The sequence below is a fragment of the Papaver somniferum genome, chromosome 1, assembly GCF_003573695.1.
Source record: "Papaver somniferum cultivar HN1 chromosome 1, ASM357369v1, whole genome shotgun sequence".
Taxonomy (NCBI): domain Eukaryota; kingdom Viridiplantae; phylum Streptophyta; class Magnoliopsida; order Ranunculales; family Papaveraceae; genus Papaver; species Papaver somniferum.
The window spans coordinates 124,070,974-124,143,062 of record NC_039358.1 but is presented as its reverse complement, the minus strand read 5'-3'; the positions used below and the strand labels follow the sequence as shown (position 1 = coordinate 124,143,062).

At 36.8% G+C, this 72,089-nt stretch overlaps 1 protein-coding gene across 1 annotated transcript; it reads right to left on the bottom strand.

The window, feature by feature from the left end:
• Nucleotides 1-41,775: 41,775 nt before the first annotated feature.
• Nucleotides 41,776-44,172, bottom strand: LOC113350303. The gene is made up of 3 exons (XM_026594423.1): nucleotides 43,500-44,172; nucleotides 42,846-43,136; nucleotides 41,776-42,602 (listed from the first exon to the last, which is right to left on the bottom strand). Exons 1-3 carry the CDS (start codon nucleotides 44,170-44,172, stop codon nucleotides 41,776-41,778), a joined length of 1,791 nt encoding a protein of 596 aa, XP_026450208.1.
• Nucleotides 44,173-72,089: the final 27,917 nt, after the last annotated feature.

Sequence of the window (72,089 nt, the reverse complement as noted above, 5' to 3'; positions counted from 1 at the left end):
TTTATATTGATTACGGGTTTGGTTATCGTAGTCGTATCGGCTTGTGTAGATCGACTTGTTTATATTGATTACGGGTTTGGTTATCGTAATCGTATCGGCTTGTTTATATTTATTAATTTTGGTCCGCCAAACACTGATGATATCATACTTATATTCTCGTCTTAGCTTTTTGAGACTTTGTAGTTACTTAGGATTTCACTCTTGTTGGGATGAGATAGTCCCACATTGCCTGTAACCTCTAACCCCTTTATACATATACCTCTATGGGCCACTTCACTTATTGCCAATTGATTTTGAGTTGAAAGATAATAAATTTTAAAACTCCATTTGGTACAGTAACCAAATTTTCCGTTTTAAATCGCATGAAAACTATGGTAGTTGTGTTAGCGTGCATGGGCTGCTACCATTTTTTCCGTCTGATCTCATTCTCACATATTTGTCTTGTATGTAATGAATTTTTATTGCAATAATAGTGGTACCCCATCACCTTGACTTAAAATCAATTTCTTTTACTGTTTTGGCACCGAAGTGCGTTGGTTTTGTTTGCTATATACGAGTCTGATGCTTGATTAAATATGAATTACGCTTATAGGTGTTGGAATTAGCAAATCTAGGCGTAAAATTGGAGTTACGCTTGGAAATCAACTAAACCTAGGCGTAAAACTGGAATTACGCCTGGAAATCAACTAAACCTAGGCGTAAAATTGGAATTACGCCTGGAAATCAACTAAACATAGACGTGAACAACATGCAAATCAAAGTTTACGCTTGAATTGAACTAAACCTAGGCGTAAGTTCTTCAAAAACTAAATTACGATTGAAAAATCTAGTACCGTACCCAGGCGTAACACTAGAAGAAAGTAAATAAAATCCTAATTTTACTTTGATTTCATTCGATTTAAGCAAAAAAACGAGTACAAAAAGATGGGTTTGTTCGATTATTACCTTACATACACCATGGGTTGTTGTTGAGGAGTTTGAAAAATTCATTCTTCAATTGATTGAATCGGTGGAATGAGTTGAGGATGAAGTTGAGGTTGATTGAGATGTTGATTACCATCACTAGGATCAGTTTGCTTTTTCCTCATCTGTTTTTTATTAGTTTTAATTGAAGGGTCATTTTGGACAAATTACTATTGAATCAAAAGTATCCCTTAACCAGATTTTTGGTCACCAGATATCCAAGTGACGCCCTTCTAAAAGAGTGTGACTCCCCAATAACGGCCTTCATTAAAAAACATGCTATGTAAGCACGTATGAACAAAATTATTGAATTTGAAGACATTTTATACAAAGCCTTAAATTTTGGCTAAAAGGTGTACCTTAACCTTAATACTTAGGCTAAAGAAAATTTATAATTATGATGATTAATTGGAAAATAGACACCGCTAATAAAGTGAGTACATTGTATATGTGCACACACTCAAGAGATTAAACGAGGTAAAGATCTGAATTAGGATTTGTGACGAAAAGCTGTTAACGGTAAATATAAGTATATATTATTTGTAATAAAGTAAAAGATGCAAAAAAAATGAAATAAATGATAATCTTTGGTCCGACGAATATGAATCAGTTGATGGGGTGATGGTATACTGTACTGGTAGTATGTGTGCCGAGATCAGACTATAAAAGCTTTTATGTTATCGAGTGCGGGTGGGAAGTAATTGTTGTATTTATGCGAAATCAAGGCCGCAACTTTTAGACTTGCGAGCACCGGCGGTGTGTGATTGTTGGTTATATGCCGAGATCATGATCACAACTATTTTAACAGTCTGAGAGTTGTGGTAGACAAATGTTGAGTTCAGGGACACAATTTATTTGTGTCGCAGTGGGAAGTGGTTGTGTAAGTCTAAAATATTTAAGAAATTGTTATAAGGTGTAATTAAGACAAAAAGTAAAATAAAAAAGTTCAGATTTGGGAGTTTGAAATTCATTTAAAAGGTCGGCAGAAAAATATAAGAACCGGATGAATGAGAAATCTGTAAACAAACTGTTCAGAAATAATTTAGGAAATTAATTACTTAAATTGGAAACGTAATTGAGCAAAGAAGCTAAACTGAAATCGATAGAAAATTGAGAGAATTTAATTATGCTTTTGATGCATTTATTGTGTTGTTGTCTTAATTACGCTTTTGATGATTGTTTGGTTTGACTTTCCGTTGCACTATATGATTTTTTTAAATTTCCTAATGGGTTGTGGTTGCTCATTCCTTTTTCCCGCTCTACCTACAGATTATACAGAGACACTGGATGAAGAGAAAAACTTATAATTTATCACCGAAATTTGGGAATCGGTATTTCAATATTCTCGAATTGTCGTCTACTTGAAATGTTTGGTCATTGTTAATTATGGATTGTAACAATTTAAAATTATTTATTTATTTAACATTATTTGTTGGGTTTGTTTTCGTAGTTCTGAATTATTATGGATACGATAGTGGCGCCAAGTGATTCTGGACTAGGGTTTAGTGTCATAATTCGCGGGATGTTACAAAGACCACAACAATGCCTAATGTCAAGTTATCAGTTGGTCAACTTTTCTGTATATTCAACATAGATGCTTTTGAACCAATGAAAATTTGTGGAAAAAAATTGAGAAGCCTTCCTCATTATATAAAACATGTAAGTTTTTCCTTTTATCAATAAAAAATTCGGTTATGACAAGTTTCATATTCAGTTTGATGATATCATCATCGAATGACTTACCAGTGTGACACATTGACATCGATATGCAATATGTAAGTTGTGTAGACGATGATTATCGATGCATCTTGCAGGAAAAATGCGTATACGTTTATTTTCATGAGTGTATTCAAAACTCCTACACATATTTAATTATTCCTATTAATTGTTCGCACCAAGTGTGAGGTTGTTATATATTAAGATCTTGGTAACGAAGAATGAACCTCAAACATTATTTCCTTCAAATATAAAAAAGGGATGAAGTGCAAAAAGTAAGTGCATCAGTGGAATTAAAACACTCATCCTGTAACCACAAAAAACTCGGTTGACATATCTATCTGGTTTGCAGTAAGCATCATCGAAATGGGTATTGAGGATTAGGCGTCCTCAAGTACAAAATCGATTTCTACTTACACACATCATGATAATCAAAATAAAGATGCAGGAAATGTAAGTGCTGAATAAGTAAATGACACATGTATATATACGTGGTTCAGCCGTAGCCTACATCCACGGGGGTAAATGAGTTTGAGTTCTTACTATGTTTGCTTTTGTGTTACAATGTTTTATAAACTGATGAAATAAAGAAGATACAAGTATGTGGTATCTCTCTCTAACCCTAACTCCCTCCTCCTGAAAAGACAACCTCTTCTCATTCAGCTGAGCTTGCTATTTATAGGAGAATGACATGGTCCCACTGGATTGCATGCTAGTCGCTCATCGCTTAGTCGTTACTGCGATAATCCTTCCTTATACTACGACTAATGACTTCTCGCGGAGTCGTCTCTTTTTCTCATCTTGACACGTCGTCTCGTACAATTAAGTGGGGTGGTTAGAAACATTAAATGTTGAATAGACCGGCTCTGTACGCGTGTAATTACTCTTTAAAGCTGGTCCGTCACTTCAGTAGTGTTAGAGCATTGCTCGGTTGAACCCACCAAGGTGTTGGTATGTCAAGTTTGGTTGTCATATTTTAGTGAATCAAAGATCATGTTAAGAGTCGCTTGATTATGTACTAGAGTCAACTTCGTATAGGTTAACTTGAAAGTATTAGGATATGAGACATTACAAGTATTGCGAAGTCTTGAAGATGTGAAGAAGGAGCTACAACGACAACAATCATCCTTCTACTTGAGGTTCGTGATATTTGACTTGAACTGTTTCATTTCCTAACGTATATTTCAAGTCGTGCATATTGAAAACAAAACTGCGAAGCATATTTGAACTCTAGATAGACATGGTATTAAGGAATACAATACGAGGTTTATTGTTTAACCATTAAACTTTATAGATAAGACAACACCATAATCATTTGAATGTTATTGTGATTATGTATGGGTATGAGGTGAGGATTTCATCCTAGGGAACAATGTTTTACATGTGTTCTAAGGAAGTAAGTTCATAAACTTGTTTGTGAACCGAAAAGGAAATTGTCAGGCGTTATTGGTTTTGTTATTCATTGCATATCTTATGAACAACTAATATGTGTGATTGAGTATAACCGTTCACGACTTCTTATGTTCTTGGTAGAACTATTCACAAAGGCCTGGCTTATGTATTGGTATGACTTTTATTAGTGAAACCGATCTTAAGTAATCACCTGTGATGGTATGATTAGGTTTGTGATTTTATGTCTGACCAAATATGGGAGAGGGGAACCAATCCTAGTAAGAGGTGCAGTACATCAAAAAGGGGAACCGATCCTTGTATGAGGTTCAACAAGGTTTATAGCAGAAAGGGGAACCGATCATATGAACATGTGCAACACGTTTTTAGGCAAAGGGGAACCGATCCTATGGACATGTGCAACACATATAAGTTAGATACCATATGAAAAAGCGGGGGTCTAACAACCATACCCAATATTTCGATTAACAACCTGTATGGACTAACTCCAATATACTTTCTAGAGAATCAACTCGATAGTCAGACTCAATCTATAGAAAAGTATATCAAGGAGTTAATATCTCTCTCACTTGATTTGATATTTACTCAAGAAAATAAGAATTTGCGAGTCTTTATCAAATACAAGGATAATAAACTTGGATGGTACCAAAGACCAATATCCAAGGATCAATCAATTTCCAATCAACAACCAAAGGTTGGATTTCACAATTGATCGATACAACACACAACCTGTGATATTTCAATTATATAACAAAATATAATGTGGAATAGAAATAACACAGACACCAGAATTTTTGTTAACGAGAAAACCGCAAATGCAGAAAAACCCCGGGACCTAGTCCAGATTGAACACCACACTGTATTAAGCCGCTACAGACACTAGCCTACTACAAACTAACTTCGGTCTGGACTGTAGTTGAACCCTAATCAATATCACACTGATTCAAGGTACAGTTGCGCTCCTTACGTCTCTGATCCCAGTAGGATACTATGCACTTGATTCCCTTAGCTGATCTCACCCACAACCAAGAGTTGCTACGAACCCAAAGTCGAAGACTTTAATAAACAAATCTGTATCACACAGAAAAGTCTACGATAATAAATAAATCTGTCTCCCACAGATAAACCTACAAGTTTGTTCCATATTTTGATAGAAATCAAGGCGAACAGGAACCAATTGATAAACCAGACTTATATTCCCGAAGAACAACCTAGTATTATCAATCACCTCACAATAATCTAAATCGTATGGTAGAGAAACTAGATATTGGGGAATCAAAAACGATGAGACGAAGATGTTTTTGATTTCTTTTTATCTTGCCTTATCGGAGATATAATCTCAAGTCAATTATTCAATTGAACTCGTACGATAGAAAACGGCAAGATCAGATCGCTCAACTACAAGAGAAATAGTTTCGTCTGGCTTCACAATCCCAATGAAGTCTTTAAGTCGTCAACCGACAGGATCTCGAGAAGAAACCTATGGTTAAAGGAGAATCGACTCTTGCAAAACCATCACAGAGGAGGTGTGGGGATTAGTTTTTCCAGTTGCTAGACGTCTTCCTTATATAGTTTTCAAATCAGGGTCTGCAATCTAAGTTACCTTGGTAACAAAGCATGCAATATTCACCGTTAGATGAAAAACCTGACTTATCCAAGCTAATATCTTTCAACCGTTAGATCGAAACTTAGCTTGTCTCATACACAAATGAAATGTATTCATTTAGGTTTGAGTAATCGTACCTAAACGTGTACATTGGGTTGGTTCACAAATAGTTAACCAATGGTTAGCCATATGAGCACTTTCATATTAACCGTATTCATCTTTCTCATGACTAGTTCAAATGACTTATAAGAACTAGTTCAAGAGTTGTTCAATTTCTTAGATCTTTATACATAGACACAATTGAAACAAAATCGGTTTAATTCACTTGAATTAATTCATGAACAATATAGCCACAGTTTGCAAAGATTGCATTCCTTATTGATTTGTTGTTTAAGTTTATGAACTTCGGATTTGAGAAATATAACCAGTTTAGGTACGCGTACGGGTACGTGTACCATAGCCACCAGACTTGAGTTTGGAAACTCAGCAGAAATTTTTGGTTTGAAAACTTCCGTGGGTACGCGTACGGGTCCGCATACCTAGGTGACTGGTTTTTAGTTTGCAAACTTCACAAACTACAGCAGAAATTTTCGGTATGAAAACTTCCGCCAGTACGCGTACCTAACCTGTCTCCTTCACCAATACCGCATGCACACATATGAACGCACTTGGTTTCCGGCATACGGATTTATATACTAATGTGCGAACACACTATATACCCTTATATCCATAGTTGGTTACGTAATCTCAACTCCACATTTCAATCATTGAAACATTCTTCTATAATGTTATAATAGTCGTTAGACAAAAAGAATCGATTATCGTCATCAAAGCTATTTTCAAGATTGAAACGTCATCATGACTTTCGTCACGAGTAAAGATGAAAATGGTTAAATCAAAATCTTACCAACACATATTTCGAGAAAAAGATAGGCGAGTAAACTCGGCTCGAAATATCAAATGTGTATGTATGAAAACTATCATACTTATACGACTTTTGTCTCAAGAGTAGAAGATAGAGTAAATAGACTTTTGAGTGACAGATGAGTTCAAGTCTCCACATACCTTTTGGTCGGATGAAGTTGCACTGGTTCCTTGAGTAGTTCTTCGTCTTCGTAAAATAATCGCCATGGAGTCTGGAGTTCAATTATACCTAACTATCCTAGACCGAGACTTAGTCATAAGTAAACTAGAAATCAAGACATATAGTTTTGATCACTAACATTGACAAACATGTTTGAGATAGCAACGCATGCGAGTTCGACCGAGCAATGCTCTAACAATCTCCCCCTTTGTCAATTTTAGTGACAAAACTATCAATACATATGGATTACAAAATAAATAAAACTTTGTAGATTCTCGTCTACATGCTTGATCTCCTTGGTTCTTCAATATTACTCGAAAACTTCGTTTTTTCCAAGTACTCCCATGATTACACAGATGTTCAATTCAACATCATAGTTGTTGAAGTTCCATAGCTGTAACAATGAGAAAACAAAAGCTTTCGATCATTGTTATACAGTGTCATAGTATTATTACACAACATCAAAGTTCTTATATCACAACTTCGACAACAATACTATGGTGATATGTATCACTCCCCCTTAGTCAATACTTTCGTCTCAAGATGAAAACCACCCCCTTACATAATGACCCGTAAAACACGTAAATCATATGTATTTGTAGTGTGAACTACATATTAATTCTCCCCCTTTTTGTCAATAAAATTGGCAAAGGTACGAAAATGGGATCCTAATGAAATTTCCACGAAGACGCTTCAAGACCAAAGAAAAGTACATATCAAATTCTTTAGATGCAATCATATAGCCGAAGCTAAATGCATTCATCAAGGAGTTTATAAAGATACAAGATAACCCCTAAATAATTCCACATCCACACTCCCCACAAAGATATGGAAATTAAGCGCAAGCTCAAAAGAACTCTCCCCCATTTCATGTCATTCCCGAAAGAACAACAAGAGCGACCTTACTTTTACAAGAAAAGAAGGATTTTATTGGACAACAAAAACCATAACGAAATGATTTTCTATATCCAAAATTCTCAATTAAACTAACCAAAAGTAAACCCATGATTAATTTAATCGGAATACTCAATCAAATTAAACACAAAAGTGATCAATTTAATTGAACATGCTCGACATAAGAAAACTTACGGAGCTACGACTATATTAACCATAAAAGAATGATTAACTCAATCGTTTTTATGCTCAACACAAGAAAACCTTATGGAGCATTGCAGTATACACATAAATTATGGATTAGAGAAAGATCAATACTGCGGCATATACAAAGATTTATTCTATTTTCATCACTATTTTCATAACGACATATAATAGACATAATCTTTGTTAACAAAAGATTTTAACCTATCTCCATCAAAAATTGACATAATAGGTGTTAGAGAATTGCTCGGTCGAAATCGCATGCGTTGCTATCTCAAACATGTTTGTCAATGTTAGTGATCAAAACTATAAATTTTTATTTCTAGTCTACTATAGCTAAGGTCTCGGACTAGGATAGAAAGTGTAGTTGAGCTGAAGAACTCCATGGCAATCATCATACAAGACGAAAGACTACTCGAGGAACCGGTGGATCTTCATCGACTAAAAGGTATGTGGAGACTTGAACTTATCTATCACTCAAAAGTCTATTTATATCATATCTTGAGACAAAAGTCGTTTCGCTATATAGACTTAGATTATACACATTTGCTATCTCGAGCCGAGTTTATCTCGCCTATCTATTTCCGGAAATATGTGTTGGTAAGCTTTCGCTTTAACCAAGTCCATATTTACCTAGTGACAATAGTCATGACAAGTTTCAATGACTTTGAAAATTGCTTACTTTGACGAAAAATAGTTTATGAATAACAACTATAAAATATCAACGTCCTCTAAGAATATTTCAATTAATGATTGAAATGAGAGTTTAGATTATATAACCATTGGAGGATATAAACATTGTTGTGGAAACACATATATGTATAAGTCCTTATTCCTTGAACCGAAGTTTGCGAACTTTGTTGATCAAGAGAACCGGCATGGTGGCGTGAGCCAAGTCCGCGAACTGGCGAAAGTTCTCGTCCCGAGAATTTCTGCTGGAGTTTGTGAACTCCGTCCGGGACTTAAGTCCGTGAACCCAGTCCGCAAACTTGAGTAGGTTATATCTAAAAACGATATTTGTGAACTTATTCTTATATAAACTAAGGAATGAAAATTGCAAACCGTGGCTATATAGTTCATGAACCGATTCGAGTGAATCAAATTGTTTTTGCTTCGATTATGTCTTGTGTAGTTACATAAGATTTCCTTGCAATTGAACAACTCTATAACTAGTTCATTTGAGTCATTTGAACTAGTTATGGTGAAGAAAAATATGGTTGATATGAAAGTGATCATATGGATAACCATTTGGTTGACTATTGTTGAACCAACAGATGTAAAAGTTTGGGTACGGTTACACAAGCCTAGAAATGTGCATTTCATTTGTGTGTAACAAGCTAGTTTTTGATCTAATGGTTGAAAGATATTAGCTTGAATCTAAATCATATTTCATCTTACAATGAATATTGAATGCTTTGTTACCAAGCTAACATTGATTGCAAACCCTGATTTGAAAGACTATATAAGGGAAAACTCTAGCAACTGGGAAACCTAATCCCCACACCTTCTGTGTGATACTAGTTGTGCTAAGATAGAGTTGATTTTCCTTTAACATTTGGTTTCTTCTTCTAAACCAGGTTAACGACTTAAAGACTTCATTGGGATTGTGAAGCCAGACCGATACTACTTTCTCGTAGTTGTGTGATCTGATCTTGTTGTTTCTATCGTACGGTACAATTGTAATAATTGGCTTGAGATTGATATCTCCGGTAGGCAAGATATAAAAGTAATCACAAACATTTCGTCTCATCGTTTGTGATTCCAAAATATCTTTTTTCGCTGCGTCGATTAGGACTATTGTGAGGTGATTGATAATAATAAGCTGTTCTTCGGGAATATAAGTTTGGTTTATCAATTGGTTCTTGTTCACCTTGATTTATTAAAAGACAAAACAAAAATCGTAGGTATATTCGTGGGAGACGGATTTATCTATTAGCGTAGACTTTTCTGTGTGATACAGATTCGTTTATTAAAGTCTTCGACTCTGGGTCGTAGCAACTCTTAGTTGTGGGTGAGATCATCTAAGGGAATCAAGTACGTAGCATCCTGCTGGGATCAGAGACGTAGGAGCATAACTGTACCTTGGATTAGTGTGAGATTGATTGGGTTTCAACTACAGTCCAGACCGAAGTTAATTTGGAGTAGGCTAGTGTCTGTAGAGGCTTAATACAGTGTGTGTTCAATCTGGACTAGGTTCCGGGGTTTTTCTGCATTTTCGGTTCCCTCGTTAACAAAATTCTGGTGTCTGTGTTATTTCTTTTCCGCATTATATTTTGTTATATAATTGAAATATCACAGGTTGTGCGTTGTTCAATCAATTAGAATATCCGACCTTTTGGTTGTTGATTTAAATTGATTGACACTTGGATATTGGTCTTTGGTACCATCCAAGTTATCTCTCTAGTATTTGATAAAGACACGCAGATTTCTATTTGCTTGAGTATATATAAAATCGAGAGATTGAGATATAAACTCTTTGATATACTTTTTATCTAGATTGAGTCTGACTGTCTAGTTGATTCTCTAGAAAGTATATTGAAGTTTTTCCATACAGATTGCTAAGCGAAATATTGGGTGTGGTTTTTGTACCCCCTCTTTTCAATTGGTATCAGAGCAGGCAAACACATTCAAGACCTCACAAGTATGTGTTTGTAGCGATCCGACTCTATGGAATGAGGTGTTATCTCAATTAACGTACCACCAGTCTTCGATGGCTCTAATTACTTATGGTAGAAAATTGTTATGCGAGCTTTTCTTCAAGCACGTGATTTTCTATCATTGGTATATGTCGTTAATGGCTATAATGCTCCCGTCGTGGCAATTGGAGATTTAAACGTTCCCAAGCCTATTGGTGAATACACCCCTGCCGAGATAAATGCTGCAAAGCAAAATTCCGATGGTTTGAATGCCATTATACATGCCATTACCCCAAATCTTCAGCACCAAGTGTCAAATTGCGCGAGGTCTAAAGATGCGTGGGATATCTTAGAAACCGTATTCGAAGGTAACTCCAGTGAAAAGGAAGCTAGGCTTCAAAACCTTAATTCCGATTGGGAAAACCTTCGTATGGCAGATGAAGAAACATTTGATGAGTTTAATCACAAAGTGTCTGAAATTGTTAATGCATCTTTTGCATTAGGTAAGACTTTTCCTAAAAAGGACATTGTGATGAAAATTCTCAGATCGCTGCCATCTAGATACGACTATAAGAAGCATGCCATCGTTGAGGGAAATAACCTTGATAATCTCTCCAGAAATACGCTGGTTTGGAAGCTTAAGATCTTTGATCACGAACATTCATCCAAAACTAAGGATGTTGCGTTCAAAGCACAAAAGGACACTAAATTACTTGATAAGAGTAAAAAAGTGTATATCTCTGAAGATGATCACTCTGAGACAGATTCATCAGATGAAGATCTTGACAAGTCAGTCTCGATGATCACAAGACAGTTTAAGGATCTTCTGTTGAAGAGAAGTAAACGGTTCTCCAGAGATAATCCTAAAGCATCAGTTAAACCTCATAATCGTATTCCTCCTAAAAACAGGGAAACAGATAAAATTGATTATGAGGATATGCCTCAGTGCTTTAAGTGTAAGGGATTTGGTCATTTTGCAGACGAGTGCCCAAATCGTAGAAAATACACCGGGAACAAAGGTTTTGCTGCAACTCTTGATGAAATGTCTGACAACTATGATTCCAATGAAGACGAGAAATCAAGTGTTACACTTCTTGGTGAAAATATTGATTTTGATAACTGTAGCAATACATACATCAATCTCAATATTCTTTCAGAAGAGAACCCAACTAATCTTGAAGAAAAAATTGACCCATTTCTTGGAAATTATGTTTGTAATGTTTCAGGTTCCACCATATGTCTAGCTGCATGCACATCTCAGAAGCCTGACTTTTATCCTGGTTTGACGTGCTCGTATTGTTTTCTAAAGGGTCATGAATTTTCAAGGTGTTACAAGTACAAACACCAATTGAGGCACGTCAACAAACTTCAACGAAGAGTAAATCAATTAGAAAATAAGCTTAAACTTGCTCAGAAGACCGCTGAGGTATGCAGGATTTTATCTTCGTCTAAGAAGTTAGTTTCCAAGGATAAACCAAGACCATTAGAGAAGAAAGTATGGTCGAATCGTGTTGATAGACAGAGGTCTGTGGATTCCTCTCAAGAGGAAAATGGCGGACAAATTATTGTTCACCGCAACGCAACTTGATTGTGTTGTTTTGGAAATCTTGTCTCATGTGCCTGATCAAAAGAGACAATGATTTTGTACCTCTCAGGCTCTAGGAAAAGTTTTCTTTCTTCTTTTCTTAGTTTTTGTTCTTCAACAAAGGAGGGTTATTATCGACAATTCTACTCTTTATAGGGTTGTGAGTTGGACGTGTACGAACCTGTTTAAAGGTTTCGAAACCCTATATTCAAAACCTTTTTTTATCTCAATACTACTTGTTGAGTTCAATTTGTAATTTCCTCTCACAAACCCATACGTATGGATACTCCAAGCATGATGTCTTCTGATGGAAAAGATGTTAATATGATTGTTAAGCCATCAATCATGAAGGAAAAAGAGAAATCTCCGTTATCTCCTACCTTGAAAAGAAAAAGAAGGAATGTGGGGAAGCCAAGAGCCGTTCCTTCAAACTCTCAGAAGTTTTCTGGTGTTCTTGAAGAGTTGAAGGAGATGCGAAAGGAGATTCACAAATAAAGTCTTTTGTGTATAAGACTCATGAGATTCAGAAGGCCTTGGTTCGACAACATCAGCCGAGAAGGTTTATTATATAAACTCCTACCTTAATGAACCTTATGTTCCAATGGTTGTTGATGATAAGGAGTTCAGGGAGGATAAATAATTCTTCAAAGGTCTTATTTCCTAGTAAATCTTTTATTTTCTTGTTAGAAGAATAACTAGATTTTAGAATAGCCATTATTGTGATTACACATAGCTATGTCCAACGTTTTTCATCTTCATGTTTTTAGATTTATTGGTTTAAATTCTAAATTTGTTTGGAAGATGATTTTTGCAGTATTAATCTTTATGGTTTTATACATTGCAATATTGTTATGGGATATGTGTATTTACGTCCGTGAACTTTGATTGTCCCATACCTTGTCAAAAGTAAAGTCTTTCGTATGTCGATATGCATGTATTGATAAAAGAATGAATAGACTTTTGACAAATACAAAAGTTAAGCCTATTAGTCAATTATTGATGGAATATAGGTTAAAATCTTTTGTTTGCAAGGATTATGTCTATTGAATGTCGTTATGCGAATAGTGATGGAAAATAGAATGAATCCTTGTGTATTCCGCATTATTGATCTTCCCTGATCCATATTTTATGTATTACTGTGAGGCTCCATAAAGTGTCTTATGTTGAGCATTAAACGACCAAGTTGATTATTTTTATGATTAGCTATGTTGTTGTTCCATGAGGTACTTTATGTCGAGCATTTTTCAACCAAATTAATCATCTTGTTTGGTTATTTAGTTGTTTCTCCGTAAGTTTTCTTATGTCGAGCATGACCAATTAAATTGATTACTTTGTGATTAGTTTGGTTGTGTATTCAATTAGATTAATTATGGATTCTCTTGTGATTAATCTAATTGTATTTTTTAAGTCTCCATAAGTTCACTTATGTTTGAGCAGTTGTCGATTAAATTAATCATGGGTTCTCTTGTGGTTAGCTTAACTGAATATTTTGGATTCAAATTCATACTTGTATGTGATGTCCAAAGAAATCCTTCTTTTCTTTCGAAATTAAGGTCGCTCTTGTTGTTCTTTCGGGAATGACATTTTATGGTGGAGAGTTCTTAATTGAACTTGTGCTTAATTGCCAAATCATTGTGGGGAGTGCGGTTGTGGAATATTATAGGGGTTATCTTGTATCTTTATAAACTCCTTGATGAATGCATTTAGCTTCGGCTTTATGATTGCATCTAAATAAGATGATATATTTTTGCTTTCTTTTGGTCAAGAAATGTCTCTTTCGGAAATTTCATTAGGATCCCGTTTTTGTACCTTTGTCAATTTTATTGACAAAAAGGGGGAGAATTAATATGTAATTCACGCTACAAATACATATGGTTTTCGGATAATTATGTAAGGGGGAGTGGTTTCCATGTGGATGGAGTATTGACTAAGGAGGAGTGATACATATCACCATAGTATTGTTGTTGAAGTTGTGATACAATTGAACTTTGACGCTGTGTAATGATACTATGACACTCTATAACAATGATTGAGAACTCTTGTTTTCTCATTGTTATATCTACGGATTTTCAACAACGATAATGCTGAACTTACAACCTTTGGGATCATTGAGTACTTGGAAGTGACGAAGATTTCGAATAATGTTGAAGATTAGGCGTATGGAATAGGAGCTACAAAAGTTAATTTATTTATTTTTTGTATTCCATATGTTTTGATAATTTTGTCACTAAAATTGAGAAAGGGGGAGATTGTTAGAGCATTGCTCGGTCGAACTCGCATGCGTTGCTATCTCAAGCATGTTTGTCAATGTTAGTGATCAGAACTATAAGTCTTAATTTCTAGTCTACTATAGCTAAGGTCTCGGACTAGGATAGAAAGTGTAGTTGAGCTCAAGAACTCCATGGCAATCATCATACAAGACGAAGGACTACTCGAGGAACCGGTGGATCTTCATCGACTAAAAGGTATGTGGAGACTTGAACTTATCTATCACTCAAAAGTCTATTTATCTCTTATCTTGAGACAAAAGTCGTTTTGCTATATAGACTTAGAATATACACATTTGCTATTTTTATTCGAGTTTACCTCGCCTATCTATTTCTCGAAATATGTGTTGGTAAGCTTTCGCTTTAACCAAGTTCATCTTTACGTAGTGACAAAAGTCATGACAAGTTTCAATCACTTTGGAAATTGCTTACTTTGACGAAAAATAGTTTGTGAATAACAACTATAGAATATCAACGTCCTCTAAGAATGTTTCAATGATTGAAATGAGAGTTTAGATTATATAACAATTGGAGGATATAAGCATTGTTGTGGAAACACATATATGTATAAGTCCTTATTCCTTGAACCGAAGTTTGCGAACTTTGTTGATCAAGAGAACTGACATGGTGGCGTGAGCCAAGTCCGCGAACTGGCGAAAGTTCTTGTCCCGAGAATTTCTGCTGGAGTTTGTGAACTCCGTCCGGGAACTTAAGTCCGCGAACGCAGTCCGCGAACTTGAGTAGGTTATATCTAAAAATGATGTTTGTGAACTTATTCTTATATAAAATAAGGAATGCAAATTGCAAATCGTGGCTATATAGTTCATCAACTGATTCGAGTGAATCAAATCGTTTTTGCTTCGATTATGTCTGTGTAGTTGCATAAGATTTCCTTGCAATTGAACAACTCTATAACTAGTTCATTTGAGTCATTTGAACTAGTTATGGTGAAGAAGAATATGGTTGATATGAAAGTGATCATATGGCTAACCATTTGGTTGACTATTGTTGAACCAACAAATGTACAAGTTTGGGTACGGTTACACAAGCCTAGAAACGTGCATTTCATTTGTGTGTAACAAGCTAGTTTTCGATCTGACAGTTGAAAGATATTAGCTTGAATCTAAATCAGGTTTTCATCTAAAGGTGAATATTGAATGCTTTGTTACCAAGCTGACATTGATTGCAAACCCTGATTTGAAAGACTATATAAGGGAGAACTCTAGCAACTGGGAAACCTAATCCCACACTTTCTGTGTGATACTAGTTGTGCTAAGCTAGAGTCGATTCTCCTTTAACCTTTGGTTTCTTCTTCTAAACCAGGTCAACGACTTAAAGACTTCATTGGGATTGTGAAGCCAGACCGATACTACTTTCTCGTAGTTGTGTGATCTGATTTTGCTGTTTCTATCGTACGAGTACAATTATAATAATTGGCTTGATATTGATATCTCCGATAGGCAAGATATAAAAGTAATCACAAACATTTCGTCTCATCGTTTGTGATTCCACAATATCTTTTTTCGCTGCGTCGATTAGGATTATTGTGAGGTGATTGATAATACTAGGTTGTTCTTCGGAATATAAGTTCGGTTTATCAATTGGTTCATGTTCACCTTGATTTATCAAAATACGGAACAAAACTCGTAGATATATTAGTGGGAGACGGATTTATATATTACCATAGACTTTTCTGTGTGATACAGATTCGTTTATTAAAGTCTTCAACTTTGGGTCGTAGCAACTCTTAGTTGTGGGTGAGATCAGCTAAGGGAATAAAGTACGTAGCATCCTGCTGGGATCAGAGACGTAGGAGCATAACTGTACCTTGTATCAGTGTGAGATTTATTGGGGTTCAACTACAGTCCATCCTGAAGTTAATTTGGAGTAGGCTAGTGTCTGTAGCGGCTTAATACAGTGTGTGTTCAATCTGGACTAGGTCCCGGGGTTTTTCTGCATTTGCGGTTTCCTCGTTAACAAAATTCTGGTGTCTGTGTTATTTATTTTCCGCATTATATTTTGTTATATAATTGAAATATCACAGGTTGTGCGTTGTTCAATCAATTAGAATATCCGACCTTTTGGTTGTTGATTTAAATTGATTGACACTTGGAAATTGGTCTTTGGTACCATCCAACTTATCTCTCTAGTATTTGATAAAGACTCGAAGATTTCTATTTGCTTGAGTATATATTAAATCGAGAGATTGAGATATAAACTCTTTGATATACTTTTTATCTAGATTGAGTCTGACTGTCTAGTTGATTCTCTAGAAAGTATATTGGAATTTGTCCATATAGATTGCTAAGCGAAATATTGGGTGTGGTTGTTGTACCCCCGCTTTTTCAATAGGCTTAACTTTTTTTTGTCAAAAGTTCATCGATCTTGTATCAATACTTGCATATCGACATATAAAAGAGATAACTTTTGACATCGTATGGGACAATGATAGTTCACGGACACAAACACACATATCCCATAACATATTGCAATATATAAAACCATAAAGCTTAATACTGCAATCATCATTTTCCAAATCAACTTTAGAATTTGAATAAATAAATCTATAAAAATATTGCAAGATGAAAAACGTTGGATATAGCTATGTGTACTCACAATAATGGCTATTCCAAACCCTAGTTATCCTTCTTAAACAAAAACAAGAATAAAAATTCTCTTAAGAAGTTTCACTAGACAATAAGATCTTTGAAAAATTCCTTGTCGTCCCCAAACTCCTTGTCGTCAACAACCATTGGAACATATGGTTCATGGAGGAAGGAGTCAATACAAATAAACCTTCTTGGTTGATGATGTCGAACCACGACCTTCTGAACTTCCAATGATCTTAAAACACAAGCCTTTATTTGCTGAATCTCGTTTCTTGCCAGCTTTAACTCTTCAAGAACATCAGAAAACTTCTGAGAGTTTGAAGGAACAACTCTTGGCTTCCTCACATTCCTTCTTTTTATTTTTAAAGTTGGAGGAAATTGAGATTTCTCTTTTTCCTTAGTGATTGATGGATTAACAATCATATTGACATCTTTTCCATCAGAAGACATGATGCTTGGAGTTTCCATGAAAGCACGGTTTTGTGAGAGGAATTCACAATCAAAACTCACAAGCAGTCTTAAGATATAAAGAGTATCAGAGAAGGAAAAAGGAATGTAGGGTTTCAAAACCTTTAAATAGGTTCGTACACGTTCAACTCACAAACCTATAAAGAGTAGAATTGTCGATAATAACCCTCTTCTTTTGGCAAACAGGTCATTTCCAATATCAACAACGATACGAAGGAATTCCAAATACCAAGCAACACAAAGCTAGAAAACAAAACAAAACTATATAATAATTTTTTTATTTTAAAGTCTGAGGTGTGTAAGATCTTGTATCTTTTGAACAGGCGCATGAGACAAGATGCACATTACAACACAATCAAGTTGTGCTGTGGTGAACAACATTTTGTCCACCATGACCCTTTTGGTTGGAATTCATGGAACCCTGCCTTTCCGTATGTTTAGACCATGTTTTCTTCTCTAATGGCCTAGTTCTATCTTTGGAAACTAATCTCTTCGAGGAAGATAAGATCTTACATACCTCAGTTGTTTTCTCCGCGAGTTTAAGCTTGGTGGCTAGACGATCTGCTCTTCGTTGAAGCTTGTTGACATATCTCATCTTGTTTTTGTACTTGAAACACTTTGAAAACTCATGTCCCTTGAGAGAATAATAGGAGAATGTCAACGCAAAAGATGATTCAGGCGCCTTTGAAACGCAAGCTGCTAGGCACAAGGTGGATCCCGAAACATTAAACGAAGGGTTTCCAACATAGGGTTCAATTGATTCTTCCATCTTGATTGGGCTCTTTTCTAAAAGATTATCAATATTGATGTATGTATTGATACAATTATCAAAATCAATATTTTCACATAGAAGAGCAACACTTGATTTTTTGTCTTCATCAGAATCATAATTGTCAGATATCTCATCAAGTGTCGCAGCAAGACCTTTGATCCCAGTGTATTTTCTACGATTGGGGCACTCGTTTGCAAAATGACCAAATCCTTTACACTTAAAGCACTGAGGCATATCCTCGTCATCAGTTTCATCCGTGTCCCTGTTTTTAGGAGGAATACGATTATGAGGTTTGATTGATGCTTTAAGATTATCTCTGGAGAACTGTTTACTTCTCTTCAACAGAAGATCTCTAAACTGTCTTGTGATCATCGAGACTGATTTGTCAAGATCTTCATCTGATGAATCCATCTCAGAGTGATCATCTTCAGAGATATACACATTTTTACTTTTATCAAGTAATTTTGTGTCTTTCAATGCTTTGAACGCAACATCCTTTGATTTGGACGAATGTTCGTGATCAAAGATCTTAAGCTTCCCAACCAACATATTTCTGGAGAGGTTATCAAGGTTATTTCCCTCAACGATGGCATGCTTCTTAGAATCGTATCTAGATGGCAGCGATCTGAGAATTTTCATCACAATGTCCTTTTCAGGAATAGTCTTACCCAATGCAAAGGATGCATTAACAATTTAAGACACTTTGTGATTAAACTCATCAAATGAATCTTCATCTGCCATACGAAGATTTTCCCAATCGGAATTAAGGTTTTGAAGCCTAGCTTCCTTTTCACTGGTATTTCCTTCGAATACGGTTCTAAGATATCCCACGCATCTTTAGACCTAGTGAAATTTGACACATGGTGCTGAAAATTTGGGGTAATGGCATGTATGATGGCATTCAAACCGTCGGAGTTTTGCTTTGCAGCAAGTATCTCAGCAGCATCGTATTCGCCAATATTTTTTGGAACATTAACGTCACCTACTGCAACAACGGGAGCATCATAGCCATTAACAACATATACCCATGATTGAAAATAACGCGCTTGAAGAAAAACTCGCATAAATTTTTTTCACCATAAGTAATTAGAGTCATCGAAGACTGGTGGTACGTTAATAGAGATAACACCTCTGTCCATAGAGTCAGATCGCTACAAACACAGACTTGTGAGTCTTTATCAAGTTTGTACGTTAATATAGAGAAAAGTATATCGAGGAGTTAATATCTCTTTCACTTTATTTGATATGATCCTTACTCAAGCAAATAAAAATTTGCGAGTCTTTATTAAATACAAGGATAATAAACCTGGATGGTACCAAAGATCAATATCCAAGGATCAATCAACTTCCAATCAACAACCAAAGGTTGGATTTCACGATTGATCGATACAACGTACAACCTTTGATATTTCAATTATATAACAAAATATAATGCAAAATAGAAATAACACAGACACCAGAAGTTTTGTTAACGAGGAAACCGCAAATGCAGAAAAACCACGGGACCTAGTCCATATTGAACACCACATTGTATTAAGCCTCTACAGACACTAGCCTACTTCAAACTAACTTCGGTCTGGACTGTAGTTGAACCCTAATCAATATCACACTGATTCAAGGTACAGTTGTGCTCCTTACGTCTCTGATCCCAGCAGGATATTACGCACTTGATTCCCTTATATGATCTCACCCACAACCAAGAGTTGCTACGACTCAAAGTCGATAACTTTAATAAACAAATTTGTATCATACAGAAAAGTCTACGATATTAGATAAATCTGTCTCCCACAGATAAACCTACAAGTTTGTTCCGTCTTTTGATAGAAATCAAGGTGAACAGGAACCAATTGATAAACCAGACTTATATTCCCAAAGAACAACCTAGTATTATCAATCACCTCAGAATAATCTAAATTGTATTGTATCAAAACTAGATATTGCGGAATCACAAACGATGAGACGAAGATGTTTGTGATTTCTTTTTATCTTGCCCTATCAGAGATATAATCTCAAGTCAATTACTCAATTGAACTCGTACGATAGAAAAATGACAAGATCAGATCACTCAACTACAAGAGAAGTAGTTTCGTCTGGCTTTACAATCCCAATGAAGTCTTTTAGTCGTTAACCGACAGGGTCTCGAGAAGAAACCTACAGTTAAAGGAGAATCGACTCTAGCAAAACCAACTAATATCAGGTGTGGGGATTAGTTTTTCCAGTTGCTAGACGTCTCCCTTATATAGTTTTCCTTTGCAATCTAAGTTACCTTGGTAACAAAGCATTCAATATTCACCGTTAGATGAAAAACATGACTTATCCAAGCTAATATCTTTCAACAGTTAGATCGAAACTTAGCTTGTCTTACAGATAAATGAAATGTATTCATTTAGGTTTGAGTAACCGTACCTAAACTTGTACATTAGGTTGGTTCACAAATAGTTAACCAATGGTTCGCCATATGAGCACTTTCATATATATTAACCGTATTCATCTTTCTCATAACTAGTTCAAATGACTCATAAGAACTAGTTCAAGAGTTGTTCAATTGCTTAGATCTTTATACATAGACACAATTGAAACAAAATCGGTTTGATTCACTTGAATCAATTCATGAACAATATAGTCACGGTTTGCAAAGATTGCATTCCTTATTGATTTATTGTTTAAGTTCATGAACTTCCGATTTGAGAAATATAACCAGCTTAGGTACGCGTACGGGTACGTGTACCATAGCTACCGGACTTGAGTTTGGAAACTCAACATAAATTTTCGATTGAATACTTTCGTGGGTACGCGTACGGGTCCGCATACCTAGGTGACTGGTTTTTAGTTTGCAAACTTCACAAACTACAACAGAAATTTTTGGTATGAAAACTTCCGCCAGTACGCGTACTTAACCTGTCTCCTTCACCAATACCGCATGCACACATATGCAGGCACTTGGTTTCTAGTACATGGATTTATACACTAATGTGCGAACACACTATATATGCTTATATCCATAGTTGGTTACGTAATCTCAACTCCACATTTCAATCATTGAAACATTCTTCTATAATGTTATAATAGTCGTTAGACAAAAAGAATCGACTATCGTCATCAAAGCTATTTTCAAGATTGAAACGTCATCATGACTTTCCTCACGGGTAAAGATGAAAATGGCTAAGCAAAAGCTTACCAAGACATATTTCGAGAAAAAGATAGGCGAGTGAACTCGGCTCGAAATAGCAAATGTGTATGTATGAAAACTATCATACTTATATGAATTTTGTCTCAAGAGTAGGAGATAGAGTAGATAGACTTTTGAGTGACAGATGAGTTCAAGTCTCCACATACCTTTTGGTCGGATGAAGTTCCACTGGTTCCTTGAGTAGTTCTTCTTCTTCGTAAGATAATCGCCATGGAGTCTGGAGCTCAACTATACCTAACTATCCTAGACCGAGACTTAGTCATAAGTAAACTAGAAATCAAGACATATAGTTTTGATCACTAACATTGACAAACATGCTTGGGATAGAAACACATGCGAGTTCGACCGAGCAATGCTCTAACATCATATATATGTGGGGAACCGATCCTAGTACCTAGTCAACCGAATTTTGGAAAGCTAGTGTGACTGTGCACAATACTCACATGGAAGGTAGAACCGAAACTTTTTTTGGTAGAACCAATAAACCCATGATTGTGATTGAATGTTATTTGATCAATCGCATAGTTCTTAAAATTCAGATTAACCAATTCTAAACTTGTTTGGAAGTGTAGAAAATCGGTTTCAAGGTTGTAAGTGTGAAGGAGAACTTACAAAGTAAGTTACAAAGTAAGGATGTCGACATACTTTGAACACGTGTTATGAATGTTTATTATTTAATTGTTCAAAGTCATTGCTTAATAGCTAAGGGAAGAGAATCGCAGGATCGAAACATAAATAAGTTAAGAATCTTTTAATTAAGGTATTTAACTTCATTTTATAGGGAAATAAGAATTAGTAATGTGCATTTACTAATTAGAGATTTTCCGAGAGATTTCGATCATTATATTTGGACAGGGCATTTCCAGGAATTATGAAAACCGAATTTGTGATTTAATGAATATCTTGAGAATATTTTCGGTTTTGGAAATTCCTTGGTGTCCAAACTTCCTTGTCTATAAATACTCGAAGTTTGCCTTTCGAGCAAAATAATCCTTCGTAACAACAAGCTTCCTCTTTGTTGTGTTGTTACTAGTGTAGTCACCTATTCGGAGAGGAGAGTAACCTAATTAGGCGAAATCTCTTACGGCCGCTCAGTTTAAAGTCTTCTTTGGGATTGAGAAGCTCTAGCGTGTACCGTTGGTGGGAAACTAGATAATTGCTATTTATCTTTTATTTTCATTGATTTGATTGACTAACGGTGGTTGAACTTTGATTGCACCTAGTTTGTTTATGCTTGAGAATCTTCTCTTCTGATATAAGATTCACTCAAACTAGTTCAGAGTTTCAACATGGATCTTTAGACTGTTGTTAGTTCTAAAGAGGATCTTCTGATAATCCATTGTTAACAGACTCCGTTCTGTGCGTGATTGATCACAAGAGATTCAAGTGATTGTGTGCAGGTGTTTATTGAAAATCTAAGAAGATTTGAAGACGAAGAAGATATTGAAGATTTCTGATTTGTGGGTTCATAATCTTTGGTGTGTACAATACTTGTTTCGGTAAAAGAGGGTCCAATTAATAATCGGTTTATCTTTGTGATAGATTGGATTGTTTAATTGAGTAGATCGGCATCAACACAATTCTTTGGATTAATAGTGTTGTTGGCTTAATCTTAAATGATTACTTCGGTAATTGAATATAAGATAGATCTAAGGACCCGACTAAGGAGTTTATGTTAAGATAAACAGAAGAGCCTTTGTCCAACTCATATCACTTGGTTGAGTAGAGTTGATACCAAAACAGATTTGTTGTTCCTTTACTGTTTGGAATACGAACCAAAGGAATTGTTCCAAATACGTGACTAAGGTCGGAGGCATGGGAATACAGACGGAACTAGGTGAACTATAGGTTTAGTTGCTTGGTCTCAACTATACGAAGTTAGGTGTAATTTTGTGTAGCGGCTTAATCCTGAGAGTATTCAATTCTGGACAAGGTCCCGGGGTTTTTCTGCATTTGCGGTTTCCTCGTTAACAAAATCTTGCTGTGTCATTTACTTTATATTTCCGCATTATAATTGTTTTATTATAATTAAAGTAAATTACACAAACGTTAATTCATATTTACTTGATAAGTGAATCCTATTGTGTTTGGTTAAGTCCGAACCTTTCTATCAAGTAACGTACTTTGTTATTGTATTGTCTCGATCTAGTATCCGTAGACGATCACACAAAGTGTGAACCGATTAGTTGTATTGTCTCGACTCAGTCCATAGACAATCACTTTCGGAGAAAGGACTTATATGTAGGAAATTTTTTAGCTTGAGGTATATTTGGGTACCCTCGCCTTTTCAATTGGTATCAAAGCAGGCAAACACGAAAAGATCTAACAATCTGTATTTGGTGCGATCCAACCTATAAGAATTGAATCTAATGAATGATTCAGTTAATGTAAAGCAAGACATCAAGATTTTTAAATTAACACTTGATGATGATACCTACGAATCAATATATGAAGATATCATCGCTAGAGATTCTACTACACAAGTTAATCTTGTTAATAATGTAGAAAACGATGACGACTGGAAAATACGTCTACAAGAAGGGTTAGATGAAATTTCCGATGATGATGACTTAGATTTTGAACAGGAAGTAGAAGAGGATATCTCAGAATACTCTAAACTGCTGGATCCTTTGAAAAATGAAAAACTGAAAACTTCGGATTTTATTGGTTTTATGACTCCTCTTTGTCGTGAGAACAAGAAACTGAGGAAGGTTTTTTAAGGATATTATATTGGTTACTGCACCAGTGAGTATCTTCTTAAAGATCGTACAAACTATCTAAATTCTAAGAAATTAGAATGTGAAATTCTTCGAAGAGAACTGTCTTTATCAAAAAAGAAACATTCTGAATCGGAAGCAATGCTTAATTCTCGACAAATACAGGGTCTTGAAGAAAAAGCCAGTGCTAGTCTCTCTCAAACAAAATTGTTATAGAAAGAGCGTGATGTTGCTCTTAAAAAAATTCACTTGTTGGAATAGAAACTTGTTGAATCTGATGCAAGGATTAACTCTCAATAAAAGAGTTTTGAAGAGAAAGAAGGTGTATATTGTAGGATCAGAATCTCGCAACAACAGTATGAATACGAAACTATTAGCAACCTATTGCGAAAGCGTCGCAGAATGATCTCAGAAACGACATAACAGATAATGTCATCTTCAAATTAAGAAAGGTATGGCGATTTTGCGAAGATTAGAAGACTTGCGAAATCAACATTTGTAAGCTCGCGAAAGTGCCGCAAGACAAATCCGAAAATAAAGGATAGATTAACTGTCATCCACTATGAAAGACTCTATATAAAGAGCCGATCAGCTGTAAGGAAGAGAGAGATCTTTTTAGAGAGAGGAATAAAAAACAATTAGGAGAGAGAAAATCAAGAGTGGTTGTTGTTCTTAATCCCTTTATCTTTTCTTGTAAGATTGTTCAAAGATTCATCAATAAAATTAAGATTGTTAATCCAAAAATGAGTTGAATGTTAATGAAATCTTGTGAGGGGTGTAGGATTTCCTGCAACTACATAATGGCGCTAGAAACAGGGACTGAAGGTTGAAAGTTGAATATTGTTGTTGAGATTGTTCAAATCAAGAAAGTGATTAAACAAATCAGTGAACCAGTTAAAAGAAAAATGATTAGAGTCAATGAAGATGACAAAAGATTGGAGTGTAATATGATAAAAAAAATAATGGTTAATGAATTCCATGAAAACATCAAAGGAAGGATACATAAACGAGATTTTGAAGGAAGGAAGGTTATGGCGGTAGAAAAGACATCACCCTTGAAAGATTGGGAAAAGCAAAAAATCACATTCATGGCAGCAGAAATACCAAAAGAAAATTTGAGCCACACATCTCCATTGGTTAATACAATACCTATTACACGAAAAGAGAAGGGGACAACAACAAAATCCACGGAAGAAGGTATATTGAACAGAACTTTAGTCGATACAGGAAGTTCAGTGGATATAATATTCTATCATGCGTTCAAAGGAATGGGATTCAAAGATGAAGAAATGTCTTGTTCAACATATCTTGTTCATGGATTTGGAAAATCCACAACAAAACCTAAAGGAGAAATAGTGGTGCGAATTCCACTAGGAGAGATCGAAACACAAGTGACACTATGCATAGTGGATATCAAATCACCATATAACATGTTGTTGGGGAGGCCATGGATACACGCAATTAAAGCTGTAGCATCAACGTTGCATAAATGCATCAGTTTCCCCATGCCAGATGGAGTAGGTGAGATTAGAGGAGATATTGACAATGCAAAATTATGTTATCAAATTGAAGTAAAGCATTATGAAGGACGAGCAAAAAAGCGACAATTTCGCAGAAAAATAGCAAAGGAGGCAAAGAAAGAAGAAGAATTTAGAGTGTACATGATAAGAGCAAAAGAAGGTAAAGGAATACCCAGTGAAATTTCGGAGGAAGGAGATGGACCTGCGAAGATGATAAAAGAGCCAACACCAATGGGAGAACCCAAGGCCAGTTACACTGCGGCAGAACCAACAAAATAAGTAAATGTTGGGACTATAGAAGAACCCCTAATATTGAGGATCGGAACCAAGATGGATGCAGAAGAGGAAGAAAAAACTGCCAATCTTTTGCGGGAATATAAAGATATTTTCGCGGGGAGCATGGATGAGATACCTGGAATAGATCCGTCAATTGCATGTCATAAGTTGGAGATTAACAAGAATGTGAGACCATTTAAACAGAGAATAAGAAAAATTGCAACGACCTACCATCCTCAAATAGAAGAAGAATTACAGAAAATGCTTGAGGCGGGAATTATAAGAGAAGCTAAATACCCAGAGTGGATAAGAAACATGGTTGTTGTTCCAAAAAAAAATAAAGGGATAAGAATTTGCATAGATTTCACTGATTTAAACAAGGCTTGCCCTAAAGATAGTTTTTCATTGCCGGATATTCCTCAAATGGTTGAATCAGCAGCGGGAAATGATAGAGTGTCTTCTTTAGATGGGTACAAAGGTTATAACCAAATCCCTCTCGCTGAAGAAGATCAAGAGCATACTGTTTTTTTCGCTCAAAGAGGTTTATACTGTTATACAAAAATGCCGTTTTTTTTGCGAAATGCAGGAGCAACGTATCAAAGAATGGTAGAGAAGGTGTTCGCGAAATGGATACACAAAACATTAGATATGTACGTGGATGACATGTTAGTGAAGAGTAAAGAAGCCAAAGATCATGTACAAGATTTGAGGGAGATTTTTGAACAGATGCGGCATTATAACATTAAACTGAACCCTAAAAAATGCATTTTTGGGGTTGCATCGGGAAAATTTTTAGGCTACATTGTATGAAAAGAAGGAATACAAGTTGATCCAGAAAAGGTACAAGCAGTTCGTGACATGCCAACACCAGCAACGATAAAGGATGTACAAAAATTAAACGGACTTATAGCTTCGCTAGGAAGATTCATTTCGCGATCATCAGACAAATGTAAACATTTTTTCAATATACTCAAGAAGGGTGCGAAATTCAAATGGACCGATGAATGTGAAAAAGCTTTTCAAGGGATCAAAGAACACCTTATGAATACATCTATTTTACAACAGGCAGAACCAGGAGAAGAACCATTGATTTATCTTGCGACAAATCACATGCTTTAAGTGTTGTGTTATTGCGAACGGACGCAGGAGTGGAAAAGCCCATTTATTACATCAACAAAACATTTAATGCTGCAGAGAGGAATTATTCAAAGATTGAGAAGCTAATTTTAGAATTAGTATACGCCGCATTTAAACCTCGCATATATTTTCAAGCACATAAAATAAGGGTGCTAACAAAAGTACCAATTGAATCTGTGATGAAGAATTCAAAAAGATCAGGTAGGGTGGAGAGATGGAATGCACAAGTAGGACATTTCGAAATCAAGTATGAAATATTATCTTCACCAAAATCACAAGTTGTCGCAGATTTCTTAGCAGAATTTCCTTTAGAAGATGATGAAGCGGTGGAGGAGATGATGGATATAGAAGAAGAGCATGGAGATCCAAAAGACTTATTAACAGAACCAAATAGATGGGAGATATTGGTAGATGGATCATCAAATGGGGAAGGCAATGGGGTTGGAATTGTTTTAATTTCGTCAGAAGGAGAGAAGATGGCTTTTTCATTCAGATTGGAATTCACATCCACTAATAACGAAACGGAATATGAAGCTGTGGTACATGCCTTAAAGTTCGCAATAGAAATGAAACTAGAAAATGCCAGGATCACTAGTGATTCACAGCTAGTTATTCTCCAAATAAAGGGAGAGTACACAAATGAACCATCCTTGAAGAAATACAAGAAGCTCGTTGAAGAATTGTCAGCGAAAATCCCAAAGATAAAATGGAGGCATATTTCAAGGAAGGATAACAGACTCGCAGACGCTTTTGCTTTCATCTCAAGCATGATGACAGATCCAACTGCGAGATGCATAAAAATACAGACACTTCTGTCACCATCAATCAATAAAGAAGAAGAAGAAGTGAACGTAATGATGATAGAAGGTGGAGAAGAAGAACAAACGAAAAATATCGCAGATTGGAGAACAAAACTTCATGCATATTTGGCGAAAGGAGAAACACCAAGAAACAGATTGGAAGCACACAAGTGAAAAAGCCGCGCAACAAATTATGAATTAAGATATGGGCTGCTATACCGAAAATCCTTTAATGGACCATCACTCAGATGTTTGACACGAGAAGAAGGACAAAAAGTGCTAAAAATGTTACATAGTGGGGATACTAGCAATCATAGCGGGGGAAGATCTTTGGCACATAGAGCAAAAATGCAAGGCTATTACTGGCCATACATGCACGAAGATGCAAAACAAATATCAAGACGTTGCGAAGATTTTCAGCGGCACGAAAAGAAAATACATGCACCTGGAGCACCATTGTCATCTTCAACCAGTGTATTGACTTTTGGAAAGTGGGGCTTAGATATTGTGGGGCCATTTTTACCAGGATCTGGACAAAGAAGATACTTAATAGTCGCAACAGATTATTTCACAAAATGGACAGAAGTAAAGGAAGTACAACATATTCGCGAAAAATATATCTTTACATTCATATTCGAAAATATCATTTGCAGATTCGGAATTCCCACACAGTTGGTATCTGATAATGGGAAACAGTTTGAAGGACATAGAAATGTTACTTAATGCATTTAAGATAAAATGTGGAAAGTCTACTCCTCTGTATCCACAAGCTAATGGGCAGGCAGAGGCAACAAACAAAACAATTGCAGATATATTAAAGAAGAAATTAGAAGGACATCATAGAGCATGGTGCGAACAAGTACATAATGCAGTATAGGCTTATAACACAACTAGGAGAGAAGCTATTGGAATGTCACCTTTTTGTTTAACATACGGAGTTGAAGCGGTGTTACCAACAGAAGTTGTTATTCCGACGACAAAGAGAGAAGCTTGGGAGAAAAATCTTAGTGCGGGTTTGATCTTAAGCAAACTTGATGAGTTAGAAGAAAAAAGAGAAAGAGCTTTACAGCATATGGAGAATTATCAGCGAAGATTAGCCCGAGAATATAATAAACGTGTCAAAGTACGCGAATTTCAACCAGGAGATTTAGTTCTGCGAGAGACACCAATATATCAGCGAGAAAATGGTGGAAAGTTAGCGAAAAAATGGGATGGACCTTACATCATTAAGGAGATAGTTGGGACATGAGCTTATAAATTAATGGATCCAGAAGGTAGAGATGTTGGTCATAGACTTGACAGACCATGGAACAAATTGTACTTAAAGAGATATTATCCATAAGAAGCTTTGAGAAGTTATGTATGACGCAACAAAACGATTGCGAATAAACATTCAATGCAAGAATAGTTGCGAGATTATTCATATCAAAACAAGATCATGATATGCGAAACTTTCACAAAGATAATCAGAGAACAATGACAAAAGAGAAAGGGGCGAACCTTTATGGCGTACACCCTAGTTCGTTAATAAAACTTCGCAAGAGGCAAATGTAAGACCTAAAGTACGTCATATAAGGGGGTACCTGTTGCATGGCTCAGGAAAAGGCTACACCGCCACCAGAACCTGAGTCATGGAGATTTGGGGTCAATAAAGCCCATCCGGGAGAGGCACCTTGGATTCTCAGCTTAAGCATATGACTTAGGTTGGGCGACTAAGGTAATAAGGACTCTCCCAAGGAGTGCAGAATCTGACCAAGGCGCCGAGGTACACGGTTGAGTCAAGAGTGCCAGGGGCGTCTGGAGCGTACCTTTCCATTCTTGACAAGTCTTGGCTTATACTGCACTCGTCCCGAATAAAACCCCACTTAGGGTCCAGTCTCGTAACCATAAACCCTATAGGTAAAAGGGATAAGAGGATGCGAAAACAACTGGTTGTCGTTAAGACCGGATGGGAGGAGCCAACCTTGTATGGTAGAGGTACGCCTCCTTGAAGGGGCAACCAGGGGGGAGATAAGGGAAGCACCCTCCATTAGGGAGCTGATAAGTGTCTTAAGACGCAAATGTCATGAGCTTTTTACTCGCAAGGGTATTAAGGCTTGTCATATTTGTGCGAAAATCCTGAAGACACAATAATACAAAAGAGAGAGATAAGACGATATCAATGGGTTTTCGCATGAAAGTGCAAAGACGTCCAGCGATTTCGTCGCACGATGACAATGTCATGGGGCTTTATTTTTGCAAGAATATTTAGGCCTGTCATATTGTCGCAACAATCCTGAAGAGGAAATAATACAAAAAAAAAGTTAAGGCAAGATCAATGGGTTTTTGCATGAAAATGCAAGGACGTCCTGCGATTTTGTCGCAATGACAAGAGGTGGCATAATAAGACCTTTAATTAGGAAGGCAAAATAAGACCACATGAAAAAACAAAATATTTATAAATATTCATAACAGATCATTTCTCGCAAGAAAGATAATGAGAGGCAAGTATGGGAATCAGTAAACAAGAGGCATTATCTTTCTCGCCAGCAAAATACTAAAAGAGAAAATTGTTCCAAAGTTGGTTGAAGAATATTATTCGCAAGAAATAATAAAGATGAAACAGTTCAAGAAGATAGAACTAGATAAGAAGCTCATGCTTCAGTATTAAATCCAGTAGAAGGACACAATGGACGCTCTTCGCCAATGTTCTCATTATCGCCATCCTTTTCTTCATTTCGATTCTGATCTTCACCAACAATAATTTCTTTGAGAGGGACTTCTTTTTCGCCACCATCTTGATTATTTCCAGCAATTACTTCTTTATAAGGGATTTCTCTTTCGTTTCCATCTTGATTAGCACCAGCAGTTGCTTCCTTAGAAGGGATCTCTTCTTCATCTTCCAAAAGATTATTCTCTCCACCACTTTCATAATCATAATCACTGTCAGCAGGACGAGGAATTTCATCATCATCTACTTCCAAAGGTTCGATTGATGTAGGAGGAAGAGATTTGGACAATAAAATATCATTCACAAGAACTTCAGCCCGGAGATGAACTTAACGAAGAAGTGCTCTCTGATGATTCCTATCTTGAATATCCTTAAAGTAAGCAAGATAATCAAGTCTTCTTTCTGCTCGGTCGCGAGAACCAGTAAGGACAGAGACGAGTAGTGCATTTTCTTTGCAAATTTTGGCATATTTAGCCTCTAAAACAGAAATGGAGGAATGAAGATTTTTCTCAGACTCTGCGAAAAGTAGAATACAAAATTTCAGTAAGATGAAGAACTCAAAAAGGTATGACAAAGAAAAGATAGTTAAGGAAGTCAAACTGTTATGACTACCTTCCTTTTGCGAAATAAGGTGTTGAGTCAAGGTCAGACAACTATTCTCCCAACGATCCATCGCATCATCAAATTTATCTCCAACTAAACCTTTAAGTCGAGACTGAAGATTTTTCTCTTTAGAAATAAGAAAGGCATTTTTCTTCGCAAGTGAAGAATAAGATTCTTCTAATTTGGAATAATGTTCTTTAAGTTGGTTCTCCTTTACACTTAAAGCTATTCTACCTTGAATGAGTGTATCTCTTTCAGCGACATATGACTATGTTACTTCTTTAAGTTCATTTCTCAAAGAGCGAAGATATTTTTCTTGGTCATCACATACTTTCTGAAGGATGCTAAGTTGTTGAGAAGATATCGCCATCTTGTTTAAACAAGTTCGCTTCTCTTGAGATAGAGTTTTATTCTCATCTGATAAAGTTTCCATCCCTTGATTAGCTTTAGTTAAAGAATAAGAGAGGCGAGATATTTCATTACTTAATAAATTTTGCCTCTGAACTAATTGGGTATTTTCATTGGTAAGATTATTTATATGATCAACAGAATATGAATAGAGGTTATGTAATTGGTTATATTGATCCGTCAAAATCTCTTTATCAACGGGCTTCTTCAACAGCAGATTCAAATTGATATCTCTCCATTATTCGTTTCTGGTTTAAGTCTTAACATGCGAAAAAGGGATTTCAAGGACAATTAAATATGGAAAGGATAAAATCATTAGAAAGGCAAATTGAAGACACATATAAGGAAATCATACCTCTCAGTTCATCATTCTTCTTGCGAAGATTGTCGCGATCCAGTGAAACATTCTGGAGCTTTTGATTTTCGAGACGAAGAGCATTACACTCTAAAGTCATCATTTGGAGATTCTTATTGAAGGTTTCAACCTCTTTTTCCAAAGCTGTTTGCGAAGCAGCTCTGTCAGAGCCAAAATACTTACTCAGAATTTCGAAAACACCAGACTTGACAGGATCAATGGGGGACTTCTTAACATCATACAGAACCTCAGACAAAACTTTGAAAGCAATATCTATTCCTTCCACAGTTTCTTTCGAAAAAGGAAGAGGCTCAGGTAGAGAACTGGCAATGATATAAGGTTGGGAAACATTATCAATAGGAGGAGAAGAAGTTTCATTCACATAAGGATTAATAAGGGGGGTTTCAATCATTGAAAGGTCAGTTGAAGGGATGAAATCTGAGGCAACCTTTTCGCGAATTGGAGATAATGGTTTAACTTGCGAAGATGTCGCAGGAGATTTTGAAGGGATAAGTAAGTGAAATGGAACAGAGGTTTCAACGGTTTTGAGGTGGCGATATTTCTTGATAGGTTTGTTGGCATCCTTATCACGCTGCGAATCACAATCCAGATAAGAAACAGAGGCAACAATATTGTTATTAGAAAAGAATGGTGTTTCTTACTACCTTATGATCCACAGACTTTCTTTTGTCTACAACAACCTTATGCTGCGATTTGGGAATATTAGGGTTCTGAACCGTAAATATGGTGTTAAAGGCGTTTTTGCTGAAATAACAACAGTATAGGAATCACATAAACATCATCAAATAAGGCAGTAAGCAAGATCAATTTCAGCAAAATCCATAAGAAAGAAAAAAAAACTAACCTCGATGAATCCATGGAAAACACCAGCAGGAAGATTAATTCGTAAAAATTAAAAAGGAATAAAATTACGAAAAATGAAGATCTACAGAGGGAACAATATGGAGATGAATAAGAAATTAAAAAGATTGAAAGAAGAAGAAAGAAGAAAAAGTTGCAATGGCGGAATTTGCAGAAGAACAATGAGGTTGCAGGGATGATGAAGAGAAAGTAAAAAAAAAAAGGATTAGAAGAATATATATAGAAAAAGTTTCCAAAGAAGGTAACCAAATTTAATGTGAAGAGAAGATGTGAACGGTTAAGAAATAACGGTTCCAAAGACGTGTCAAAAAATAAACGGAAGGAAAGATACATATAAAAGATTCATCATAGAAGAATGTGAGAAGATGAGTAGCTGCGGCATTTCTCATATCATTCTCTCCTTCGCAGAGAAGACATGAGAAGAGGCAAGATGTAGGATCAGAATCTCGCAACAACAATATGAATGCGAAACTATTAGCAACCTATTGCGAAAGCGTCGCAGAATGATCTCAGAAACGACATAACAGATAATGTCATCTTCAAATTAAGAAAGGCATGACGATTTTGCGAAGATTAGAAGACTTGAGAAATCAACATTTGTAAGCTCGCGAAAGTGCCGCAAGACAAATCCGAAAATAAAGGATAGATTAGCTGTCATCCACTATGAAAAACTCTATATAAAGAGCCGATCAGCTGTAAGGAAGAGAGAGATCTTTTTAGAGAGAGGAATAAAAAAAATTAGGAGAGAGAAAATCAAGAGTGGTTGTTGTTCTTAATCCCTTTATCTTTTCTTGTAAGATTGTTCAAAGATTCATCAATAAAATTAAGATTGTTAATCCAAAAATGAGTTGAATGTTAATGAAATCTTGTGAGGGGTGTAGTGTAGGATTTCCTGCAACTACATATATCTCTCACGAGAAAAACACCTTGAGGCCTATCTAGCTGGTGCTCTTGATAAAATCAAGACATTGGAAGAAGAAAATTTGAACTTGAAAAAGTTCAGTGATAGCACAAACTATTTAACCTAAATGTTAGAAGAAAGTAGAAATCATCGTGATACACGAGGATTGGGCTATAAGGGAATAGATGCTTCAAATATTAGCAAAGAGGTAAAATTTGTTAAAGCTACAAATTCTTCTAAACCAGAGGCTTCCACTGATGACAAAGATATATTTCTTATAAAGAAGAAAAGTCTGTCAAGTCTAAGAATAGTGTTCAACCAGCAGTAATCAAAGAAGGCACTTCTGCTAATGTCAAGAAAGCAACAACATTAAAAAAGGATAAGAAGAAGAAGACTCATCGAGCTCCAATACAAGAGGATCCAAAAAAAAGGTAACATTAAAACTCATTCTTCGTATATTTATACTAAGCATTGTTATTATTATGGTAATAAAGGACACTTGCAATGGGGATGCAAAGTTCGTAAGATGCAAGATGCACTTTCTATTGCAATGGCTACGTTTTCACCTCATAAGAACTCAGATCGGTATTGTCCAAAGTTTAGGCAAAAGAATTATTATAATGATAGTTCAAATTTTGCATATCACTCGACAAGGTCATTTCATAAAAGACCCAATTATATAAAGAGAGATGACTTTTTAAATGCAAAAACAAGATCTGATGTTCCAAATTGGAGAAAGGGTGTTTCGAAAAATATTCAAAAGGACAATGATCCTAATGGTATGAAGGAGAAAGCTTCTCCTGCGAAACCCAACTCTAAATGGGTCCCGAAGTCCTCCATATCCAAGCAGGGACCAAAAATTAGTCACAAGAATGACTCTCATCTGTTAATTGTTGATGACAATAATTACAAGAGTTTTCTTGAAAGACTAAAAAAAGACATCATGTCTGAATTCTCTTGTACTAGTGGACGTTGTGATAATGACACTCTTCATCACAAGTCAAAGAAGAAAAACAAGAGATGGAACAAGAGAAAACAAACCAAGCAAGAGTTCAAGAATGATGATTCGGTCTTAGTCACTCGTGACGAACAAGACAAGGATCAACTCAACACAACCTAGTTGTGTTAGAATGTGCATGCTCACCTTTGTGCTCAATCTTATGAAGGGTGAGGAAGCATGCAAAACTGAGCACATGATCTCTCGGTTATTATATAACTAATTAACATCTTTAGGGAGATTTCTTTTCTTCTATACTCATACTTTCTCTATCTATATTTGAGCATTTGATAGAAACGGTAATTTTGAGTTAGTTATGTTGATACTACTGATCATATATGTGTAGCTCTTGTTTTTACGGTTAAAACGAGCCAAAAATCACTGAATTCGGACATCGTATGCAAAAGTTATGTCAAAAACAGTTTAGTGTTGTGATCCGTCACAAGTAACTCTTGGGAACCGAACCTAGTACCCTGTCATAGTGAGGGAACCGATCCTAGTACCATGTCCTAGGGTGGGAACCGATCCTAGTGAGAGGTCCCCATACGAAGAAGTGAAAAAACGTTTTGCCCATAACTTCTTCGTCCGAATTCGGAATGACCTCATTCTTTTTGTGTTGGTTTCGCAATTTAATTCCCTAAAAGATAGAGGTAATTGCAATATTTTATTTCATGTTGAATATTTATGGTGTATTTCAAATTGGTTTATGGGATGTTTGATCTCAGTTTTACTACCTTGATATTCAATCTCATAATGTTGTAAACCCTTGTGGTTTGGGTGACTTTTTGATTTAGCAGGATTAAGTTCTATCCCATGTTGGTATGCTTTATAAAAGTATCATGAGGGGTTCTGGTAGAAACAATATGTGAAAAAGTCATAATATGTTGAATCGGTTTTGGTTTAGCATAAAAGCATATGTGTTTCGACGGTTTTCAACTTTTGCTTGCAATTGTTAAAACCGATTTTCAACCTTTCTCTGGTAAAGGTTGGTTGTTGTTATTCTTTTGTTTTGTCATAATGATGACAACATGTTGATATTTCGATATCAATTCTCCTTGGACGAAGATGCAATCATATTAGAGAAGTGGATGCGAAAATTGAGGTAAAAATCTTGTTAGTTAATTGTTTTCCTGTTTAAGAAAATCCTGAGTTTATATTATATATATTTATTATTTTTTCTTACAAAATTTCGGTGCAGTTGCGGTGTTTTAATGCTTATGTTGTTTCAATTGCTTCCGGTTGAGGTGAATAATTATGCAATTTGATTTATTTGGTTTGTATGAATTATTTATGGCTTAACGAAATAAAAGGATTACGGGATGAGTTGTTTAGTCTAATTCGATTCTGGATAAGAGAAACTAAGTTAATTCTGATCTTAGTTAGACTTATCAAAGTGAGAATTCGGTTATTCAAGTCTAATCGAATGCCTTAACAAGAAATGCTAGTTAACTAACCTAGTACTTGTCTTGTTTAAAATTGAAAGGTCTAAGTTTATGGATAATTAAAACCTGGTGAGAAAAATAGAGTTATTTTTATTTTGGTCTTATCGAATTAAGCGGTTGTTGTTGAACAATCGGTATAGCAAAGGGATTAAGGTGCTTAGTTGATTTTTGTTTTGCTAAACTAAATTGGAAAATTTGTTTCCTTGGTAACATATCAAAATAAAACTACTTGTAGTTTCAGTTTTGATATTGGTTACCAGAACATGATGTGTGGAACCCTCGTGCTTAACTCTACAGGTTGCAAGTCTCTTTTGAGATTTGTAAGATTCTTTTCGTGTTGTCCTTTATTTTTTCGTTTCTTTGTCATTTTGTGACAAAAAGGGGGAGAAATATACGAAGTAAACAAGTGATACTGGCATTGATTTTATATTGATTGGTATCTCTAAGGAAAAGAACATTGGTGCTTAAACGTTTTATCTAAACGAAAGAGTGAAAGCACAAACTAAGGGGGAGTAACATGTCATATGAAATGGTATAACAAAGACGTGAGGATTTAATATCTACCTATCTTCCTTAGGGGGAGTATTTGCTTTGTTATTATAATGTCAACAACGGCATTTTCAAGGATTGAATGTAAGCAGTTTACTGTGTTGTTGAATCGGGAATCAAGCGTATGTGTAATGAATTCTTGTAATTTGTTTATCCATATGATGTAAGAGTTTTGTCACTAAAATTGATAAAGGGGGAGATTGTTAGAGCATTGCTCGGTTGAACCCACCAAGCGTTGGTATGTCAAGTTTGGTTATCATATTTTAGTGAATCAAAACTCATGTTAAGAGTCGCTTGATTATGTACTAGAAGCTTTAAAGTATTAGGATATGAGACATTACAAGTATTTCGAAGTCTTGAAGATGTGAAGAATCAAGGAGCTACAACGACAACAATCATCGTTCCACTTGAGGTTAGTGATATTTGACTTGAACTGTTTCATTCCCTAAGGTATCTTTCAAGTCGTGCATATTGAAAACAAAACTGCGAAGCATATTTTAACTCTAGATAGATATAGTATTAAGGAATACAATACGAGGTTTATTGCTTAACCATTAAACTTTGTGGATAAGACATCACCATAATAATTTGAATGCTATTGTGATTATGTATGGTATGAGGTGAGGATTTCATCCTAGGGAACAATGTTTTACATGTGTTCTAAGGAAGTAAGTTCATAAACTTGTTTGTGAACCGAAAAGGAAATTTCCAAGCGTTATTGGTTTTACTATTCATTGCATATCTTATGAACAACCAATATGTGTGATTGAGTATAACCTAATTTTTGCTTTAATGAATATCTTGAGAATATTTTCGGTTTTGGAAATTCCTTGGTGTCCAAACTTCCTTGTCTATAAATACTTGAAGTTTTCCTTTCTATCAAACTAATCCTTTGTAACAACAAGCTTACTCTTTGCTTCCTCTTTGTTGTGTTGTTACTAGTGTAGCCGCCTATTCGGAGAGGAGAGTAACCTAATTAGGCGAAATCTCTTACGACCGCTCCGTTTAAAGTCTTGTTTGGGATTGAGAAGCTCTAGCGTGTACCGTTGGTCGGAAACTAGATAATTGCGGTTTATCTTTTGTTTTCATTGATTTAATTGACTAACGGTGGTTGAACTTTGATTGCACCTAGTTTGTTTATGCTTGAGAATCTTCTCTTCTGATATAAGATTCACTCAAACTAGTTCAGAGTTTCGATAGGTATCTTTAGACTGTTGTTAGTTCTAAAGACGATCTTGTGATAATCCATTGTTAACAGACTCCGTTCTGTGCGTGATTGATCACAAGAGATTCAAGTGATTGTGTGCAGGTGTTTATTGAAGATCTAAGAAGATTTGAAGATGAAGAAGATATTGAAGATTTCTGATTTGTGGGTTCATAATCTTTGGTGTGCACAATACTTGTTTTGGTAAAAGAGATCCAATTAATAATCGGTTTATCTTTGTGATAGATTGGATTGTTTAATTGAATAGATCGGCATCAACATAATTCTTTGGATTAATAGTGTTGTTGGCTTAATCTTAAACGATTACTTCGGTAATTGAATATAAGATAGATCTAAGGACCTGGCGCAGGAGTTTATGTTAAGATAAACAGAAGAGCCGTTGTCCAACTCATATCACTTGGTTGAATAGAGTTGATACCAAACAGATTTGTTGTTCCTTTACTGTTTGGAATACGAACCGAAGAAATTATTCCAAGTACGTGACTAAGGTCGGAGGCGTGGGAATACAGACGAAACTAGGTGAACTATAGGTTTAGTTGCTTGGTCTCAACTATACGAAGTTAGGTGTAATTTTGTGTAGCGGCTTAATCCTGAGAGTATTCAATTCTGGACAAGGTCCCGGGATTTTTCTGCATTTGCGGTTTCCTCGCTAACAAAATCTTGTTGTGTCATTTACTTTATATTTCCGCATTATAATTATTTTATTATAATTAAAGTAAATTACACAAACGTTAATTCCTATTTACTTGATAAGTGAATCCTATTGTGTTTGGTTAAGTCCGAACCTTTTTATCAAGTAACATACTTTGTTGTTGTATTGTCTCAATCTAATATCCATAGGCGATCACACGAAGTGTGAACCGATTAGTTGTATTGTCTCGACTCAGTCCATAGACAATCACTTTCGGAGAAAACACTTATAGGTAGAAAAAGTTTTAGCTTGAGGTATATTTGGGTACCCTCGCCTTTTTAAGTAGCACATGGACGCCCCTCAGCCGCTCATTCGAATTCGCCTTGGTAACTGTGAAATTAACCTTTGAAGATGATTCCCTCCTTCGGTCGTAAGATAACCATCTTGCTCCTGTCTTGAGATCATGCCATGTGCATGGTCTTCCACCATTAATGCATGGTCTCCCTCTGGGATTCAAGTTCTTTAGCAGCGTTTCACATTCTTAGGTGGCTATTTAAGTTTCATTCTTCACCGAATTAATTCCTTCATTCGTGTGATATTAACTTTGTTTGTTTTTTCTTTTTCTTTGACGTTACTGAGAGTGGTGCAACGTGACCTGCGGCGACTATGATTCCTGGTTCCTTTCTCATTTACTGTAAGTTGTATCCTTTTTTCCTTTTTTTCTTCGTAAGTTCGTAATTAGGTTTGGATCAAGGTGAGAAAACCCTAGAATTTCCGTCCTATAATTTTTTAAGAGAACGGCCCCACTTGTGACTTAGGTATTTTCTCCCTGCACAGGGTGTTTTTGGCATGACTTCTTACGTCCCTGATGACAAAAATTGTGATTACACTTGGAAGAATTTCCACGAAACTTATTATGATCTTTGCACCGTTTGTAGTCGGGTTTCATGGAGTGTAAGATTTCGCCATTGTCCTGCGACTGCCGCTCAGAAGGCCGTTGGTGTGTTTCATCTTCTTGATGAGATCGATGTTAAGAGATTGAAGACGGTTCCTGGCTCTAATCGTCCTCTTCCTTTTGATGATCGGCTGAGGGGCGAACACGACTGGGCTCCCTCTTCTTTGGTAGTTATTGGTCCCTGGGCATATGGGTGGAACTAATAGAATTCTATAAATACGAGAGTTGGTAGTCCTGAACGTTATGGCAATTATCTCCCTTGGGTAATCAATCTTAGTGGTTGTTCTGTGGTACGGTTTCAACTCTCTCATTGTTTCCTTTGCCTCTTAGGTATCTCCGTGACATGACCAATCGCAATCGCTCATTCCTTGATATTTTAGAAATCCGCCGCAGAGTGTGCGCTAATTCTTCCTCATGTTCCCCAAAAGATAAAGTATTCCTATGCCAAGAAGGTATGCCTCCTGTTCCTCGCGTTCTTTCAGTTTCACGCTCGTAAGTCATTTTTCTCATTTTCTTTGGATTATCTTCAGGTTGCTAAGAAAATCAAAGCCTCTGCTGAAGAGTCGGCTGCGTCTGCGTCCAGCCTTGGCGTGATTGGGACCACCTCTTTGATGAACATGAGCATAGAGATTCTAATGTAGTTGTGAGAATAATTCTCGGTATCTTCATTGATAGGCAAAATCCTGATTTATACATGTTTACACAACTAGATAAGGCAAATAAAAGATACACCTAACAACTAGATAAGGCAAATAAAAGATACACCTAACAATATCTAGGATATATACAGAAAGAATATATATGCAGTTACAACCAAATAACAAACACAATAATGTCAAGATATATCATATCTTGACCATATCTTAACACCCCCCCTCAGACTCAAGGTGGTGGAGTACACATCTTGAGTCTGGAAATTAAGAATCGAAGACGAGCTGCAGAGTGAGTCTTGGTGAAAAGATCAGCCACTTGAAATTCTGATTTAACATGTGGAAGAGTGATTGTACCTTTCTTGAAATGATGACGAGTAAAATGACAATCTATCTCTATATGTTTTGTACGCTCATAAAAGACATCATTGTGTGTAATATAGCAGCCTTGTTATCACAATACAGTGGTGTAGGAGCAGAAATTAGAACTCCCATATCACGAAGTAGCCACCATAACCAAATGAGTTCAGATGTGGTGTGAGCAAGTGATGTATACTCTGCTTCAGCACTTGAACGAGAACCACACTTTGTTTCTTACTTCTCCATGAAATCAACGAGTCTCCCAAGAACACACAATAGCATGTAATAGATTTTCTATCTGTAATATCACCAGCCCAATCGGAATCTGAGTAAGCTTGAAGAGTGAGATCAGACTTTGATGAGAAACATAGACCTTGATGAAGAGATCCCTTGATATATCTTATAATTCTGAGAACAGCTGCATAATGAGTAGATCTTGGAGCAGACATAAACTGACTGACTATGTAAACTGCATGACTTATGTCTGGTCTCGTAATGGTCAAGTAATTTAGACTCCCTACTAGTTGACGATACAGTGTTGGATTAGACAATAGAGTCCCATCTGTAGGACTGTATTTTACATTCAATTCAAGAGGTGTGTCATTTATCTTATTGTCAGATAGCCATGCACACTGTAGAATCTCAGATGCATATTTGACTTGTGATATGAAATAACCAGTGGGTGACATGCCAACTTCAATGCCAAGAAAGTAACTTAAAGATCCAAGATCTTTCATCTTAAAACAATCACTGAGATATGATTTGAGTTCAGTAATACCTTGTAGATCACTGCCAGTAATAACCATGTCGTCAACATACAAGAGAAGAATGGCAATTCCTTTTTCTAACGATATGACAAACATATCTGAATCACAGAAGCTTTGTGTAAAGCCATAATGGAGAATTGCATTGCTAAACTTCTCAAACCAAGCACGAGGTGCTTGTTTGAGTCCATATAATGCCCGTCGAAGCTTACATACTTGATTAGGTTCATGAGTAAAACCAAGAGGAGGTTGCATGTAAACCTCTTCTTGTAACTCAGCATGAAGAAACGAGTTTTTCACGTCCATTTGATGAAGCCCCCATTGTCGTGCTGCAGCAACAACAAGTAATGTACGAACTGTAACCATTCTGGCCACTGGTGCAAATGTTTATTCATAGTCAACACCATAATCTTGTGTATAACCTTTTGCAACAACTCGTGATTTACATCGTTCAAACTCACCATCTGACTTGGTCTTAACTTAATAGACTCATCTTCTTCCAACAACTGATTTTCCAGGAGGAAGGTCCACCATTTCCCATGTGCCTGCCTCTGCATGTGCTTCCAATTCATCATCCATTGAATCTTGCCATTCTGGAATGGATGCAGCTTCTCTGTATGTTTTTGGTTCATAAAATGACAAAATAGAAGACAAGGAACAGTAATAGTCTGCATACTTAGCTGGTGGTCTTCGATTGCGAGGTGGCAAAGAATTTTCTTCAGAATCAGGATCTCGTTCCTGAGTTGCACTGTTAGGTTGAGTCGTAGAGTGGTCTTGGTCATCCGTATTTGGTGGATCAACAACTAGAGGAGATGGACTTTCAGGAGTAGATATAGGAAAAGTGCTAGGATTGGATTCATTAGTAAATGGATCAGAATAAGTGAAAGACTCAAAAGATGATGATTTGCTGCTTGGAAGTGACCAGAATGGAACTTTCTCCCAGAATGTGACATGACGAGAGATACGAAGCTTTCTATTAACTGGATCATAACAACGATACCCTTTTTGTTCAATACCATAACCAAGGAAGACACACAAGACATTCTTTTGACCAAGTTTATGACGTTCACGTTCTAGAAGGAGTACAAAACAAGTTGAACCAAAGACTCGAAGCTCAGAATAGTTTGGTTTCTTACCATAGAGACGCTCATAAGGTGACATTCCTCCTATGACAGTTGTTGGGACTCTATTGATGGTGTAGACTGCAGTAACGACTGATTCTCCCCAGAAATTTGAAGGAACTGAGCCAGAAATTAACTGAGTTCTAGATGTCTCTATAATATGACGGTGTTTACGTTCTGCAACTCCATTATGTTCTGGAGTTTCAGTACATGACAGTTGAATAATGGTGCCTTGGGTTTTAAGAAATTCTTTGAATGGATTGGAAATATATTCCCCTCCTTGATCAGCACGAAAAACTTTGATCACTTTACCAAACTGAGTTTTTATCATGGTTGAGAAATCAACATATAACTTAAGAGAATCTTCTCTAGAGCTGAATAGATATACCCATGTATAACGCGAATAATCATCAGTAGAACTGACATAATACAAAGCACCTCCCTTTGACATAATTGGAGATTTACCCCAGACATCAGAATGTATAAGAGCAAAAGGTTCAGTTGAGACAGAATTGCTAAGATTAAAAGAAAGAGCTGGTTGTTTTGCCAGTTTACAAGAGATGCAATTTGGTTCTTTATCTAACCGAGTATCTCCTAGTAAACCCTTATTGATCATATATGAAAGACGAGAAAAGGAAGCATGACCTAACCTAGAATGCCAAGACATGAAGGGAGATATTGACACAAGTGCAGTGGGAGTAGCAGCTACGACATGACTTTTAGATTCCGCTGAGAGAGCAAGAGATTGAAGGAGATACAACCGACCAACTCTACGGCCTATCCCAACTAGCTTCCCGGTTTTGAGATCCTGTATAGAACAACCAAAAGGAAAACAATATGTGTTATAACCTTGATCACACAGTTGACTAACTGAAATAAGATTCATTGTAATATTTGGAACAAGAAGCACATCTGGTACATAGAAGTTATTTGAATTGTTGACCAAGCCTATATGACTTGCAGTTACTGTTGATACATCAGCAGTATGAATCTTAGGGGTGATGACAGGATGAAGACTTTCAAAAAACTTTTGATTAAAAGTCATATGGTTTGATGCTCCTGAGTCGAGAAATCATTCTGTTGAATAAATACCTGAGGAGATAGAGAAGGCAGATGCAGCTGTAGGGTTGTTACCAATTGAGAGTGCTTGTTTAATCATCTCTTGAATATCAGCAAGGTTTGGTGCTGAACCACCACCAGGTACAACTAATGCAGATGAGGTTGTCGATGTTGCATATGGATCTGTTGCAGATGAAACTGGAGCTGCCGTAAATCTGGTAGGTGTATTGAATTTGTTTCCTCCATTAGCATTGATCCTTCTCATGTTTCTTGAGGTTGGTGAGGTGCAGAATCTAGATGAGTGACCAAATTCCTTACAATACCCACACTGTGTTGTGGGTATGTCAGGTATTGTGGCAGCAGGTGATGTATTGGCCGATGGGAGATTGCAGTTCCTTGCCAAGTGTCCAAAGGTCTTGCAGTTATGACACTGTACTTGAGCATTTGAGTTTCTTGGAAAATTGTTAGGGATGGATCGTGAGGGCACAGCAAATACTCCTGATATCTCCGGTGTGATTCTTTTCCTTGTTTCTTTTATAATAAGTTCAGACAAAGCAACTTCCACCGTGGGAAGAGGTGAACAATGAATGACTGATGCCCTAACAGACTCAAACTCATCAGGCAAAGCCATTAGAAACTGAAATAAACGTGTTTCCTCTCTATACTTCTGCCACAATTCCAAATCTACGGTCCATATTGGTTCCATGAGTGCTAATTGATTCCAGATTAAAGACATCTCAAAATGAAAAACAGAAATAGACTGATCATGTGATTGTTTCATAGATCTAATATCTTGTTCGAGTTTATATCTCTGAGCAAAGTTGATTTGGGTGTACCTTTTCGAAAGAAAATCCCATGCATCTTTGGCTACCTCAAAACTTGTGAGTTGCATGCTTATGGAAGCAATGACTGTGTTTCCAATCCAAGTGAGAATCCTGTGATTGTTAATCTCTCATTCTTCTTTTGGATCCTTTTTCTGTGTTTCATTTTCTTTCCCTTTTTCAACAGAACTGCTTGTTGTAGGTTTCTTTTCTATACCATCGACATACTTCCACATACTCTTTCCTTTAAGAAAACTCCTCATGAGGAATGACCAGTGATTGTAATTGGTTCCATCAAAACGGACAGTGATAGGTTGAGAATCTTCTCTTGACATGATTACTATGTTTTCTCTGGGTTGTATTTTCTCTGGATTGTATTGCATCGGAAACTGGTTCTCAGATCTTTCCTAACTCTGATGCCATGATGAACATGAGCATAGAGATTCTAATGTAGTTGTGAGAATAATTCTCTGTATCTTCATTGATAGGCAAAAGCCTGATTTATACATGTTTACACAACTAGATAAGGCAAATAAAAGATACACCTAACAACTAGATAAGGTAAATAAAAGATACACCTAACAATATCTAGGATATATACAGAAAGAATATATATGCAGTTACAACCAAATAACAAACACAATAATATCAAGATATATCATATCTTGACCATATCTTAACACTCTTCTCATCCGTCTGTCGACGGCAATGAAGAAGACGACGAGGAAGATGACGAAGAGAATGATAATGATGAAGTCGTCGACCAAGGAGGTGATGGCAACAACCAAGGAGGTGATGATGAAGAAGCCGAGCAGGAAGAGACCGAGGAAGAAGATGAGGATGAGGAGGGAGAAGAGGGTGGTGAAAACTTCAGCGAAAGTTATGACCTGGGAGGTAAAGGTGAGAGAGACGTGTCAGGTAAAGATTCTCCCCAAGTCGAGCCAATTGTCGTCGAGTCCCAGAGCGTCAAGGAAGGTGTTGGCTTGTCTTCCACTATTTCTGCGGGTGTCTCCTTTGTCGCTGACTCTCTTGGTAAAAGTGATAAGAGAAGTACTGTCGGTATGTATGTTGCCCCTGGATCTCCCTGGGCGTTTGAGGTGAGTGTAGAGTTGAACGAGCCTGGTCCTGAGAATGATGAGAAGATTGATCTTGTTGGCACTTCTCAGTTGTCAGAAGTGTTGAGACTATTAGTCCCACATTGTTTGGGCAATCTAAGATCCTGCTATTTATATTCCTATGGGCCTCTCCACTTATTGCCAATTGGTTGTGAGTTGGATGCCCGTATTCTAACATGGTATCAGAGCAGGCTATTTGCGACGAGTCATTGACCGCGCCTTTACTCCGCGTCGCCCGATTTATTGTCCACGTGTTAGACCCAACGAGGCTACACGTGAGGGGGCGTGTTGAGACTATTAGTCCCACATTGTTTGGGCAATCTAAGATCCTGCTATTTATATTCCTATGGGCCTCTCCACTTATTGCCAATTGGTTGTGAGTTGGATGCCCGTATTCTAACAAGAAGATCCGGCTATCGATGCGTCTACTAAGGATAGTGGGAATCCTCCGATCGTGGGTCCCCTGGCTACCTCTTCTGGTCAACATTTCTTACCTGTTCCAACTGGTGATGATGGGCAGTCCCTAGTCGCTGATAAGTCGATACCTTCTCCATTCATCCGTAAACCATCTACTCTTATCGGGGAAGAATCTCAAATGACTGACGAAGAGATGAGAGATTTTGTCAGTTCTGCAGTTCGATCTTTCAACAAGTTCTTTGATGAGTCAAAGGCTTTTGAATTTGATGATTCTCATAATCCGCTGACCGTCCCCTCCTACTTTGCGGTTGACGATGAATCCCATCAAGTAGGTGCTTTGATGGCTGATCATATGCAGTTGAATCCCTATAAGGCCGTTCAGAAAGCTTACTTCAGTCATGAGCAGCTACCTCATAGTGAGCGACACATGATTCTTTCTAAGGCTAGTTTTCAAGAAATGAAGGCCTTTGTTGACGGTCATGCTTATTTGATGTCGCACTTCTCCCAGTTCAATGTAAGTCGGTACGTTGTAATCTTGACATATTGATTTTTCTTTTCTTTTGTACTGACTTTTTATGGTAGGTGTTGAAATCGATGGAATGGTCTTTCAAACTAATGCAGTTTTATCGTATGAGAGCTGAAGCGTTTCGAGGTCATTTTGACGATGCAATTAAGGAGCGCGAATCTCTTCTTACACAACTTTCCGAGGAACATAACAAAACTGTCGTCTCTGACTCTTCTAAGTGGGATCAGGAGATTGAGAAGCTTCGAGATGAGCTTACGACTGTAAATGAAAAACTTTCTACTGCCTAGAAGCTCCGCATAGATCTGTAAAAGGCTAGGGTTGAAGATCAGAACCAATTAACTGGTAAATCGCATTTTCCTTGCTTTTTGTTTATTTTTCTGCAATTCTTTACTTAGTAGTCCGCCTGATTGTCAGTCGGTGAGTCTTCTGATCCTGCCACGTCTCGTAGTGAGGGTACCCGACTTTTAGAAGACGAGGTTAAGCGCCTAAATGGGAGATTGCAAAATGGTTATTCTGTTTTTACCAAGTTAAAGAAAGAACATCTTGATCTCCAAACTGAACATCTTAAATAAATAAATCTAAAAACATTGCAAGATGAAAATCGTTGGAAATAACTATGTGTACTCACAGTAATTGCTATTCCAAATCCTAGTTATCCTTCTTAAAACACAAGAATAAATTCTCATAAGAAGTTTCCTAGACATTAAAAATAACTCTTAGAAAATACGCAACTGAACCTCATCAGATATGACCAACAACCAGAGATCGAACATACACAAGTTCATCAGTTGCTTTCTTCAGTTCGTTTTTCAGAAATTCAAGATTCTTTGTTGCATTTTCAAGTTCACGTACGACACCAAAATCTCGAAGAAGATTTCCTATCAGTTGAGATGCCATCTGAACTAGAAGTTTGTTTTCATGTTCAACAACATGGTAGCAAGTTATGAAAACAGGGTTCTCGTGAAACTCCATAACCTTGCTTTTCTCAACTTTGTCTTCCTTGTTGCATCCATCCATTGTGCACACCACAAAAATTCAGAAGAACTTTTGACTTCACAGAACTTGTATGTATCAGGAGAAGGTATAAGACATGATACATATATATATAAGAGTGCTTCATAGGGAAACCCTAGAGTTACTCGTATATGTTCGGTAGGGGCCCGATGCACGTGTACTTATGATTACGAACCAGGTTCGAAACCAAGAGAGTAATGGAGCCTTATTTAGAAATAGTTTTTGATAAAAAATCAAAGACAAATTCTAAACGAATTGACAGATAGTCTTAGTGCAAGGAACATAAGATAATTGTTGATATGCAACAACTCACTCGTCAATGGGAAGAGAACAAAAGTTTTTCAAGGTAAGCAACAAAAAAAGTCTCAAGAGTTATTGATCCAAAAATATTACAAAGAGTAATAAAATACTGGAGCAGGGCTCAACAGCGGCATGATCATTATGATAATAATACAACAAAGACTACTTTCTCAAGACAGAAAAACTTCTTGATAATTATGAGCATCCTCACAAGGTTTTAAGGAGGATGCTACTTTGAGCAGTCAAGTTGCACTTTGATGAGCATTTTGCTCATTAGGAATATTGACATCTTCCCTTTTTCTTTCTTGAAGATCTTCAGAGGAAACACTGGGGTTAGTCAAAAGAGAATTATCACTAAGATAACAAGAGATACCTGAGAATGTTTCCTTCCTTGTCTTTTTAATGCTGCGTTTGAGCCTGTTTATACTTGTCTTGAGCTCCGAGACTCGATAATTGATGTGAACGAAGTCTGGAGCAGATATTTTAGATTCAAGACTTTCTTCAGTGAGAGGCAAGGTGATCGAACATTTCTTCTTCCTTCGATGATTTTTTTTCTTCACCGAGTACTTTGAAGATTCACTTTTCCATATGAAATTCTTCATTTTACCAATGCAGACAGGATCTGTGTCATACTTATAATCAAGAATTGGCTCATCACAACACTTTTCTTGATTGCAGACAAGGCCTTTTACTCCAACAACATGAGAAGCATGCTTAATTACTTCTTTAGACATCCATACAAGAATGTTATGAAGTTTTTCATTCCTCAATCGGAAACGACATCTCCTTTCAAGGTGACCTTTGTTTCCGCAAAAATAACAATTGTAGGGAATGTTCTTAACTGTTCTCATCTGATTTGTTTTCGAAGGAGAACAATTCTTGTTCCTAGGAACATCAGCTGCTGAAGGAAGTTTTTGCTTTTGATATCAGGGTGATTTTCACTTAGAAGCTTGTCATTAGCACGGATAAAGTTGATCTTACTAGTACTTGGAGCGTTTATTCCTTTATATCCCAGACCATGTGTATCACGATGTTCTTTACATGCTCCAAACATAGAGGATAATTTTGTAGAGCTAGCATTGAATGTTTTCAGATTCTCTTCCAGTGAACTGACCTTATCAAGAGCCGCAGCTAGATCAACCTCCAATTGTTTTTCCCTAGCGAGTAAGCTGATTTCCATGTCGTTAAAACATTTTTGCTGAGAGTCATATCTTGCTTCAGATTCTGCAACTTTTTCTTTCAACACGAAGAGGTTTCGACGAAGATTATCACATTCAGAACTTTTTGAACGTACATCTTCGTCACGATCTTTAACAGTAGATTGTAATAGTTTATAACCACAATCATAACCTTTTAAGAGTTTTCTCAATTTCATGTTCTCTTGACAGAGAGGTGTCAGATATTTAGCCAGGCAAGCTGTTGACTTTTTTCTTTTTAAGATGTGGTCAAAGAGCGTGATATATTGGGAAACTTCCTCATATACACCTTGTCCCTCTTCTGAATCACTTTCATCTGAAATATCATCCAACTGTTCATCTAGGCATTTTTCCCAGTCGATCACAGTTTCAGTCAAAGGAGAAAGTATGAGAGAATTCTTAGACGACTCAGAACTTTGAACCAAATCAGAGTGCTCCTGAACTGGTGTTGCATTGTCAGAGATAGTAAAACTGTCCATAGTCAGATCGCTACAAACACAGACTTATGAGGTCTTGAACGTGTTTGCCATCTCTGATACCAATTGAAAAAGCGGGGGTCAAACAACCTCACCCAATATTTCGCTTAGCAATTTATATGGAATATAGATCACTAACTCCAATATACTTTCAAGAGAATCAACTAGACAGTCGAACTCAATCTTAAGAAAAAATATATTTAAGAGTTATATCTCAATTTCTCAATTCAATCCGCAATCAAACAAATAGTAATTTGTGAGCTTGATTGAATATAAGAGAAATAACTTGAACGACACCAAAGACAAATGTTCAAGGATCAATCAATTTCAATCAACAACCCAAGGTTGGATTTACCAATTGATCGATTCAACGCACAACCTGTGATATTTCAATTATATAACAAAATATAATGCGGAAAAGAAATAACACAGACACCAGAAGTTTTGTTAACGAGGAAACCGCAAATGCAGAAAAACCTCGGGACCTAGTCCAGATTTCAACACCACACTGTATTAAGCCGCTACAGACACTAGCCTACTCCAAGTTAACTTCAGACTGGAATATAGTTGAGCCCTAATCAATCTCACACTGATCAAGGTACAGTTGCGCTCCTTACGTCTCTGAACCCCAGCAGGATTCTACGTACTTGATTCCCTTAGCTTATCTCACCCACAACTAAGAGTTGCTACGACCCAAAGTCGAATACTTGATGAACAAATCTGTATCACACAGAAAAGTCTATTGAATAGATAAATCTTTCTCCCACAAAAATACCTACGAGTTTTGTTCCGTCTTTTGATAAATCAAGGTGAACAAGAACCAATTGATAAACCAGACTTATATTCCCGAAGAACAACCTAGTATTATCAATCACCTCACAATAATCTTAATCAGTAACGAAATAAGATATTGTGGAATCACGAACGATGAGACGAAGGTGTTTGTGACTACTTTTCAATCTTTCCTATCGGAGATAAAATATCAAGAAAATCTTAAAGAAGATAGTACTCAATCACGATAGAAAACAGCAAGATCAGAACACGCAACTACAGAGAAAATAGTTGGGTCTGGCTTCACAATCCCAATGAAGTCTTCAAGTCGTTAACCTACAGGGTTTTGTGAAAAACCTAAGGTTAAAGAAGAATCGACTCTAGCTTATGCAACTAGTATCACACAGGAGGTGTGGAAATTAGGTTTCCCAGTTGCTAGATTTCTCCTTTATATAGATTTCAAATCAGGGTTTGCAATCTAAGTTACCTTGGTAACAAAGCATTAAATATTCACCGTTAGATGAAAACCTGATTATATTCAAGCTAATATCTTTCAACCGTTAGATCAAACTTAGCTTGTTATACACAAATGAAATGTATCTTCATTTAGGTTTGAGTAACCGTACCTAAACGTGTACACTTAGTCGGTTCAACAATATTTAACCAATGGTTAGCCATATGAGCACTTTCATATCAACCTTATTCATCTTTAACATAACTAGTTCAAATGACTCAAATGAAACTAGTTAGAGAGTTTTTCAATTGCTTAGATCTCATAGAAGTATACAAGACACAGTTGAAGCAAAATCGATTTTGATTCACTCGAATCAATTCATGAACATCATAGCCACGGTTTGAAAAAGATTGCGTTCCTTATTATATAAATGTTTTAGTTCATGAACAAAACGATTTTAGAAAGTAACCTACTTAAGTATGCAAACGAGTACACATACCTAAGTAGTCGGATCGAGTTTGGTTACGCCAGTACGCGTACGGGTATGCATACCAATTCACACTTCCAAACTCCAGCAGAAATTCACGGAACCCAAACTTCCGCCAGTACACGTATGGGTACACATACTTAGGTTCCCGGTTCTGGATTTTACACAAATGTGAATACACACTATGTTTATATCCAAGCATGGTTACTTTTTCTAAACTCTCATTTCAATCATTGAAACTTTCTTAGAGAATGACAATAGTTGTTATCCACAAACTATTAGCATCAAAACGATTTTCAAGTTATTGAAATAATCAATATGACTTTCGTCAAGAGTAAAGTTGAACTTGGTTAAAGCGAAAGCTTACAAAAACATATTTCGAGAAATCGATAAGTGAGTTAAACTCAGCTCGAAATAGAAAATGTGTATAATTGAACTCTATAGAGAAATACGATTTTTGTCTCAAATAAGAGATAGAATAGATAAACTTTTGAGTGATAGATAAGTTCAAGTCTCCACATACCTTTTGTTGATGAATTCCACAAGTTCCCTTGAGCAGTTTTTCATCTTCATTCGATGAACGCCGTGGAGTCTAAATCTCAGCTATACTTACTATCCTAATCTGAGACTTATAGTTTTAGCAACTAAACTTGACAAACAAGCTTGAGATTACAACGCTTGCGAGTTCGACCGAGCAGTGCTCTAAAAAATCTTAGAGAATATAGTACTCAATACGATTGAACAAGTAAGATCAGAATACACAACTACAGAGAAAATAGTTGGACCTGGCTTCAAAATCCCAATGAACTCTTTAAATCGTTAACCTAAATGGTTTTAGGAAAAACCTAGGTTAATGGAGAACCGACTCTAGTACGCAAGTAGTATCGCACAGGAGGTGTGGGTATTAGGTTTCCCAGTTGTTAGAGTTCTCTTTTATATAGCTTTCAAATCATGGTTTGCTTAGTTAGCTTAGAATCAAAGCATTCATTATTCATCGTTAGATGAAATCCTGATTTAAAATGCAAACTAAGTTTTGCTTGAAACCAAAGCAATATCTCTCCAACGTTAGATGGACTTAGCTTGTCACACACAAATGAATTATAATTCATTTAGATATGGGTAACCGTACCTAAACGTGTATACTTAGTTGGTTCAACAATAGTCAACCAAGGTTATCCATATGAACACTTTTGTCTAATCCACATTCATCTAACACATCTAGATCAACTATGATGATCAGAGATAATCAAAGGATCTAATTTGTTCTTCATAGAGTTGTTCAATTGTTCATTATATCTTATAATAAAATACATGAACGAATCGAAGCAAAATCAGATTGATTCGGAAGAACCAATTCATGAACATTTTGAGCCAGGGTTTGCAAAGATTGCATTCCTTATTATATAAATGTATTTGTTCATGAGTATGAAATCATACTTTATCGATTTAAGAACTTGAACCACTTAAGTTTGCGAGCGGGTATGCAAACTTAGGTTTAGTCACAAGCTAACAGTTTGCAAACGGGTACGCACACTTTAGCTCCGGACCGAACTCAGTTGAAACCGTTTGCGAACGGGTACGCAAACTTGGTTCCCGGATTTCAATTGTTAAATCAGTTTGCGAACGGGTATGCAAACTTAAGTACCCTAACTTAAACAGTTGAATAAGTTTGCGAACGGGTATGCAAACTTCCGGTCCTGAATTCCGTCAAAACAGTTCATACACTAAGTACACAAATCGTAATGTATCCAGACATGAGATTTAGCTCTTAACTCCCATTTCAATCATTGAAACATTCTTAGAAGACTACAATGGATATCTCACACACACCATTAGCTAATAAGAATTTTCAAGTGATCGAATGATCAATACGAAACTTTCCAAGTCGACATCAAATGACTGTCTCACACAAATCATGTAAGATGTTTCAAGGCAATTTCCACATGATCATCTTTTGACATCAAGTCAAGAATAATGGTGAATGTAGCTAAGACAGAAAGCTACCAACACGTATTTCGAGAAATAGATAAGCGAGTTATACTCAACTTGAAATATCAAATGTGTATGATACGAAAGACTATATCGTATACGACTTTTGTCTCTATAGGAGATAAGTAAGAATAGAATAGACTTCCGAGGATAGATAAGTTTTAGTCTTCACATACCTTTTGTTGATGAAGTTCCTCCGAGTTCTTCAGTAGATCTTCGTCTTCAGTTGTAAGCGTCGTGAAGTCTAAAGCTCAATTATACAATCTATTATATTCTGAAACTCCTATAGGTAGACTAGAAATCAAGACTATAGTTTTGATCAACTAAACTTGACAAACAAGCTTGAGATAGCAACGCTTGCGAGTTCGACCGAGCGGTGCTCTAACAAATCTTAGAGAATATAATAATCAATACGATAGAACAAGTAAGATCATAATACGCAACTACAGAGAAAATAGTTGTATCTGGCTTCAGAATCCCAATGAAGTCTTTAAATCGTTAACCTAAATGGTTTTAGGAAAAACCTAGGTTAATGGAGAACCGACTCTAGTACACAACTAGTATCACACAAGAAGTGCGAGTATTAGGTTTCCCAGTTGTTATAGTTCTTCTTTGTATAGCTTTCAAATCAGGGTTTGCTTAGTTAGCTTAGAATCAAAGAATTCATTATTTACTTTTAGATGAAATACTGATTTAAAATGCAAACTAAGTTTTGCTTGAAACCAAAGCAATATCTCTCCAACGTTAGATGGACTTAGATTGTCACACACAAATGAATTATACTTCATTTAGATATGGGTAACCGTACCTAAACGTGTATACTTAGTTGGTTCAATAATAGTCAACCAAGGTTAGCCATATGAACACTTTTGTCTAATCTACATTCCTCTAACACATCTAGATCAACTATGATGATCAAAGATAATCAAAGGATCTAATTTTGTTCTTCATAGAGTTGTTCAATTGTTCATTATATCTTATAGTAAAATACATGAACGAATCGAAGTAAAATTGGATTGATTCGGAAGAACCAATTCATGAACATTTAAGCCACAGTTTGTAGAGATTGCATTCCTTATTATATAAATGTATTTGTTTATGAGTATGAAATCATACTTTACCGATTTAAGAACTTGAACCACTTAAGTTTGCGAGCGGGTATGCAAACTTAAGTTCCGGACATTAGTCACAAGCTAACAGTTTGCAAACGGGTACCCACACTTTATCTCCGGACCGAACTCAGTTAAAACTGTTTGCGAACGGGTACGCAAACTTGGTTCCCGGATTTCAACAGTTAAATCAGTTTGCGAAAGGGTATGCAAACTTATGTACCCTGACTTAAACAATTGAATAAGTTCGGGAACGGGTATGCAAACTTCCGGTCCTGAATTCCGGCAAAATAGTTTATACACTAAGTACACAAACCGTAATGTATCCAGGCATGGGTTTTATCTCTTAACTCCCATTCCAATCATTGAAACATTCTTAGAAGACTATGTCATGTTCTTGTTTTAGAAGTACTGGGCTCATGTATTGGGCTGCAGGAATTTTCAGATAATTGTAACTAAATTACTGTTGGGCTAATGTCTTAAGTATGGGCTTGTTCTTTTTTTAGAGTAGGGTTAGTATAACTCTAGAGATACGAGTTAGATGGATGTAATCCTGTCCATTGAATAAGGTCAATGAGGAGTGGGCAGATAAATACCCACTGATTGTGTAAGAAGAGCTTAATGAATGAATATCTATTTTCCTTTGGAAGATAACCTAGGATCTGAATTCAGAGAGAAGGTAGCTTGATACCAAGTAATTCATTCACTCCTTGTACAAGATCAGTACAATTGGTATCAGATTTCACTTCTTGGACCTCAATCATGACAGTGGGAGAGAAACTTACTGTTAGCAGTGTTCATACACTTGCTCAGGAAAATTCTTCTGCTATTCAAGAACTTCGAAATCAAATACAGCTTCTCACTACAAAATTAGCAGTTAACCATGGGGAATCAAATGATAAGTTTGATCGCCTCTTCGAAGCCACTCAATCTCTTTAACCTCCTTCTACTGAAGAGACTGCTGAGACACCTATCGACCCCGCTTCATCTTCTGGATCTAAAGAGGATCCCACAAAACGAGTTAAAGAAGCTCATGAGGTAATCAAATTCACTCCTAATAAGTTTTCTAGAACACCCAAAGTTTATTTTCCACGTATCGATGGAACTAATCCTAGGGGTTGGGTTCAAAAATGTGAGAGATATTTTGTTTTTCATAATTTTGCCGATTCAGATAAAGTAGACATGGCTGCAATTCATTTTGATTCTAAAGTCGATCCATGGTTTTTAAATTATCAACAAGGTAAACCTGAGATGTCTTGGCCTGTATTTGTTCATGATCTGTGTCTTCGATTTGAGGATGTAGCAACTGATAATTATGTTGGCAGTTTCAATAAGCTATCTCAATTCACTACTGTTGAGGATTATTATGACAGATTTGAACATTACAAAGCTTATATGGTAGCTAATAACCCAAAATTACCTGAGTCTTTTTATACTCTAAGTTTCATTGGTGGATTGAAAGACGAAATTCGTACTACAGTTCAAATGTTTAAGCCAGAGGATACTTCTATAGCTTTTTACTTAGCAAGAATGCAGTAAGCCTCACTTCTGAGTTCATATAAACCTGTAAAACACCCTTCTAGGCCATTCTTTCCATCACCCATTTCCATTCGTCCCAACCCATATATATCTAAACCATATTTCTCTCCCACAAATACTTTTCAGAAACCATCTACTTCACTCAACCACCTTTCATTACTCATCCACCTACACCCACTAAAACTGACCCACCTCTCCCCCTATAAAGAAGCTTACCCCTTAAAAAATGAAGATTCGCAGAGATAAAGGTCTCTGCTATAATTGTGATGAGTTCTACAGAGTTGGCCACATCTGTAAGACTCAACAGTTGTTCATGCTTGTTGCTACTGAGGAGGACTTAAGTGATCAAAGTGATGCTTCACCGGATGAGAATATGACAGATTCTCCTTTTAGTTCTGACACCACTATGGAGATTTCGCTACACGCTTTAACAAGACAATCTGTTCATGACACTATTCGAATTTCAGGCCATCTCCAACAGCAAGCTATCATGGTTCTAATCGACACAGGCAGTACGCATAGCTTCATCGATTCTCACCTGGCTGACAAGCTTAATATCCACATTTCACCTACAACTCTTATGCTTGTAACTGTTGCCAATGGAGATAGTACCATCAGCAAAGGCATGTGTCGTAACCTTTAATGGGAAATGCAGGGTTACAACTTTTCTACCGAATTGCGAGCTCTTCCTCTCGGCGGCTGTGATATGGTGCTTGGTGCAGATTGGTTGCGACAACTTGGTGATGTGCTCTTTAACTTTGCTAAGCTTACCATTTCTTTTATGCATCAATGTTGTCACATTACTTTACAAGGTAGCTCTTCTAAGCCTTCACTCAGTCGCTTAAGTGCTGCTTCTTTTAAGAAATTTATCAAAAGTAAAGCACCTACCTTAATTGGCCAATTTTTTCATGTTCATGCTACACCTATGCAACCAATTCCTAGTGAGGTTTCTACTTTATTAGACTCTTTTTCTGATGTATTTTCTAAACCTACACAACTGCCACCTTCTCGTTCGCTGGATCATAAGATTCCACTTAAACCTAATTCTACACCTCCTTCTCAGAGACCATACAAATTCCCCTTCATTCATAAAGCTTTTGTGGAACAGCTGGTACAAGAAATGCTTTCTATAGGGCTTATTCAAAAGAGTCATAGCCCTTTTGCTGCTCCAATACTTTTGGTGAAGAAGAAAGACGACACATGGCGGTTCTGTGTTGATTATCGCAAGCTCAATAACTTGACTGTGAAGGATAAGTTTCCAATACCCTTAATTGAGGATCTGCTAGATGAATTGAATGGTGCAGTTATCTTTACGAAGATTGATTTATTGTCAGGTTACACCAGATTTTGATCTACCCACCTGACATTCCCAAAACAGCTTTTCGCACCCATCATGGTCACTACGAGTTTCGTGTCATGCTATTCGGCCTCACGAATGCACCTGCGACATTCCAGGCATTGATGAATGAAGTTTTTCAGCCATTCCTTCGCAAGTTTGTACTTGTCTTTTTTGACGACATTCTTGTATACAGTTCTTCCCTTGCAGATCATTTGAAACACCTTGCTCTGGTTTTTTCTTTGTTACGTCAACATTCTTTATATGCCAAATTCTCCAAGTGCAGTTTTGCTCAGCCGCAAATCGAGTACTTAGGACATCTACTCACTGGCAATGGTGTAGCTGCAGACCCTGATAAGGTTGCTGCTATGATTAGTTGGCCTCAACCAACAACTTTGAAACAACTAAGAGGTTTCTTAGGGATGACTGGTTATTACCGGAAATTCATTAAAGGGTATGGTAATATATGCAAGCCGTTGACTGAACTGTTGAAGAAGGACTCCTTTATCTGGAATGATGATGCAACAACAACCTTCTCTTCTATCAAATCAGCAATGACTCAAGCTCCAGTTTTGGCCTTGCCGGACTTTACCAAGCTATTTACCTTAGAGACTGATGCATGCTCACGGGTTGTTGGTGCAGTACTTCTACAAGACAACATGCCAATTGCATTTTTCAGCAAACCTTTAGGCCCCAAGGCATTGGCCTTGTCTACTTACGAGAAGGAGTTTCTGGCCATTGTAATGGCAGTTCAGAAATGGAGATATTACCTCTCCCATGATCAGTTTCTCATCAACACTGACCACCAAAGCTTGAAGTATCTTATGGAGCAGAAACTATCATCAGCACTGCATTAGAAATGGCTAGTTAAACTCATGGGATTCGATTATGTCATCAACAATAAGAAGGGCAAAGATAATTTAGTAGCTGATGCACTTTCCAGATTGCCACATGCTTCTTGTTCTGCATTGTCTCTCTCTCAGCCTCAATGGACTGCAGATATTATATCCAGTTATGATGCAGATTCTGTGGCCCAAAACCTCATAGCTCAGCTCCTAATTTCCCCAACTCTACACAATTATACATATCGACAAGGTCTCTTGATATTTAGAGAAATATTGTACATTGGTTCAGAAAATAACATACGCTCTTCTCTATTATATTCAGTCCACCATTTGCTGTAGGAGGCCATTCTGGCATTGTTGGTACTTATAACAGAGCTAAAGCGCACTTTTACTGGCCAAAGATGAAGAATGATATCATCCAATTTGTATCTACTTGTGACATATGCCAACGCAACAAAGGTGACCACTCATTCCCTGGTGGGCTTCTACAATCTCTACCAATCCGCGACACAGCTTGGAAGGACACATCATTGGACTTCATTGAAGGTTTGCATATGTCTTATCGAAAAAATGTCATCTTAGTAGTTGTAGACCGTCTAACCAAATATAGCCACTTTATACCACTCAACCACCCCTTAAACAAAGATTGTACATTGGTACGCACACTTTAGCTCCGGACCGAACTCAGTTGAAACCGTTTGAGAACGAGTACGCAAACTTGGTTCCCGGATTTCAACAGTTAAATCAGTTTTCGAAAGGGTATGCAAACTTAAGTACCCTGACTTAAACAGTTGAATAAGTTTGTGAACGGGTATGCAAACTTCGGTCCCGAATTCCTTCAAAATAGTTCATACACTAAGTACACAAACCGTAATGTATCCAGACATGGGTTTTATCTCTTAACTCCCATTCCAATCATTGAAACATTCTTAGAAGACTACAATGGATATATCACACACATCATTAGATAATAAGAATTTTCAAGTGATCGAATGATCAATACGAAACTTTCCAAGTCGACATCAAATGATTTTCTCACACAAATCATGTAAGATGCTTCAAGGCAATTTCCACGATCATCTTTTGACATCAAGTCAAGAATAATGGTGAATGTAGCTAAGACAGAAAGCTACCAACACGCATTTCGAGAAATAGATAAGCGAGTTATACTCAACTCGAAATATCAAATGTGTATGATATGAAAGACTATATCGTATATGACTTTTGTCTCTATATGAGATAAGTAAGAATAGAATAGACTTCTGAAGATAGATAAGTTTTAGTCTCCACATACCTTTTTTTGATGAAGTTCCCCGGAGTTCTTCAGTAGATCTTCGTCTTCAGTTGTAAGCGCCGTGAAGTCTAAAGCTCAACTATACAATCCATCCTAGACCGAAACTCCTATAGGTAGACTAGAAAGCAAGATTATAGTTTTGATCAACTAAACTTGACAAACATGCTTGAGATAGCAACGCTAGTGAGTTCGACCGAGCAATGCTCAAACAATCTCCCCCTTTGTCAATTTAAATGACAAAACTATCAATACATATGTATTACAAAATAAATAAGACTTTGTATCTTCTCATCCATCATGCTTTATTTCCTTGGTTCTTCAACATTACTTGAATTCTTTGCCACTCCAAGTATTCCAGTGACTTTGAATGTGTTCGACCCAACATCATTGTTGTTGAAGATCCATAGCTATAACAATAATCGACAAGATTGTTTTCATATTGTTATATAATATCATAGTATTATTACACAACATCAAAGTTCGATTGTACCACAACTTTGACAATAATACTATAGCGATATGTATCACTACCCCTTAGTCAATACTTCATCTCACAATAAAAACCACTCCCCCTTACATAATTAAGTCTTCAAGTCGTTAACCTAAATGGTTTTAGGAAAAACCTAGGTTAATGGAGAACCGACTCTAGTACGCAACTAGTATCACACATGATGTGTGGGTATTAGGTTTCCCAGTTGTTAGAGTTTTCCTTTATATAGATTTCAAATCAGGGTTTGCTTAGTTAGCTTAGAATCAAAGCATTCATTATTCACTGTTAGATGAAATCATGATTTAAAATGCAAACTAAGTTTTGCTTGAAACCAAAGCAATATCTCTCCAACGTTAGATGGACTTAGCTTGTCACACAAAAATTAATTATACTTCATTTAGATATGGGTAGCCGTACCTAAACGTGTATACTTAGTTGGTTCAATAATAGTCAACCAAGGTTAGCCATATGAACACTTTTGTCTAATCCACATTCATCTAAAACATCTAGATCAACTATGATGATCAAGGATCTAATTTTGTTCTTCATAGAGTAGTTCAATTGTTCATTATATCTTATAGTAAAATACATGAACAAATCGAAGCAAAATCGGATTGATTCGGAAGAACCAATTCATGAAAATTTCGAGCCACGGTTTGCAAAGATTGCATTCCTTATTATATAAATGTATTTGTTCATGAGTATGAAATCATACTTTACCGATTTAAGAACTTGAACAACTTAAGTTTGCGAGCGAGTATGCAAACTTAAGTTCCGGACATTAGTCACAAGCTAACAGTTTGCAAACGGGTACGCACACTTTAGCTCCGGACCGAACTCAGTTGAAACCGTTTGCGAACGGGTACGCAAACTTGGTTCCCGGATTTCAACAGTTAAATCAGTTTTCGAACGGGTATGCAAACTTAAGTAACCCGACTTAAACAGTTGAATAAGTTTGCGAACAGGTATGCAAATTTCCGGTCATGAATTCCGTCAAAACAATTCATACACTAAGTACACAAACCGTAATGTATCCAGACATGGGTTTTAGCTCTTAACTCCCATTCCAATCATTGAAACATTCTTAGAAGACTACAATGGATATCTCAAACACACCATTAGCTAATAAGAATTTTCAAGTGATCGAATGATCAATACGAAACTTTCCAAGTCGACATCAAATGACTGTCTCACACAAATCATGTAAGATGTTTCAAGGAAATTTCCACATGATCATCTTTTGACATCAAGTCAAGAATAATGGTGAATGTAGCTAATACAGAAAGTTACCAACACGTATTTCGAGAAATAGATAAGCGAGTTATACTCAACTCGAAATATCAAATGTGTATGATACGAAAGACTATATCGTATACGACTTTTGTCTCTATAGGAGACAAGTAAGAATAGAATAGACTTCTGAGGATAGATAAGTTTTAGTATCCACATACCTTTTGTTGATGAAGTTCCTCCGAGTTCTTCAGTAGATCTTCATCTTCAGTCGTAAGTGCCATGAAGTCTAAAGCTCAACTATACAATCTATTATATTCCGAAACTCCTATAGGTAGACTAGAAATCAATACTATAGTTTTGATCAACTAAACTTGACAAACAAGCTTGAGATAGTAACGCTTGCGAGTTCGACCGAGCAGTGCTCTAACAACGTTGAGCGAGCTTCCTCCGTCGATAAGGATCCTAGATACATTTAACTCGTCTACCAGAAGGGTTAGCACGAGCGGGTCGTTGTGGGTCTCGATGTCTTGATCCACATCTTCGGTTGAAAAGATTAGAGGGGCGACCATCCAATATTCCCACATTTCTGCTACTCTGCCGCTGATTTTGAAAATTTCGTGATCCATGACCCTTTTGCGTTCCCCTTGGTTAAGATATGCTACCATAGTCGAGTCTGCTTCCATGAAATGTGAAATGGTGTTGACGTATTTGCGTCCTTTGGGAAGCCGAACCTGCTTGTCCACGGAATTCGTCGTAGTAGTCACAGTCGGATCAATGTACTCCTTTAATCTTCCCTCGTTTATCATGTCCTGGATTGCATGCCTCAAGTTTTTGCAGCGATCCGTGGTGTGTCCGTAAAAATCATGATATTCGCAATAGTTCTTGGTATTCTTGACTTAATTTGTCGGGTTGCTTCCCCTTAAAAAAGGGCCATTTGAAGTCGGGTCGATTTTGGACTTCTTTCAAGATCTGATCCATGCCTTTGTTCAGCTTGGTGAAGACTTTATCCTTGAAACTTTCTCTTTTTCCAGATGATCCGCGATCACGACGTGATCTCTTGTCGTCTCCCTATAACTCAGGTTCGGCTGGTCGTTTGCCCTTGTCGTTTACTGGCTCTACCGAATGAGTTTGATGTGCAGTCGTCCCCGAGATTTTCCCAATGTTCGTGGGATTGTCCCTCTGCATTTCTTCTAGATAAATATACTTTGCTTGGATGATTCTGAGCTCCCCTTCTTTTTCTATGGGTGGGTCGATGGTGCATAACTCTTCAAAGATTCGTGATTTCCTATCGAGTCCATACTTGTAACTGTTGATGGCGACTATCGGATCAACCTTTCCTATTGATTGGGAAATTTTTACCATTCGATCTGTGTATTCTCTTAATGTCTCCTTGGGGCCGATGAACAAAGTGAAGAGTTTTTCCATTCCTGTCTTTGCATTCATGTTGTACATGTACATCTCGAGAAATACTTCCTTGAGATGCTTGAAGGTGTCGATGGAGTTAGGAGGTAGGTTGTCGAACCACGTCATTGCTGATAATTGTTGGGTGCAATAATCAAAAACAAGAAAAAATCAAAATACGCAAAAGTTATTGATACTTAGCTCCTTTATAATGGACGTGATCGATTTGATGAAACGGACGAGCTCCCCATATCTCCGCAACAACAACAAGGTAAAACTTTGGAAAAACAGAGTGAGTCACGTGTTCAACACGTTTCCCTTAAGACATTAGCACCCGGATACACTCAAGAGTGATACTATAGCCCTCACAGGACGGATATCTCCAGGATAAAACACCCTACTACACCTACTACTAGCATATGTAGTAGATGCTCAACTTGAGCTTGGCAACTCCGAAAAAACCATAAAGGAAAATCTCGAACACTTGAGAAAACAATACAAAATGTTTTTTCCCTTAGGGGTCCCTTTAAATATAGAGCAACCCCTTTCCCATAGATTTTACAAAAATAGTGAATTTGTTTATATAATTGACAAATACAACTTAAGAAGAAAAACTCCCCGATGTGGGACTAAAAGGTTTATATAGTTTCTTAAAACTACTAAAAATTGGAAACTCCACGATGTGGGACTAACAAGTTTCATTCACAAAATAAAACAATAAATTATGATTTTTATTAAAACTTTAAAAAATTATTTTTTTATTAATCATTTTCCAACAATCGCCCACATGAATGAAAACTCAATAAAACATGAAAACACATATAGATCTTGGTAAATCAACATCCCAACCTCACGATCCAAACATACTGATCGTGCAAGTGTTGAAATCATACTAGTCATTTCTACGTCCTCTCCCTCACACAAAAGTGTGTTGACCCCAGGGTCATACTATGGATTGCATAAATCATAATAGTATTGAGAGCTTTCATCTTTAGTTCTCACATGGTGAGACTATAAGTATCTTTCACCAAAGTGAAAAAGCATGAACTAGTGAACCCTTAGTGACCTTTAGGTCCTAAGTTCCAGTAATACCAAAACCATCAAAACGAAAATCACATAAAAAGCGCAGGAAATACCATTTTAGGCAGAGGTGTCCATGAGGTCTTGAACCTTTGCTTAGTGAGATATTACCGGAATTACTTGCTAGAGACAGTGAACTATGTCTTGAACTGCTAGCATTTGATGTAATTCGTGATAACAACCACGGGTGATATCTCCAAGATTGCTTCCAAGCTCGTGCCGTTTTGTCCAATTTGGCCCTGGACATATCCTGTTTCTCATAATGCTCTAGAGAATCAAAGCTCATATTCTCATAGGAAGCGGCCCACTTCCTCATTCAGATAGGTGAGTTTCCATAAAGAGTGTTACTGCTACACCCCACTTCAATCTTAAATTGAAACTATAGAACTCATTAAGACTTCTTAAAAGTCATCCTTCACATGCAGTCACACTATCACGTCTATACCATAGGGAAGGGACAGAGAATAAAATTCTCTGATAGTGTTTACCTTTACCCACCACAAATTAGTTGTCTCATTCGAAACCTTGATCTTGGGATCTCCAGTCATCAAGGTTGAGTATCCTTCATGGCAAGTTTAATTTATGAGCTTAAGCCCCTTCCCCCTCGATGCATTTCTAACTATCTCTTGGTATAAACCTTTCGTCAAAGATTGCGCGATATTCTCCTTGGACTTTATCCAATCAATGGAAATAACGCCGATTGAGATTAGTTATTTTCAGCTTTAGCTATTATATCTTGGCTAACACAATGTATAGATATCGCTGGCACGGGCCTATGCCAGAGAGGAATGTCTTCTAAAAAACATCTTAGGCACTCGGCCCCCTCTCGTGCTTTATCTAACTCAATACTCTCAGATTCCATAATGAATTGAGCAATATATGTTTGTTTGTAAATGTTCCAAAAACAAACCCTGATGCTAGAGTGAAACATATCCACTCGTAGACTTAGACTCCTCTGAGTCAACTATCCAGTTTACATCACAAAGTCCCTTAAGGACAACAAGATACCTTTGATAAATCAAATAAAAGGTAATAGAGTATTTTAGGTACCATAATACTCTACTCAGTGCATCTGAATGCTATTGCTCTGGACTATAATTATATCTACTTAACTTACTCACAATATAGGCAATGTCTGGACTCTTACAGTTCATTAAATTCATCAGACATCCTATAACTCTTGAGTATTCAAGTTAAGATACTCCATTACCCTTTTTTCTTGAGTCTACAAGAATAATCGTACGGAGTACAAGAGGCTTACAATCACACTGATTGTATCTCTTAAGCACAAATTCAAAATAATGAGAATGACTAAGACTACATATGTTAGATTATTTTCTAATCCTCATCCCTAAGATTACATCAACAGGGCCTAAGTCTTTCAAGTCAACGTTCTCATTCAGCGCATGTTTTTAGTGGAATTAATCACATCTATGTTTGTATCAAGTATAAGCATATCATCAACATACAAGCATACAATCACACAGGCATCCTTAACAAGTTACTTGTAAATATACTTGTCAGATTCATTAACTTAAATCCACTACACATTATCACATGATCAAATTTTCCATGTCACTGTTTACGTGCTTATTTTATAAACCATACAAAATTTTGTTCAACTTACAAACTTTGTCATCATAACCTTTCACTACAAAGTCCTCAGGTTGGTCTATGTAAATTTCTTTATCTAATTCACGATTTTAGAAAATGTCTTAACATCCATCTGATGTATCTCTAATTTGTTTATGACAGCAATAACAATTAGCATCTCAACGTAAGTAAATCTCGTCACATGTGAATAAGAATCAAGGAAATATACACCTTCTTTTAGTTTATAGCCTTTAGCTACCAACTTAGCCTAATATTTTTCTACAGTTCCATATACCTAATGTTTCCTCTTAAAGACTCATTTACATCTCATGGTCTTACTCTCTGGAGGTAAACTATAAACCTCCCAAGTCAGGTTCCGACGGACTGAGTCCATTTCACTAAATGAAGCTTCTTACCAGAATGGGGTTTCAGTAGATATCAAGGCTTCTTTACAAGTCCAGGGCTTAGACTAACGCTAGGCATGTTATGAAGTCGGCTTCATAAGAAGTCTCAAGTCTAATTGTTTTACTTCTCTTAGGCTCAACCTTAACTTCATCTTCCTTTAAGATAAGTTCTGACTATTTGAAAATAAATCTAGGGGATCAACAACACATCTCTAATGAGGTACAGTTTAAGAATAAACATGTTCAAAGAACTCAGCATCCCTAGATTATGTAATAGTATTCACAACAAAGTCAGAAAAATCACACCAAAAGTATGAAAAATCAGAACACACAACCAAAAATCTATATGTAGAAGTATACTCAGCATACCTATATGAAGACACAATCAACATTTTTGGTTTCTATCTAGTTCTTTAGGAAGAGGAATGACAATCTTAGTCAAACACCCCCACACTTTGACATTCATAAGAAGGTCATCTACCTTTCCATAAATCATATGGAGTTTCATCTGATCCTTAAGGGTACTATATTCAGGATATACTAGTTAAGAGGACTGCCTCCCCCACAAGCCGCAGGTAATCCTGAACTAATCAACATGGCAATTATCATCTCTTAAGGATACAATTTTATGTTCAAGGCTTCTAATTGGTTTTGAACTTCAAGTTTATACATCTTAAGGCTTCTAAGGCATCATCCTTATCCCTAAGAAGTATACAATAGTACCTCGTACAATCATCTACGAAGTTATAAACCATCTTTTACCATAGTGGTTTTGGGTTGAACTCATGTCAACTAGGCCTAACTGAATTAATTCTAAGGGATTAGAATTACTCTGAACATTTGTGCTAAAAGATTTTATAGCATATTCATTTCACTTTTGTGTTCAAGATCCAAACTAAATTTGGGTACGAGCCTATGCTAGGCAGTTTATAGCATTGACTTATAATTTTACGGTTCCAAGTCTACCATGCAAAACATTCAAAGACACACAAAAGAAAGCACAAGAATCAACTATGTTCACTTCATCAGATTTTCCTTTAAACTTATATAGACCCTAAGTCCTATAACTGTTGCCTAAAAAATCAATGCCCTTAGTTATAACAAGTTTTCCACATTTAATTAAGATCTTCAATCTTTTACCATCTTCAAGAGAAAAAGATACAAGATTCTTTCATATGCTCGGAACATGAAAACTTCATTCAGTGTGAGAATATTAAAGATATGAGCTTATGCTCGACCTTTCCCTTTTATGCAACCTCTGTCGCAGATGAGTTACTCATATAGAGTTTCTCGACATCCCTTATCCTCTGATAAGAGGTGAACAGGTCTCTGTTTCAACAAACATACTTAGTGGCTCCAGAGTCCACCCACCAGTCTCTCACATTGGTTATTAAAATAACTTCCGACATCATGTCAATGAACTCGTTCTAATTTGTTTCAACTAAATTAGCATTAATTTTCTACTTATTAAGATTTTATGTTGTCTACACTTTACTGCCGTAAGGCCAGGAATTTTACAAACATAACAATCACCCCTAATTAAAGTAATGCCGGATTCAGTTTTACGAAACATACCTTTCTTATGAAGACTATGCTTAGAGTTGTGTTTGATGTTCTCGCCTTTGTCAGCTTTGGAAGACTTGTGTTCATCCACATGCGCCTGGTAGCCATGTTCCTTTTCAATTTCATGTCACAAACTTCGTTTATACTCTGACCACGGACACGGTAATTTCCCAATCACCTAATACACCATATCTCACAAACCTTAGTTCAGATAAAATATGAGTTTTGAAGATAATATCTAGATTTATAAACTTCGTTTAAACCACCATATCAAAAAACTCATGGTTACCCCATAAAAACTACTTTAGTTAACAACAAAATTCTGCCCGTCAGAATTTTTCAGGAACGTTTCTCAGTTTTGTAAAATATCAAAAAAATACTTTTACAACTCCAATATTTCTGAAATTTTACGTGGGTAACTATCAGGATGTCTACTACTTTGTGTCAAAAGGATTCATCGAAATTCCTTCTAGGTTAAGAGATAAAATCGAAACTCTATAGCTGACCAAAAATTCGTTTTTGTTTTTCACTCCACAATTAACATCCATGATTCACAAACCAACCAACCATTTTTTTATTATTACAAATACTAATGTCTTAAGATTGCTGGGTGCAATAATCAAAAACAAGAAAAAATCAAATAAGCAAAAGTTATTGATACTTAGCTCCTTTATAATGGAAGTGATTGATTTGATGAAACGGACAAGCTCCCAATATCTCCGCAACAACAACAAGGCAAAACTTTGGAAAAACAGAGTGAGTCACGTGTTCAACACGTTGCCCTTAAGACATTAGCGCCCGACTACACTCAAGAGTGATGCTATAGCCCTCACAGGACGGATATCTCCAGGATAAAACACCCTACTACACCTACTACTAGCATATGTAGTAGATGCTCAACTTGAGTTTGGTAACTCCGAAAAAACCATAAAGGAAAATCTCGAACACTTGAGAAAACAATATAAAATGTTTTTTCCCTTAGGGGTCCCTCTAAATATAGAGCAACACCTTTCCCATAAATTTTACAAAAATAGTGAATTTGTTTATATAATTGACTAATACAACTTAAGAAGAAAAACTCTCCGATGTGGGACTAAAAAGTTTATATAATTTCTTAAAACTACTAAAAATTGGAAACTCCATGATGTGGGACTAAAAAGTTTCATTCACAAAATAAAACAATAAATTATAATTTTTCTTTAAAAAATTATTTTTTTATTAATCGTTTTCCAACAATAATTTCAGGCTTGCTGGAAATATCTTCACATGACGACATCATTTGACTCCCAATGCGCCACAGCGTGCGAATATTATCTTAGGTGGGATGTGGGATCTCCGCTTCCCTCGTAGCAGTTGAAGGTTGGTAGAGGGAACTTTCGTGGGATTGGTGACGCCATAATGTAATGGGTAAACGGGGTGGTCCGTGCTTCATGAATGACTTCCTCTAATCGAGCTCCTCCTCCTTGCGTGGACTTTAGGCAGTTTAACTCTTCCCTTAGCATCTCCATCTGGTCGAACATCTCTTCCATGCTGGTGTTTGAGGTAAAGTCGGATCCTGCTGGTCGGTAAAATGGATCCTCCTGACTATCGATGTCGTCGTTGTGTTGCCTCCGAGTCCGAAACGGCGTAGGAGTGATGACAAGATCTCTGAGATCATTCCTAGTCTTCCTTTGATCGACAACTTTGGAAGCTTCTTCTTGATCAGGTCTTCGAGGTTGTGATCCGCCGACGCCGTTCTTTACCATCTCCTTTAACATTTGACTTTCCTGAGTAAGGTATTGTATAACGTCTAAATATTCCTTCTGATTCTGTAGTGCTTCCTTGAGCATCGCCGCCATTTGTATGGTTTCTCTAGATTGGACCGGCATTTCACCGTGAGTCTCGACTCCCAACACTTCCACGGCTGCAACCTCCGCTTTTGCTGCTGCTGCTTCCTCTGCGGCTCTTTGGGCTGCAGCTTCTGCTGCTGCAATTGCTGCTTGGGCCGGATCTCCTCGTGTGCTACCATCAATGACGGTTTCGATGTGTGGCGATGGAGAGTCCCTTGTTAGATTGTGTTGCATCGGAAAAACTTCTCCGATTACTCCGGTGCGTGGTAGTCGTCCCCCGACAATCAGCTCCAAATTTGTGGTTTTTGGGGTTGACGACGTGGGTGGGTTAGTCTCCCCTGTTTGTTCTACATTAATTAGTGCTATTGTTGCCTATGTTGCTTTTGTCACTTTGTCTGCTATCACCTTAGTCGCAAAAGCTTTAGCCGTTGCCTCTTTTGCGGCTGCAGCTCTCGCTTCTCTTTCCCGAATGGCTTTCTCTTTAGTTGCCTTATCTTCCGCCGCTTTGTCTTCTTCGGCTTTCTCTCTGGAAACTTTCTCGGATGTTTCACTTTGGTCGTCAACGGCTTTCAGTTGGTTTTTTGATGAAGCCCTCGTATTGCGCTTTGATCCCTGTGGGACTATGTCCTTCGACTTCTCCATACGTAACCTGAAAAAATAACAACAAAAAACGCCAAGGCAACGATCTTCACGTTTTTTTTGGAAGACTTAGTTAGCTAAGTATATTTTTAATAAAAAGAGTTTTTTTGTTAGGATCAATGTAGTTAATATCGGATATCGGTTCATCTCGGCCGGGACCGATACACTGGTACGATTTTATATCGGGGATATTATCGTTGAAATATCGGTTCTAGATTTAGAGACTATAATTTTATATTAAACATTTCTCCACACATATTCGGATAAGATATAATAGATAACATCAATTTTATCAAAAAAACAAAAGAGTAACTTTAGTAGACTTGCTTCGAGAGCTACATGCACCTCTACTATCACCTGGAAGACTTTCTTCGCCAAAATTACCCTTAAACTTTATAGAAAACGACCAATATCGTCTCATATCAAGAAATATAGGAAAATTTCGTATCGACCGATACGGCCGATATTTGACCGAAACGGCCGATATTCGACCGATACGACCGATATTATCGGGCAAATATCGTACCTCCGATATCCTTCTTATCGTATCGTTCTGGGCCGATATCCGAAATATCCCCGATATATCGGCCGATACGGCCGATATTGACTACATTGGTTAGGATGTAATGTTTTTGCAAGACGAGAGATACTTGAAACAGAATGTGATTCAGAAACTGTCCCACTGCTCATAATTTAAAAGTTTTTTTTTTTTTGGCAGTTGGTCAACTGGATCTAGGGTTTGGGTTTTCTGTCTTTCCCAGACGCATAATGTGATCTGTACGACTGTCACCCGAGGAGCTTTCTTTGTGGCTCTCCGAGCTGTTTTGATCATGGCACCGATGGGTTATCATCAGATAATACCAGTACCATTTTAATCGAGTCATACCTGATATTCCTATCATAAAATAGAAAGTTTTTTTGGCTTTCGGTTCAAGCACGATGATGCCATGAAACGAAACCTCGTAATACGATCAGGTATAGCCATCCTGATGTCATTCGTTTGACATAATGAGGCGTTTGTTCGAAGACATTCATGACTTCTATGGGACAACACTCATACCTTCGAATCCTTAGTAGATATGACATTTCTACCATGAAATCAATAGAAAAAAGTGTATCAAAAGCAAAATTTTTTTTTCGAAAAAAAGGTTTTAAAAGGAAAATAATTTTTTTACCGATAACCCTCTCTGTTTCTAGTGTCAAACTGTAACCGTTAAAAATCCGGTTGACCGATCTAGCAGGGTTTGCAGTACACATCATCGAAATGGGTATTGAGCATTGATGCGTGTCGTAACCACCACATATTAATCAAGATATTTCCCACTAATTAACTGGTAATATAGCGGTAGTAAGGATCGTTCCCACAGAGAGCTGTGTAATTGATATGTTATTTAGATAGCAAAACAAAGTAAAAGGGGGTTGGTTTATGAATTAAATAAAAAGATAATAAAAAGAAAATAAGATGAAAGGGATGATCAAGGAGTCCTTCGCTGTTACCAAACGTTGACTCAATAGTGTACTTATCTATCTTCGTTACAACCATTCATCACCAACCGTAGGAAAGCAGCTAGAGCAGTGTTATCCCCAGAATTCCTCTTGTAACCGGATACCGAAGCGCTCGCATATCAAGTTCTATCCAACTGAACCACCAAGTAGTAGCACACTCAAGGTGTTACCCAACGGAAGCTTTGAGTTATGTTAACTTAGGTTGATCCTAGCAGTTAGACTCTTAGCGCAAGGTCCACTTACTAGTGTTGTCTTCACACATGATTGCTCCACAGAATCCCTCTGCGAGGTCTCACGTTCTCTACTTGTGGAAGGATTATTCAACAATTACACGGATATCCTAACCCTTTACTAGCAATAGAATGATCAATAGATTAATCCAGCGTGCACTCCATACAATCTAATTAATCAATCATAAACCCTAGAAATAGTGAAAACAAATGATTATGTGATTAAAACTCTGAATAGGTTTATATAACTAATAAAACTTCACGCTAGAACATTGAATTCATCCTCAATCAACAAAAGTTTAGCTTCTCATGATTACACAATTACCCGGTTTCCCTCTAAAGGGGTAAACCCTAGAATATTTTGTGAAGAACAAAGTATAATATGAGATGTGATATGTAGAGATCTGAGATGTAGTTAGGTCAAAAATTCTCTCTTATAGATATCCAAGTCGTAGAAGTCCTGTGCATGATTCCCGTACCAAAACAGTTGCCAAATACTTGTCAAAAATCCCAAATAGTCACGTCCAAGGCATGACTGTGAAAAGGAATTGTGAAATCAGCCTAGTGAAAACTACAGGGAGACCCATTTTTCAGATTTCCCCCACTGTGAAACCCACGCCCAGAAATCTGAAGGCGCGCACCCATTTTTTAGGGAAACATTATTCTCAAACCCATAGTTTAGAAAATTCTGTTCCTGTCTTTTCTTTCTTCTTCTTCATCTTCTATTCCTTTTCTTCTTCCTCTCCACTATACCGAGTAAAATTATACATCGGAAAATCCATCCCTAGAAATCAAATTAGTCAATATGAATAGTTAGTCCTACGCTGTCTGAAACCAAGAGAAGAATGGAAGCACCTAAAACTCAGAAAAAGGGAGAGATTCATGGGGTTGTGGGAATTGATTTCGAATTTAAGATTGAGAAGAACAGATGGGTTTCAATCAGATCGAGAAGGTGATTCTTGTGTT

Bases quoted from the DNA above. Each gene is read 5' to 3' on its own strand.
- LOC113350303 (XM_026594423.1), bottom strand. From the start codon at position 44,172: ATGGAACCAATATGGACCGTAGATTTGGAATTGTGGCAGAAGTATAGA. The intron at 43,137-43,499 runs GTATTTATTCAA...TTGCTCTCTCAG, and splicing joins TGCCTTCTCTATCTCCTCAG to CGGAATCTAAAAGTCATGTC. The intron at 42,603-42,845 runs GTGCTTTGTATT...CTGAAACTCCAG, and splicing joins TCCAATTATGTCAAAGGGAG to AACATAATGGAGTTGCAGAA.